General features: G+C 42.9%; 3 protein-coding genes across 3 annotated transcripts; all 3 read left to right on the top strand.

The window, feature by feature from the left end:
• Positions 1-14,030: 14,030 nt before the first annotated feature.
• SERTM2 (serine rich and transmembrane domain containing 2) lies at positions 14,031-14,309 on the top strand. The gene has a single exon (XM_075720806.1). The coding sequence runs from the start codon at positions 14,031-14,033 to the stop codon at positions 14,307-14,309; it is 279 nt and encodes a 92-aa protein (XP_075576921.1).
• Positions 14,310-34,531: 20,222 nt separating this feature from the next.
• Positions 34,532-37,349, top strand: LOC104024719 (ALG13 UDP-N-acetylglucosaminyltransferase subunit). The gene is made up of 4 exons (XM_075720601.1): positions 34,532-34,612; positions 35,009-35,171; positions 35,400-35,538; positions 37,238-37,349. The coding sequence occupies exons 1-4, from the start codon at positions 34,532-34,534 to the stop codon at positions 37,347-37,349; spliced, it is 495 nt and encodes a 164-aa protein (XP_075576716.1).
• A 1,866-nt stretch (positions 37,350-39,215) lies between these two features.
• On the top strand, positions 39,216-64,687 carry LOC142594820 (UDP-N-acetylglucosamine transferase subunit ALG13-like). The gene is made up of 22 exons (XM_075720600.1): positions 39,216-39,356; positions 39,747-39,830; positions 40,782-40,832; positions 41,570-41,616; positions 42,564-42,636; positions 44,503-44,584; positions 44,937-45,117; positions 46,026-46,101; positions 46,813-46,921; positions 48,126-48,190; positions 49,094-49,194; positions 49,960-50,087; positions 50,802-51,027; positions 51,525-51,699; positions 53,443-53,575; positions 54,042-54,077; positions 54,211-54,266; positions 55,339-55,510; positions 56,795-56,917; positions 62,186-62,226; positions 63,080-63,263; positions 64,422-64,687. Exons 1-22 carry the CDS (start codon positions 39,216-39,218, stop codon positions 64,685-64,687), a joined length of 2,550 nt encoding a protein of 849 aa, XP_075576715.1.
• Positions 64,688-71,071: the final 6,384 nt, after the last annotated feature.

Here is a 71,071-nt window from a genome sequence, read left to right as displayed (position 1 = left end):
CTACTCTTTTTCTTGATTATTTTGAGCCTGTCACTAGAAGTAGAGCTGAAGCAGGAAGAAATGCTGGTAATAAACTGTATGCAGAAGCAGATAATGTGCCTTCTCCTCCCTATTGCACAGGACTAAAATCCTAGGAAACAGAAACAGGGATTTTGTTGGCATTAGCGGGTAAGATAACAAATTACTATTTCTTCCAGAAGTGGAAATAGAGCATGTGAAAGCTTTACAGAGAGCAGCACTAGCACTGAACAGATACTGACACAGACTTAACATTACCTAAAGCCATTGCCAGGGAAGGATCAAATGCCTTTGCATCTCCAGTGGGAGTCATGTGTGTATGGAGAGTAGACCTGGCCCAGAATGTTTCAATGCCCTTTAACCTGGGTACATGGAACTGCTGTTTAAATAACAACAGGGACCTGCCAGAGAAAAGGCTAGTCTTCAGCAACAGTATGGCATCTCTAAGGTGTCTCTTTTCAGTGTCCTCCCCTGTAGCAATGCACATCTCGTCTGGCCACTGCTGCCCAGCAAGGAGACTTCCTACTGCTTCACAGGACAAGAAGCCTCTCTCTCTTCAAAAGAGCAGCACCTGATTTCAGTGCGAGATCTACGCAGTGAAATGGTCAGTGTTTGGATCTGATGCCTAGGCACTAGAGAAGTCTGGGGTTTAAGAAGCTGGGAGACGCTGGCAAAGTCGATCTGGGGCGTGGATAAAACCTCCTGCTATCAGTGAGAACTAAACGAGGTTGTGTAGAGCAAGGCAGAGTGTGGTGTGCATTTGAGGTCTGAGAAAAAAAGGACCAAGTGACCAAGCAATGGACTTCATGTGTGTCATGCAGGAGAACCATGTGGTAAATTTTTCTGGGTAGAGCTCTTTGTCCCTGTTGAAAACATGTCTTCATCTATGCAAAGTGAAGCAATAAAGCAACTTTTGTTGATAACATGCTAAAAATAAAAAGAGAGATCAGTCTTCTGATAAAAAGGAAGGAATGTTCAATAAGCTTTTTGTCTAGCCTCTTCACAGAACAGTGTCTTCCCAGAAAGTTGATCCTGGAGACAGAAGGGAAATGCATTTTGTCACACATAGGCTGGGAGGGGGACCAAAACTGGCTATTAATAATCAGGCACATTAGTTAAGCACAGTCACACAGTGACATTTATTGCTTCACCAAAAATGAACAATAATTAAGTGGAACTGGCCAGCTTGTTCTGTTACTGGCCCAGAGGCTGGGGAAGAGGGAACTTGTGACTGCTATTAGACAAAGGCATCAAATGGAAACACCCCTGGCTTTACCATAAATGTATAGCAACTGCTGTCATGACTCAGACTGAGAGTCTGTCTAGGACGACATCCTGTCTCCACTGTTGGTGGAAAGCAGTAGATGCTAAAGCTGTTGTATAAAAAAGCCTACAGTGAAACAGAGTGGGTACTCTAACACAGACACTATGCAGTTGTTCTGCATTTGTCTTCATACTGTCTGCTCTCCTCCTCTTCAGCACTCTAAAAGCACCAGTTGGGGATTAAAGTTTGGAACTAGGGCTGAAGAGCCATCTCTACTCGGAATTCACTGGTAAATATTGTACCTGAGATGAGTGACAATAGTGTAGCATCTTTTCATCCAATGAATCACAAAGGATTTCAAAATTGGTTTATGTGATGTAACTCTCTTCTCGCTCCCTCTCTGCAGTAGAATGAAGTGGGATACTATTGCACAGGGTCAGGGCAATGTGTGGGGTCTATGTCACAGCACAGAACTATGGGGCTCTTTGGCAGTAAATGGCAGGTGTTAAGGCACAAACGCCTTGGGGTAAAAGGAAGAGCAGTGCTTAGGGAGTCATGGCAAGAGAGGGATCCCGGCTATTGGGAAGGGTCACTCCTGGGAAGTGGATTAAAGGGAAATACCTGAATGGCTGTTTTATGAGGAGAAGAGGAGGCTGAGGGGAGACCTTACTGCTCTCTACAACTACCTGGAAGGAGGGTGTAGTGAGGTGGCTGTTGGTCTCTTCTCCCAAGTAGCTAGCAATAGGACAAGAGAAAATGGGCTCAAGCTGCGCCAGGGGAGGTTTAGATTGGATATTAGGAAAAATTTCTTCACAGAAAGGGGAGTCAAGCATTGGAACAGGCTGCCCAGAGAGGTGGTGGAGTCCCCATCCCTGGAAGTGTTCAAAAAATGGGTAGGCGTGGCGCTTTGGGACATGGTTTAGTGACATGGTGGTGTTGGGTTGATGATTGGAATGATCTTAGAGATCCTTTCCAATCTTAATGATTCCTAGTTTTTACTTTCATTATAAATGATCCAGCCACCAATCCAGGAAACACGAAATTGCTACTCTCCCCTTAACTGGTTTAGTGGCGGACTTGGTAGTGTTAGGTTAATGGTTGGACTGGATGATCTTAAAGGTCTTTTCCAACCTAAACGATTCTATGATGCACAGGAAGAAAGTGCAGCTATTTTTCCCACTCTGATGTCCCTGACTATTTCAGTGATAAGCACCAACAGGTTCTCATGCCCACCCACAGGTTAAATACAAATGAGGGCTTATTCCTAGATACATCTGCGATGTTGATATTTGTCCCAGGAGGCAAAATGTTCCTCTGCACTAGAATCCCCATGCAGACAGAGGCCATCAGGAACATCTTAGCTGTAAGATGAATTTTCCTATGTTTTACAGGTAACCACAGACAGCCACCCAAAGACAAGGGGGCTGAGCAGCACTGATTCAACACACTCTTTCAGACCGATGGTACATCAAGCACCTTGCATGAGCAAGGCCATGTTGAGGAAGGTGTCAGAAGCTCTGAAGCAGATGGATGCAGGATAATCCGAACCCTTGGAAGATTTAATCCAATGCCATGCTAGTCAGGTACAGCAGCATGGGCTTTTGTATCACTGGAAGAATTTTTTTAGCTTAAACTATGATAACTCTTTTAGTACAACTGGCAGCAGCTCAGGATGCCTGTGCTGGGCTCTCCTGTATAGAACAGATACATCCAAAGGGATGGATCCAAAGGATCCAAATTCTTCAAAATTGTAGTGAAAACTGGTGGCAGAGCAAAGATGGCAGTGTTTGCATCTGTGACTGTTTTTTACTCTCCTGCTGTAAAGATTTCAACAATGTTTCCTCCAAACAGGTTTTGAAAGAGTTCATCCTACCCTGGATGGAAATGCTGATATCTGAAATGTCGAAGTGTGTGGGTGGGCAGAGTTCTCTCAGCTGCATATTTTGTAAATGAGAACTGAGAAAAGGGATTTTCTTCTTTAAGACTGGAATTAAAACAAACAAACCAAAGCAATAACAAGTGATGTAATGGGGTCATCACAGAATTGTTTTCCTTTCAGTATAAACTGTCATAATTATTATTTAATGATAGCAATTGAAGAACTTGTCCCCCCTCAATATAGGCATGAGCCCATCTGTTAACTGTGAATCATGCAAATAATGTGACATTGGAGACTTCAGAGAAAGGTTTAACTGTTTTGCAGCTAGCATTCCCCATACTCTACCCATTGTGCATTCAGCTTTATGGTCTGGCTGGGAGGATTTGGTTAGAATTCAGGGAATATCTGTTCATATTTTAAAGATCTGGAAGTTATGCTTCATGGGTCCCTGGCAGTAGTGAGTTAGTGAATACCTGAGTCTATGAGCTCTGGGCTCAGACCAAAATACCATCCTGCATAACAGTGAACTCTAGCTTTAGGATGGTTCTGCTCAGGATTTGAACTCTGAAGAAAAAGCCATTTACTGATCAGCGTTGTAATCACAGTGCTGCCTGGCAAGTTCAGGTGGTACCTTTGTAACAGGAGGAGAGGCACATGTTTTAACATGTGTCATTGTATCTGAGACCTTCCCCGCATCATCTGTGCCGTGAAAAGCACCTTTCAGGTGAATCACATCTGAGCCCTAATCCTACAAGCTGTTTCTGCAGGCAGAAATCTGTGTGAAGCCCACGGGAGTCAAAGGGTTCTTTGCACACAGACAGGCCCAGCTCTGGGTGGGCTGAGAGGGGCTTTGTGGTGATGGTGTGTCCAGTGGCTCAAGAGTGACTCACCCACTTGCCCGTGGACCGATGTTAAGTAATACTGAAGACAAACTGTCCACAGCCAGAGCATGGAGCCAGGCAGCGGGGAAATGGGGTGGGAATAAAAAATGAACAAGTAGATTTTCAGGCTCCATCAAGAAAGTCCAGAGCTTCAGAAAAAAACAGATAGAGCACCAAAGCATAAAACATGCACATTTCACATGTATACACACTTCAGGTGTTGGTTTTGAGACTGAGGTCCATACCAAGTCTCCCCTGGGGCCATGCAGACAGGAAGAAGAAAATCCTGTGAGTGACCCAATTCCCAGCAAATGCTGCACTGTCTACATGGATTATTTTTCCATCATGCAGAGAAACATCCTAGTCTTCTGGAAGCCAGTCTGCTCTCTTGTTGCTAAAATAAGGCCCAGTTGTTAGTATTTATTGTGCATTGTCATCAGTTATGTTAAGATCATCTGCTAAGCAGTGCAGACGGGCTGTAAGACAAGCTTGATTGTGAGTGTTAAAAACAAGCACCCATTTTAAGTAACTAAACCAGAGTGGCTCACTGTCATGCAAGCACCTCTCAGGTTGTATCTAGCAACTGGCCAGCCAAAACCAGACAATCAGCACATCTGAAAGCTTCTCCAGATTTACCTGAAGCTCTTGGGTCTAGAAATTGTGCTGAACTCACTAAAAATAGGCAAGGCCACAAGAACCATCCTACTTCAGAGGAAATAATAATATTCCAGACCACGGGCTGGAGAACACAGGATCTGTTTTAAGTTCTATCCCTGACTCATTGTTCAACTAATTTTTGCCAACGCCCACAAGGACCTGTGTGGGACTTTGATGGAGGGAGGCTGACATGTACTTGCAGTTTGGATCCAGGTGGAACCTGCTTTTTAGATACCCCTTGCTCCAAGGGATGTCCATATGACCCAGCTCACTGCCAGCTGGCCCTACCTGAGCTAGCTCTCATCGACTTACCCAGACTGGAAGTCTCTTCTGTGAGTGGTGTTAACGCTATTTTGGGGACCTGCAATGCCTTCTTCACAAGCTCACTCATGAAAATGAAGCTTAGGACTGTTTCAGACGGAATTCTGTGCAGAACAATGTAGCCCTTCACTGACCAACAGTAAATCAGGTTGGAAATGTTCCTAAAAATTAGCAGTAACATCAGACTAGACTGAATTTCTTCAGTTATCTGTGGGAGAATGAGTTGCTATAAATAAATTGAAGCATTGCAATATTTTTGATGAAGGAAGTTCAAAACAAAGCCAAATTGTCAAAACAGCCCACAACCTTTCAAAGCAACAAAACTCTTTTAGTCCAAACACATGAGCATTTTCAGACACACTGTACTGGACAAAACAAGATTGTGTGGGAATGCACAAAGGGAAAGGCACTTGGCTCTGCTGGAGCAGTGGGCACATGACCACATGCACTTACTATTGACAGATTGCTTATGGGGGGCGAGGTACTAATAATTTTTCCCTTTTCATGAAAAAGAAATGAGACAGAGACAAGTCAGTACATTTTGGGGGGCCCTTAGTGGCCTAAGCAAGAAACAAGCTGCAGACAACTTTCTTTGCTTTCAAGGTTGCCATCCCATGGACTGTGGTATTTCTCCCTTAAAGCTGGCGGCAGCTAGACCTATTTCACACAAATCTGAATAAGCAATAAATATTTGAAAGTCCAAACATTCATTAGAGATTCCTGATTCAAAACTGACTGAAACATGATATTTTATGTGTTCCACAACCTTGTTTGTGGTATAGATCATCTGCCACTCAGTGCCTTGGCTATACAGACGAAACTTATTAAAACAAAAACATCTTTACAACAGATTCCACTCTGCTAAGACAAACAGTGCTAAGTGCTGTCACTTGCTTCAGCATCTCTCCCATAGTGACTTACCCTCTTGTCCACAGCACTTGTACAGTTCTGGGTGAAGACTAGGGACCATCCTGATCTTTGGAAAAACAGCTCCCCAAGCAACCACCTTAGGCAGTTCCAGTTATCTAACTCTCCTCATGGCAACAAGGGGCCTTCTAGTACCGTTGTGGATGGCCAGGGCAGGGGTGGGGAAGGCAGGAAAGGTAAAGGACAGGTTTTTTTCCATGTAACATGTCTAATATCAGCTGAACACCTCGGGAGTTGGACCTTGTGGTCTCTAAGGCTAGAGAGGAGCTGGGCACCTCTTCACGGAGGTGTCCATGGGTAGCTACCCTGAACAGCTACAAAGCCTGTAACAGCCACAAAAGCTGTTAAAAATCGGATGCTTGGCAGTCCTCTTCAGCGCTGTCTGACTGTACCTCACTGAGGGACTGTGTAACTGTGAAGTGTCTTGAAATACAGAAGTGCTAAGTATGATTATTATCAACATAAGTAATGAATACTACTAGAAGTTCACGGTACTGAGTTGATTTCTAAGCCATCTGGAGCCGGTTTCTAGCAGTGCTCTCAGGGGAGAAATGGGTGAACTCCCCCTAAGCCCTTTGAAAGCTAGTGAAACTCCAGGCAAGTGAAGCTGCCTCTGCTCAGCACAACAGCTCAGTCAGTGAACTCTCATCCAGGCAGGGATTAATCACGTAGGCGAAGGAGAGAAATTGTTTTAACAGCGGGAAAGGGAAGGACAGTAATAGAGAAATGGTGAGTTGGTATTAACTGTAACCTCTAAACAACAGGTGGAAAATATATCCGAACAGAATACACTTCCGACATGACAGCTCCGAGTTAGAAGTCTGCTCTAATTTAACACACTTTCTGCCCTTAATACTAAAAACTCAGCCACTGCTTCTGTTTTCTCTGTCATCTTTGACAAGCGTACAGGCAGCTACCAAGTTGTGGCTCTTTCCTGAGTTCAATATACAGCACCTACATTAGCAAAAGAGTCCTCTGCTTGGCCCTGGCCCTCCCACACACAAACAGCCCCAAATGATGGAAGGTCTTTACAGCTGAGGGCTTGAATAAACCATTCTGGGATGGGTCTGCTGTGAAAGGGACATGGGGGAGAGGAGTGCACAGCTCTTTCTCCATTCACTGCAGCTGCACTGAAAGCAATTTTTAAAGACCCAAAGTCTGCATTTACTGTGTTCATAGGATTCCTGAATTTGGGTAACAAAAGGATCCATATAGGAACATATAGATTACACTCACTAACAATCATTCAGAGATCTTATTTGCTCTTTGTCAAATCCAAATTTCACTCTAAGACTGGTGTGGGACCATTATAAGAAAGATGTGTACAGTGACCCGATACGAAGCTTGAGACACAGGGCAAATAATGCAAAGGAAAGAACCTAATAATCTCCCTGGTCTTTTGCCCCCAGATTCTTAATGGCTTCTTGAAAAATTACTTTCACTGGGTTCATATCTCTCTGTATTTCCAAGGGAGTTTGTACACCTTCATTTTATGTATCACAAATTTGTCATTGATTGGCCCAAAAATTTACATAGAGAGAAAGCCTTATATACTTCTCAACAATTGAGGAATTCAGCAATCATTCAGTCTAGCATTCATCAGTCTCAGCTGGTATAAATTGTGGCATTATCTAAAATTCATCTGTCTTTATTATACCCTGCTACAAAGGAAACAAGAAATCTAAGTGTACCCATCCAGCAAACAGCAGCTTGGACCTACAAAAGGGAGAGATAATTTACTGCAAAATCAACAAAGGGAAAAAAAGCTGAGCAGAGAAGCTGGATTGCATGGACAGGGAGAGAGAGCCTTTCATTTCAGCACTGCTCATTAGCATTATATAGAAAGCAGCGTCGCAGGATTTCAACACGTCTGTCTCTTCTGAGTCTCATAACTCAACCAGCAACATAATTCCTGGTTAAACAGAGCTCTCACTTGTTTCTTCTTAAATAAGAGGACATGTACCCAGGCTTTGAAGGTGCTGCCAGGTAGTTTGTTAGTAAAACAGTAATTGTACAGATTCCAGGGAAAAATACACATAGCCTTCCTTCTGGTTTATCATTGTACTGTCATTCCTATGTGCCTAGCAGGGAATCGTGGCATAGACTGCAATACTGGGCACTGCAGATGATATTACAACAAAGGAAATGTGAAATAAAATCAGCAATCAAAGCTGCCTTCTGAGTCTTGGTTTTCAGAGGGTTCATCCCACCACAGAAGCATGGAGGAGCTGTATTTTTTCCAGGAACTATGGTTTATTTATCTAAATAGTGCTGCATTGCAATAATACACTGTGCTTGTGAGCTCCAGAGATTGAAGCCCTTACAGAGATGGATTTATAATAAAGGCCTCCACCCCAGGAGGATGAAAGAGTTGTGCAGCTCTGGGTTTCATTACCCTTTGGCCCCTCAGGCTGTGGCCATGGGGGACCAGAGAGGGAGAGCTATTCTGAGGAGACAGTTTTGATATTAAACATCTCTATTTTGTCACACAGAAAGCTGCAGAGAGAGAATGAACTCGTCTTTCCCAAACCCCTGTGTGGGACCCACTTTCCAGAGGGGAACATTGCTCCCAGTGCCCCGAGCACCAGCCCCATGGCCCCAGGCCATGAAAGACAACCTGGAGGCACTGGGAACTACCAGAAGCCAAGTGGCCCATGTGGGCCAGTGGGTCAAGTTCACCCCGTGAGGTGCCTCCAGCCAACAAACCTGCTGCGGCACAAGGGACGTGGACACGTGAAATACAGCCACACGCAGCTATACACAGCTCAGCGCTTAGAGCTGCAAACTGCAGCTGTTCCGTCTATGTGCTGGTCACCTCCAGCTGTGCTCCACTGCTGGTGAAACCTTGGGGCTCACTGCAGTGCGTCCCAAACTGACATCTGTCCCCAACAGACGGAGCCTCCCTGTGTAAAGCAAAGGAAGTCTTGTTCCCCATCACCCTTCTGAAACACACACACAACTAAAATTAGAGTGATTCATTGATAAGGTTTACCCTAATTTGTGTCATAACTGGAACAGGATCACAAAGCATCCTGACTTTGTCATCTGGAGGGGGAGCTAAGAAATACAGGTCAAAAGGTGTGGTAATCAGAGGGATCAGGATGGTTTGGGTTCTCACCCCAACCTTGGCTCCTTCTGCCTAATTTCTGTGGCGCCTTGTAGGTAGATCTGTGCTTCACCCATTCATAAATGGTGAAAATCATTTTTGCCCACAACACTGCAAAGTTGGGGTTATGCTTACTCATGCAGAGTTTCAAACTACTCAGGGGCAAGAGCACCTGTAAACTAGGCCAGCCACACAGCCCTTCCCAAACCACCAAACAGTAAGCACAGGGACAAAAATACATCAAAAGATCCAATGCCAAAGAGCAATGTTTGGGGACTATCCTGAGGGTCTCAGCCAAAAAGTGACACCTGTCCATGGTTCCAGACAGAAACCCAGCTGGAAGCCCTCACCAGGTAATCCTTCCCAAGAGGCACAAAACAAAAACCTTTGCACCTTCCAGAAAATTAGAGAGAGAAACTGATAACCTGTCCTCCTGGCTCATGTCTTACTCCACAATTAGCAGGCAGCTCAGTCTTGTTTACCACTTGCAAGCACGAAAGGGTTAAGACAAACCTTGCACAAACTTTGCTGCGAGCTGAGCTCACAGCCTCCCTCCCTTCCCTCCTTGCCTGCTGCCGAGACTAGACACAGCAGCTCCGGAGCACTACTGATCCTCTCTGCTCTAACTGTTCCCTGCTGCTGCTGAGGGAGGGGACTGGCTGTTTCCATCCAAGCAGTGAAGCTCATGAAGAGAAGGCTCCTTGCCCCCTTCTCCTATTGCCTGCGAAGGAAGGGCATCAGCAGTGATGCTGTTCAGTTAGACTGTCACTTGGCGTCTCAAGACCAGGAGTAAGAGCCATCCCTGTCAGCGAACCATGTGAATTCAAGAGCAGAGGAGAAGAAAGTGCACTTGGCATGTCTGTTGCTCAAAGGACAATATCCTGACTCCAGCAATAAGACAGCAAATCTTTTCTGCACAAATCCCACTACCTGGGAGGAGATGCTCCTAGATAAATCACCAGCAAGCTCATGGTCTGAACCAGCTGCTCTAGTGCCCAGTCCCAACGCACCTGCCTGCTCTGGAAGGTAACTATGCTTTATTCTGTTCTCTTCCTATGCACTACCACAGCTGAGACACTGACATACTGTCTTGCACTTCAGCATGAGAACAAAAAATACCGTCCGCCACTGAAAGAAGAGACACCCCCCCACACTTTCCTCTCCCTCAGATTCTCCCTAGAGAAAATGCAAGCCATGGACGGAATTGATACTTTAATGCTTTGTCTGCATTTCTTCAATGCTGATTTTTTTCTCTAAAGGTCACCTAGACAGGACACAACTGGTACTGTCTGTGTTCAAAACCAAACCTTTCTGCGCTTGCCAGCCAGTGCAGTGCATTTTAAATTAACAGCCTTGGATAAGCTACACAAGTAATTGTTGTATTTTGTCCCACTTACCTCTTTGTAGTAGTTAGAGTATCGGGTGGAAAAGCAAAAGAGAACTCAGAAAGGTTGCTTGCACTTTCAGAGATACCTTGCTGGCAAGTGGCACTTAAACTGAATATGGGAGTAAAGGAAGCAAGTAGGCAAAACAAGACATTTACTACAGTTGGAAGATCAGTTTGTACTGTCTGTCTGCACTGTTTTGAGGAAAATCTTTCTTTCTCTCTGCTCCTCTGTGACCTACAAAGGTGCAGAGTAGGGCCATGCAGGCTTCATAAAAACTCCCCAAATCTGAAGCTCCCCAAACCCTGATAGCTGCAGTAGGAGGATGGTAATTTCAGCGCCCATGAAGTTTTGGCTCATGAATTTCCCATCTCGGTGACACACTCTGAGAAGAAATCTTTCTGTTGTTTTGTATAAGACTTCTATTTTCATTACTGATTTTTATTAGATGAAATATGTTGAGTTTGCGTTTTTGTAGTCCTTGCTTAAAAACAACCACAAATTGATAAAAAAGGAAGTGTCTGCTTGGAATCAATCTGTACCCACTGAGCATCAGTGAACGCTCATGGTGCTTGGCACCTCTCAGAAATGGGAGTATTGTCTAGCCAGAGAAGAATGACTAAGCCTTGATCAACAACTTAAGATCACAGGGAATGTGGGCTCTAGTTATGCAGCTCTGCTCTATACACAAACTTCCACTTACTATCTCTGTCCATGGACTTGAGGGCTTCTCAGGGTAACCAGTGAGGATTTACCTCCTGTAATCTGAGTCATACAAAGTTATAGTGCTGACCTGCTTTATACACAGTTTATTCAGAATCTTTGTGTACCACTTGTTTTCACATGACCTTGGTCTCTACAGCCTTCAAGCTTCTGTTTCTTAAAGGGGAATGTGCAAAGCTAAATCTACTAATGCCCAAAAAGATGTGCTCAGTAAGATAATTGGTAGATTGAAAAGCAAAAATCTTTGGGGTTGCCTGGAGCTACTGAATTATTTCTGGCTCATTTCTGGGAAAGAAGTAGTTAATTTCACAGCTTTCAATAGTCTGAATAGTTGATTGCTCCTGAAAATTCTATAGTTGAGACTAAAAAATAAAAACTGTGCCAACTCCCCATTGCTAATAGTTTTTATTATTAACCTGCTCCTTTTATCAATAAATGCCCAGCTGAGCTTTGTTAATTCAACGTCTTTGTTTGTAGTTAATTATTGAACTTCAGACTAATGTCTTTAGCATTCTGCCGTCTAATTTTATGAAGTATGTAAAGCCATTAGGCTCTCTGCTCCTTAAGGAGAGAAACTAGATCAGGGTTTTGCTCTCAGTAAGAGAGCAGATGAGATGGGCAAAGACATTGCTCTGTACTTCAACTCACACAAGTGTCAGGTTCCAGACTGATTACATTTCATTATGAACAGAGAAATCATATTGTAAGAACAGAGGTTTAATATGGCCAGTAACCTTCACACCCTCTATTTCCCACCTGCTGTGTAATTTAAGAATAGTCTTCATGGAGCAAGAATTTCCATTTATAGGTTTGAAGCGTGAAAATCACGGTTACTGCCCTATAATTGAGAGCAAAAGTGCCTGGCTGCAACACAACCTTTGCTTTCATGTCCCATGCTTCTGCATCAGCACCAAACCTGCTGCCAGAATAACTGGCTCCAAAGGGGTTAGGTCAGCCCCTGGAAGAATACTGAGCAGCCCTTTTCTACCATGCTTGCACACACCCTCCTACACAAAGCACAGCACAGAATCCACTACCCATGCAGGGAATGCAGAAGTCAAATCCCCACGTAATTTTTTCAATGATCAATTTGGCCCAGCTTAGCCAGCGCATTACTTAGCAGGATCTGGCCCAGTACTCCCTAAACTGGGTCGCTGTTGCCTCAAATGCTTTGATACTGAAGAAGGTATTGCAGGAGCTGGGAGGTAAAGTGTAGACAATCCCCAGCGTCCCTTCTCCAAAAACTCAGCACATCCGATGTTTCCTCATCACCTGAGCCAAAGTAGGTCTGTCTTGCTTGTAAGGAAAGTCTGAGTATCAGCTCCTTGATGACTCAAGGCCTCCAGATTTCAACCACCTCTCTGAAGAACAGCAAGGTGTTGTTCCCATTGGTGCATGGGGAGAATGTAACCAAACATTGTCATAAACCAGCTATATTTTACAAACTGAAGGCCCATGAAAGTCAAAATGTTTTGCAGCAATATGTCTTTTAGGTGAAATCTTTATCTAAAAGCATTAGAGCTTTTATCATTTTGACCTAATGTTTCATTTTAATCTGACTACCATGGTATATTACCATATTAATATTACTCTATTTGCATCTCATGTAGGTGTATATGTAGTGAACATTATAAATGACTCCATCACTTTGTTTCAGTGCTACCATTTTTGCTTCAGCTAAAACCAAAATTCTGGTCTTATCAAAGCAGAACATGATGCTTTTGGATGCACCATTTACAGTGAAATTTTGGCATTTATGTTTTCTGTTTCCAGCTGGAAGAATTGAAAATGCAAAAACATTAAGATTCCCCCCATTTCTAGTAAGTTCTGCTCCCAGGAGGTGAGTCAAGTGTCATACCCTGCGGCAGAGTTGCCGCAGTGGGACAGGTAGGGATCTGGACACCTGCCAGGTACATGCTGCCTCAGAAACAGTGGGTCCTGATAAATAATAAATGAGAGATACATGGTGGAAGACACTGGCTGGATTCATATCTTCCCTTCCTCTGTGACATCTAATTCCATAGACTTTGAGGCCTTCTCTTACCCATAAGTAAGTAGTGAGTGTTACCCGGGGAGACCTTAACAATTAGATTGGCATGGTCTTTCTCTAAAGTTAAATACTCTGCTTCTCCTGATCTCAAGGTGTCTCACAGGAGTATGACAAGGGTTTTCTTATCTATCTGTTCTAAAGATACCACATACAGGCTAGGCTATTTTGGTACCTGGTTTCATTTCTCTATTTTTTTCTCTCTCTCATTTCTTCCCTTTTTTAGAAACGTGACTTTTTGACTGTTCCTAAGGGGAAACTCAAAACTCCATACTCTTTAAGCAAGTATCAATAGCCCTGGATTAGGAGAGAAGAGATCCCCCAGCAGTCTGGCAAAGCAGAAAACTACCTTCCCCAGCTCATACAAGGATAAACCACCTGCTGCAGGAGAATCTGGCAGAAAGCTGGCGCAGTTTGTTTGGAAAACAACACTTGCAAAGACCAAAGCTGTGCAAACTTTTGCAGTTCAGTTTGAGAGAAGGACCAAAGCTTCTCACCTAACAAAGGAGGTGATCTACCAAAAGAAGGACCAAAGCATTTTCAGGACAAAATAAAAGCCAGATGGCAATGTAAAACACATGTCTAATGCTTGTTGGCATTGTAATAGCAGCTTGTAAAATGGTTTGCAAAGGCCTGTCTCATGCAGTCTGCTTAACTGTGTGAACCAGCAGCCTTGAGACCAAGAGGATGGAGCATTTCTTGCTGAAGCCATCGTGCCACCTGTCCTAAGTTTCCTCTCTTGACCTCCTTTGTGAGTCTCATGGGGGAAGACAGGAAATCTGAAGGTAAATAGGGAAAATGGACCAAAGCTGACAGAGAGCAATGACTGAGATTTATTTCAAATTCCGTGGAAACCTGACTGGCCGTGTCCACTTTCCAACTCTGGCTACAGAAGTAGACACAACAGCAGATAAATATTCCAGCCTCTATGTGTATGTGGGATTGTTCCTAACACTTCTGGCTATCCTTCTCATATTGCTTTTCTCCATGCTTTTGCGCCTGAAGCATGTTATTTCCCCAATCACCACGTCTCCAGAGAGCACTGAGAATGTCCAGCAGTTCACAGATGTGGAAATGCACAGCAGGATTCCTACCACTTAGAGACCCCAAAGCAAAGAGGGCTCTGTGCTTGTGAAACACATTTTGTTCAGCACAATGGTGGTGGAAAGAATCCCTGCCTGCTTATTGAGCCCTACAACTTACTGCACAACCATCAACAGCAGCACAGAGCATCTGGAGAGTATCACGCAACTCAGACTGACTGGCTGGGACCCATTGGCTGTTGACACGGCAGGCAACATGTGTGCAACACCCTCAACAAAATTTACATTACAGAAACCTACTGCTGCCAGGAAAGACTCATATCCATCTAAAAGCCCTTGCTTTTATGGTAACAGCCGCAATAATGACAGCCAAAAACCCGAAGAGACACATACCAGAATGTGTCCTGGAGCCTGTGTTTGCTGACCTATCTCTCTGCCCTTAAATTCCTTGCTTGTGAAAAGAGTTGAATCAACAAAGTTAAGTGGCATAAGTGGGAAGAGCCCACAGGGCACATACAGAAATTATCAGTGGTTTGGAAATTCTCAGGCATTTCTCCCATTCAAGAAGGAAAAGCTTAAACTGTTTGGGTTTTTTTTTCCACTTGAATGGCAGGTCTACATAATGGAGTTTCAGAAGTACACAAATGTTTCATCACCTGCTGGAACTATTGGTTTCTGACATTAAAAACCATACAGTGTATAGTTGCATTCCAGGTATCAGAAAGAGACAGAACTTTTAAAAGAGGAAAGAAAATAAAGATAAAATTTAACAGAGGTTTAAAATAAAAAGAAAGCATCAGCAGGAAATGAGCAGCAGGAGAGAAAAAATGTTAAAAGACACTCTACCTCTCCATTACATTAACTGAACTGAATACAAACATGTTCATGCCTTTCAGCCTTCCCAGGATCACTCAGTAATTAAAATGCAGTGTGAAGTTTGTGAGTCAAATGGACATCGTCCTCCTAACAGACTCAAATTCATAATAATATTTCCTCTCATATCCATGTTGGGTTTTCTTTCTTAGAAGACAGACCAGTTCTTCCAAAGCTTTTCATTTGTTTTACTCCAAAGAAAGCTGAAGAAATGCCAGGGCCTGGCACTGCAATAAGGAATAGTGTGAACAGCTTTGGACGTAGACTAGGGAACATGCAGATGGAAAGTAAACTCACTGAGCACTAAAAGATAGGACTGGATTCAAATATCCTGGTGGATAAAAAAATGTTTACTTAAATTTATGAAACAACAATCTGACCCAATCCTCTTACCTATAAAGGATGTGCAGAGGTAGACTGCTTCTGTGGATGGGAAAGATGGAATCAAATATGGCATATCACTTCTGGGAGAGCCACTGCCTCTTACAGAAAAACCCTGAGTGAGATTGTTTCAGCTACGTCTCTAAAGGGCACGAACTTTACCCAGCTTACCTTCTTTATTACAGTCTAATTCTAGCTTAGCGATAAAATCTGCTGGTGCTTTCCACATTTATATACACTTATTTGCCAATTCTCCTCTCTCCAAGGGCTTGGAAAGTGTAAACTCCCCATACAAAAACAGTGCTAAAGTTAGAGATGACACTGACTCCGTGGACTTGTGATAGTAACAAGGAACTGTTTCTCAAATGCTTTGTGTACAATAGGTTCTTTATTTACTGTTAAAGGCCTGCATATGGGTGAGCTGTTTGGACTAGGAATATGGCTTTTACAGAACGGCAAGTAACGTCCATACTGGATACAGCTGGTCCACAGGCAGGACTAATGTTTTTCTCACTGGTGTATTCAGTATGAAACTATTTAAAAATTGCTTCCTTATATCGAACAGCACCTTTTATACTCCATTAACCCCCACATAAGCAGGTTTAATCTGTGAAATAGCACAATGACTGTGTAAGGGAATACAGCAAACAATACACTCTCAGCAATATCTCCCCATGCCATGCTTAGCTATATTTACCTGGAAAAGAAGGCAGGAGGCAGGCTGCCCTCAAGCTTTCTGCCATGGGGACAACACACAGATATAGAATCATATCGCCAGGCAGGATGGTAGTTTTGCACCCCATCTAAAGATTGGCTCCTCAAGGAGTGTTACTCTCAGAACTGCACAAGAGCCCAAATTCTGTGCGATGATTTGGGTATTAATCCAACTAAGACAGATGGCTACTGACTTAGTCAATGACATTTAAATTTAACAAAAATCTATGCAGATCAAATTGGCTTGTCATTCATTCAGCCATCACGAGGCAGACTAGCCCAGGCTCAACATCTGGCTTGCCCTGTACGGCCTCTCAATTTTCTTCATGTGCCATTTGAAAGCTACAGCTTACTTAGACCATAAATGTTCTAACATACTAATCAGCAACTGAACCACATTAGCCTTCCAGCACAATTATCTGTGGAAAAGCCTTATTTCCAAGAAGCTGCAGGACAGATTCAAATATTGACATAAAATCTCAGACCTACTAATGGAAAAAGACAGTATCAGAATCTGAGTTGGGACCCAAATTCTGATTCCTCTGATCTCGGCTGAAAAGCCCCCCCAGAGGTAGGAGTCAAGGCTGTGTTTCTTTCCTTCATACTAAAGAATGTTAATTCAGAAGAGTCTCACAACCCTTTATTCAGTAAATATACTGTAAATAAAAGAGCAATCACTTTATGTATCATTACATTATATTACATTATATCTTTGGGCAGACTGTATTTCTATATAATACTGCTAAGGAAGGCAGCCCTATCTTCTAACACAAAAATGACAATTTTTCCTTTCTAAAGCTTCATTTCACACAAAGTATCTGTCCCACTTGATGCATCTACAGTCCCAGAGGCACTTAGAGTGCCTCATTTGCCTGTGCAATGCCAGCAAATTTTAAAGCCTTCCTCATTGAGAAATAGAAAAATTACTTTTCCCCCTTTTCATTCTCATTTGTAATGTCCAAGACCCGATGTCTCTGAGAAAAGAGACTGTTGGGATGCGTTGACCTGTGTTTGCTGAGCGGCCTTTAGTGGACTTTGGCATTCTTTGGCTATAAGGAATGGTTATTGGAACTTTTGCATGGATTTGCTGGATCTTGGAGAACTGTGGGTCTCACATCCATACCTTCCCCTCCAGCAGTCTGTTTCCTTCCCACTTATCCATCTGCTACAGAAAATTGGGGGTTTTTTACAAAAATAAAGAGACATACTGCTATCAATGGTGAGTCATTGACTGCTCTGTACTATTCCCACGTATGGATCTGAGAGACCAGCTCATACACAGAAATAGGCTCGAGCGGTGCCAGTCATTTCAAATTAATTGTTGGCCTCGGGGGGCATCTGTGTAAGAAGACCTCTTACCAGTCTGTGCTGGTATTATTTGAACCAGGACAGTTTGCTCCCATCTTTACTCCCATCTTAGACATTGGAAACAAATATGACTAGTAAATTCATCACGTCCTTCATTCCCTACCTGCGGGGGAAGACAGCAGCAAAATGACTACGCATTGCCGTTCTTTGTGGGTGGGACCGTGAGGTCAGAGTAAGCCTACAGTCATCAGAAAACCCCCATCGCTCCCAAATCTCCCAGGGTATTTAGTCTAGGAGGTGTCAGGGCCTGAGTATGGTGTAACTCCCCAAACCATATGTATTCTACAGGATTTACGTTTGCATAATCTCATCTACATGATTTCCATCCATGTCCATAAATTTTCTGCGTTAACCAACCCTTAAGTATTAAGCAGAAAGGGTTGATATGTAGAATATGTTCATTCTCTGTGTCAGAATATATAAACATAAATGTATGTTTTCTTATCCTCACAGGGCCGCAGAGAAGAACATAATTTTGCAAAGAGCTTAACTCAGCAGAGGATCAACCTTGAGCTCCCTGAAGGACCTTTTTTGATTTTACTTGAAAAAGAAATTAAAAAATGTTTGAAACCCAAATATTATGTGAGGTGACACATCTATTTAAGTGTTAGCATTAATGAAAACTTACGTGTATGCCTTGTCTTCACTAGGAAAAGAAATATGTCCTTACCCTGCGGTCACTAATGTGGTAACTACTTATGAGGTAACATCTTAGTGCAGATACACAGCTATAGCTTTAAAGCAGCTTAGCAGACCAGGAAAGATGCAGACAGCTGCTCCTGCTACTTACCCTCTGCTGACAGTAAATGCTACAAGTCACCTTATTTGCTACAGATTAGGTAGCAAGTTAGGTGAGATGATTGTGGAATGATTGTATTTTTTTTTCTGAAGAAGATGTATCTTTGTGGTGTATCTATACTTCAGCTTAATTCTGGTACGGACAGAAAGTTTGTTCACAGTCCTATTTATTCCTGTGCCCTGCAAAAAATGTGCAGTCTTAAAATGACATGCATGACTAAAAATTCAGATGCAGATATATCTGAAAAGGGGAAAAATCCCAAATGGTATTTTCTTGGTACATGAGCTGTCAACTTAGTTGTTGCCATTTTGATAGAAAAATAAACCTAGAAGTCTGCTTGATAGATGCAGTGGGCTTAAAAAAGACTACACGGAATGCTAAGTAAAAAGCATCCAAATACATAATTCTATAAAGAAATGCTAAAGCTACAAGAGAAGATTTAAAACTACGTCCTTGTGGATGGGGGAAGATAATATTTTCCGTTACTGTTCCTGACACAGATTTCACATTTGTTCACAAAAAGGAACTGCATGTTATATATTCCATCTACCAAAAGCCTAACCCCATAAAGCCCTCTGAGATCTTCACCATCCTCGGGCTTTTACAGAAGGTTGTGAAGTTCCAGCATGAATAAGAGCGGTTTCAATTCCTGATATTCATTCTGTGGGCACAGATATCAGAAGAAAGCCTGAAAAATTACAATGCTAAGTTGGTTCTTTGTGCATTTGCTCTCTAGAATGCAGTATATGAAAGTTTCCCCCTCAGTCCTTTCATAAGAGAGAACAGTTAAAGTATTGTCTAGGACAGCTGATGTTATGTGTGAAAAATAACCCTAAACTGAATTTGAATTTTGATGGATTGGATTTTTCAGAGGTACTTTAGGATTTCTTCAGCTGAAGGCAAAAAGAAGTTGTCCAGCTGTAAGCAATGCTAAGTTGTGAAAGCAGATCTGGATACAAGAGAGAAAGGTCTGTCCAATTCATATGTAATTAATAAATAACCCACTCCCTATACTCCCATGTCTATGTAAACTTGTCAACTGGGAAACAAATGATGAATAATTCAGAAGACCTTCCCCTCCCTTCCTTCTTCTCTAGATTTATGAACCCATTTTCAAAGTATAATTTGATCAAGCTAATAGCCACAGACTTCCTAAACTGACTCCCTCTGCATTAATTCTGTCTTCATGGTCATAGTCCTACTCTTGCAGTCCCATTTAATAGCAATCGATTAAGATACAACAACAGGCACCTGCAAGTCAAATGAGAGCTCAGCAACATTCTTTGATACTTGAAATCTGTTCTGCTCTGCAAGCAAGAAATTTATCTTATTTAATCTGGGCTGTTGTCCTGAAACTAGTTCCTCTTCAAGTCCTGAAATACTTGCACCACAATAGCTACTGGCTGATGTTTATTCATGTAGTTTTATGAAAAAACAACATACCTACCAGCAACATTGAAGGATCAAGTAGCACCAGTCTGGGATAATTCTATGTACCCCACACATGTGAGCAAACATTAGGCAGACAAGCTCTTCCTTAAAATGCAGGGGAAATTCAGAAGCAAACTGGGCTTGGGCTACCCGTTGAACTGTGTGGGCAAGCAGGTGCTGAATTGGGGCACTCTTTACAGGACAACGCAAACACATGAGCAGGATTTGAGCGTATCACAGGCTGTGGCATCCTCCAGCACCTTCCCACTATTCTTCCCATGTCCCTTAAATATCTTCCCATATCAGAATCCTGTCTTTGGCCCAGAACTCAGAAGTGGGTGTTTCCAGTGCTGTGGTGCACAGAGTGGCTGAGGGTGGGTTTTTTAAGGCTACGTAAGCCTGTATTATTAGCTTGAAAGACACAAACCTGGATGCCACCTTTTGCTGAAGCAAAATTTGCAAGAAAGATCTCCTCTTTACTCCTTATGCCTTAGCAATCCTAATTCAAACTAATTCATATTCATAGCAGCTAACGTGCAGCACTTTTCATAATGTTACTCCATAATCTTTAGGTTACTAGGAACCTGTCCAAATAGCTGTGGCATGACTAGCACATAATGCCCCAGGAAGCTCACATCTGGGCCAGTGTGAGGTTACTGCAATACACTCACTGGCAAATCTTACAGCTTGTCACAACAGAATCAAACTGATGTGGGTTTGCTGTTGTTCACAAATTTTCCATGCTTCCACAGCTCAGAAAATCTCTGAACAGCCCTTTTGGCAATGACTCTGTCAGCATGTGGAGTCCAGGTGATAACACCACACTGGTTTGCATTTACTTCATGTTGGCACGTAGCAGGGAAGAAATGTGACTTGCTGTTGTTGAATGCATCCAACAAAACAGAGAGAGGAAAGAGAGGAACATTCTGAATGCACTTGGTTTTGGCTAATGTTGTGCTATGTTACACCCTGAATTTCAAAGCTGTTTATTGTTATAGAACATAACCAACACTGGAAGGGACAGCTGACAGATAACTATGGCATGGCAACATTCTCTATATGCACATCTGCAAGCTACTCGGGAAGAAACCACTGGGATCAGAATACTGAGGCTGCTTTTCCTTTGACTTTTGCTTGTAACTATCCATTAATTCACTACCAGACACACCACTGCCCCACTGTCCTGCTTACCTCCACACTCAGACTGCTCAGCACCAGCTTAGCTGGCATGAGGCTGAATAAAAATTTGCTGCAAAGCAATTTGGGAAAGATATGCTGACAGACTGAGTATATACTTAGCCTGGGTGAGATTCTGTTCTTTTTCTACTTTTCCAATGAATTTTGCCTAGCTTAGAATTCTTAAAACATCTCCAAATGGATACTACTTTAGTGGAAGTTCAGTGTCTTCAGTGCCCATGCTGGATGACAGCAATAACAAAGAGATTAGTAAGCTTACCATGCTTTGAGGTAGTGGGATGGGCCAGATGCCTCTTGAAGGCCTTTCTCTGAAAAGTTACCTTACATATCCATGAGCAAGTCACAGTTCAGACATAACGCTTGTCAACAACACCTTTAAATTTGGTATCACGCCAGCCACTTAAAGGCTTGAATAAGCCTTTACATTTTATGAATACTGATTAGTATATCATTGCCTCTTTTTTTCTCCTGCTGAGGAAACTTGAGATCACAGGAATTACTCACACCTCAAGAGCAGGGAACAGAGTAAGATACTTACAATTAAAACTTTAGGTCAGAGTGTCCAGTTCTCTTTGAATGTAATTTAAAGGTAAAATGAGAAGCCAACCAGCTTTCCCTGGACTGTTACCACATGGTTTGACATCAGCATTATTGAGGCAGTGAGTTGCTAGGTTTTGTCTGTTTTCTGGAGATTTTCTCTTTGTGGGTGTATAAATTCTCTCATATGTTTCCTTCAAGGAAAGACAAACACAGCAAACAAACGTCTCCAGGGCCAGGAAGCAGTGAGAGCTGTTGTCTGTCTCTCAGGTGATTAGATCAAGCTATACCAGATTTTCACTTCCCAAGGTATCGTCTTTCAGCAGTAATCATAATTTGGTTTTGTTTTTTTTTAGTACACCAATCTGTAAATAAATGCAACATGCAGTCCTCCTCTTGGGAAGGCTGTTTATTCTTTCTTGTAAGTGAGTCTCAAAGATCTTTCATTCAGTATTATAAAGTATGTGAGACCATTCCATTGAATGAAAATAAGAGTTTGGACTCAATTTCACCAGACAGCTGGGGAAGTGTGTTTCAGGCAATTTCAGTGTTAAACACCGCCTCTTTATTTAATACTGCAGGTTTAAAACTCATAATAGAACATCAGGCAAAATAAACTAATGCCTAGTGATATATGTATGTGTGGTTTTCTCATCCCCAAGTGCCATAGCCTATTCTTTGTCATTCTCATCTACAAGCATCCTCTGTTGTGCTGAAGAAGCCTTGCAGCTCTTCTCTGGTGACTATTTTGCCATTCAGCAGTCTTTTGAACAACCCTCAGCAGAGCTTTGCAGCTTAATGAACTATCTCAGGTTTGCAGAAATCCAATCAAATCACTGTTGGAACTTGGTCTGAAGATTAGGACTGGGAGTGAGGAAATCAGAGTTTTTCCCCTTTTTGATCACAGGCAACCCATTTCATGATATAACATGCCCGGTGACAGAAACTACAATACACAAAGCTAACTGCATGCCTGAATAGTCTGGGTACCCACGCTAGTTTGGAGTGTCTCAGAACTTCTTAGGAGTATAGTAGAACTTGTTTTCAGCCATTCTCTTCCCAAGTCTCTCTAGTCCAACATTATTCCTTGAGTATATGTCAATAAATCTATCAACTCTCTATTGACAGTAATGCTTTTAGGCATAGATCAGTCATTATATTTAGTAAGAGCCTAGATAAAGGATGAGAGGAGTTTACACAAACTACTCCACATTCCCTCTTTGTCTCCCAGGGTAGTCCTTCATCTTTTTATGTTTTTTTTTCTGTGGTAAGTGGCTGGCACAGGCTCTCTCTGGCTCTTTTTATCTATTGAGAAATGTATTATAATTAGCATTCTTTAAGATTTTTAGCATTTCTAGAGGGAATTAGTTCTTTACAGAAGACGGGTTTTCTCCATTGTGGGATTCATACCATAATTAGACAAAATGATGGGCTAAGTCCCAGTGGAAAAAATGCACTGTAATTGGTGTTCATTTTTGTTACATAAACCCATGGAGATCATGCTGATTCCTCCTATTGCAGCCACTTCTGAAGCACAGTGTTCAATTTAAAACTGATCTATCATTATTATTTAGTACCCACAAGTATCCTCAAGACTTTTTTCCATCTAAGTCATCTGACGTGAACCTTCTTCCTCTGAGAAGAATAAAATGTCCCAAAGAAAATTTAAGATCAGTGGCATTTGCATTGCCTAGTCTCAGAAGCAACAGATTACAGCCAGCCATGTTTGCCCCGTGTCCCCTGTTCAGGCATCCTTGAACTCAAGTTAGAAAAGAAACACTTGGCATGGCACAAATCATATCTGTATGTCCAAGTAAGATGCACAAAAGAATTTCTTCCAGCCTACACAGTACACAGGCCAAGAAAATAGCTGATTATAATCATAGAACAGAGGTACCAGCTACCAAAGACAGATCTTATTGAGTACAAGCAATGTATAGCCGGACTTTGTGGAAAATAAATAAAAATATTTAAATGGGTTTATTGCATCTAACAAATCATTAATGAGGATGGGTGTTATTGAGAATTAACCAAATATTTGTAATTAGTTTTTAGATGAGACATACCAGTCTCACAATTTTTTTGCTATTACCTTGCTGATTTCAGAAATCCAGGATGCTCACAATTAAGCCAAGCAGTTAAATTCATCTCAACCACAAATCTATTTTTATGGAGGAACAAAACAGTACTCTGTGTATATACAATTCTTCTAGCTAATTAGCACCTTGGGGTAGGCTGTTCATAAACAGAAAACAGTAAGGGACCTGCAATATATCCCAGCAGTACCTTGTGTAATACCAGTCTCAGAATCAACAAAGATTTCACTTGAATCCTCACCAAGTCACTGCCTCACAAAATAAAAAATAACATTCCAGGTTCAGAGAAACCAAAGGGAATGATTTTGCCTATCATGACAGAAATCTAAGGCCCTGGAGGGAAATGGGACACTGTCTGCTTCAGAAGACATTTTTTTGATCTTAGACATGAATCATTTCTTCAGAATTAAAGCTCATTACATTCAGAAAAATTAACTTATTTTACTAGTTATGCCAGAAGTGTCATTGTATCAACTGTGGGTGCTGCCAGGCAATTATATCCCTTTGATAAGGGACAGAAGAGGAAAATTATTTGCTTCGTGGCAAAGGCATTGGGTCAAGTTCAAGACTGTCTGATAGCAACCTGATGCTGTTCTATACAACGGTTGCCCAGCAGCCTGCAAGTGTCCTCAGTCCAATTTCTGATGGCCAGCTGCCTGTAACTCCACTGAAAGCTCAGAGCCATTACCAAAAGGATTAGAAATGGACAATGCTGTGAAGCATGAAGAATTTTCTCAGCCTTCGTAGTTCTAACTCCCGAGGCAGGCAAAGGAAAGCTGACCTATCTGTATGTCTGCAAGTATGTTTTACCTCACTTTTGGATGGATTAAAGACCTCAGTCTACCCTCAGCTGTCAGCCCAATCTGTGATATGCTTAAAAATCAGACAAACCAAAACCAAAGCCCTTCATTTGAACTGACTTCTTTAACCATGAATCACCATTTTAATATGGCACAGTAACAAGAACAGTGCTTTGTAGTGTGCCGCTAACAGGAAACATCAGTACGCAAAGCCTTATGTAAATAATCAGTCACATTTCGTATCTGAACATCTCAGTTTCATCAGGGAAAGGGAAAGGCAGTGTTACTGTAGATGGAAGTACAGGTGGCCATGCATAAGTATGCTACAGGGTGAAGCAAACAGGACTATCATGAGTTCAACAAAGTTTTCTCTAAGGACAAGATAATGTAAAACAGTCTTGTTTTGACATTAGTGCAAGCAGCAGTAATGACTCTCCCAAATGTAACACTGAGCTCTGTTTTAGATCTAAGTCAGTTAAATTACACCTGGGATGAATCTGGTCTAACATTTCTGAGCTAGTTCTAGCAAGATTAGTTATTTTAAACAGATGAATGTTATCCTGGAATTATGATGCAAGAAATCCTGAGAGAAGATTCACCATTATATATTGACACCTAAATAAGAGTATATATTTGTAAAGAGCACAGGCACACACACTCAAAACCATTTTCCAGTTGTAAACACGACTATATATCTCTCATGCATCTCTCTACATACATCTTTAGGACATTAAAAAATAGAAGCCACAATGTTTTATCTTCACATCTTTGTGAAATTCACCACATAATATTAACCTTCTGGTTTGCCTCTGCATAAAATATTTCTAGCATTTATGGTGGTAAAAAGAAGGCCATAAACAGGAAATGCATGCAAACAAGGATGTTTCTGGTATTGATTCTTCTCATATGATTCACTGCTACATAAACATGCAAACAAAAAAAAATTGTGGCCCAGACAGAGATGTTAAAGAATCTCCAAGTTGAGCTCGCTGGTTTTGGCAAGTATTTACTGGCTACTTTGATCCCTAATGTCTAATGGAAACTAGACTGCCTGTAAATAATAAGCTGACTATCATCTTATTAGTACACAAAAAGGAGAGATAAATGAATCACAACCCTGTCACTGCTGTTAGCACTGCTGCTGCTGTTGCAAAGGCTTGGGAATGATGCAGACAGTACAATTCCTCTAAACAAGACTTGCTGGAAACAGGCTTGGTGCATGAAACATCATTCGATCTTTCAGGCCTTGTGCAGATCTGTATTGGCTATCTCTGTTGATCGGCTAGGAAGTGAATCTCATACGCTTTCACTATTTCACTTCGGTTTTGAGAGCCAGCTTGAGAAGAAAAAACAGGCATTGTAAATGTAAAGATGCTAACACTACGCTAAAAAGACCGAGCAAAAAGGAGCCTGCACGCTTGATGCCTTTTGATCCCTTCGATGCAGCGTATGCGGGCAGCCCTCTACTGGTACGAAGGCCAATGATCATGTTTGCCCAACACCCGTGCTCTTCTGTTTTCTTTCCAGGAAGAATTACAGCAGCTTTTCATTAACTGCAGGGTATATTCAGCTAGTCTACATACTTCCAAAATCCATTTACTTAATCAGTGGACTGACTTGGGTCCCTGAAGACTTCCAAAGAGCAATTCAAAATGCCTACATAAACTACTGCTTCTGAGAGACAGCTATTGGAAAACAATAGGCAAATGGATAGAGGTGAAATTTACACTGGGTTCATAGATCACCTCCTTACCTATTTTTATGTTGCATGGCGAAGAGAGGTACTTGTATGTACTTGTATAGTTGGGACTGGCTGGGAAAAGGGAGGAACTGCTCACTTGGAGCTCCTTCCTAAAGATCTAAAACTTTTGGTTTACTTGAGCATAATATTCTAATTTCCTTCAAAAATGCACATCAAAAAGAATAATTGAAACATGAAGTCTATCTCAGGTCTTGTAAAAATGCATGCAAGGCCACTTCAGGATTTGATTACATGTGCACCAGCACAAGCTGCCTTCAGAGAACAAAGCTCAATTGATTTCAGGGAGTCTGATTTGCCTGGATGAAAATGAATTTTTAATAGATTTGGTTGTCAGAGGGATTACACAGGAATATGAAATGGCAGGGCATTCACACAGCGGATTGCTGTGGAGGTGTTTGCTGGTGGCTAGGAGGCAGGAATAGCGGTGTGTGTTTTCCACAGACAGCAAGGAGTAGTGCCAGGCTGTCACAGGCGGAGGTTCCCTGGGGAGCTGAAGGGACCAGTTGCCAGGAGACATCACCATTTCGAGCCTTCACAGCCAGGATAATGTTCCTTGCGACAAACCTCAGACTCCCTCCTATGACTGCATACTGGCCTGTTTTGCAACCATTCTTCAAATTATTTCCTTTACAATCTCCCAAATATCCCCAACACTTACTGAAAATTACCAGCTTTGAGAAATTTTATTTGATATGAAGCCCATTTTCTGGTTCTTTAATGGATGCATTTTACCCTTGACAGAAATCTAGCAGAGGCATCAAGCATGAGTAAAGAACCAGTTCAACAGCTGGTACAAGTGAGTTGAGCCACACTCCTTGTAACAAGGATTGAAACACAGTACGTGCTATATCCCAGTGTAGAGGTGACCTCCTGCTAGGGCAAATACCAGCAGCACTTTACTTTCATAAATTAGTAAGCTCTGAGCTTCCAGAAGTCAGGTCTCAAAGAATCATGACATTGTTTAAATACAAAGCAAAACAGGAGTAGTAAAAAGATACATAGTCATATAATAAATATTATTTATGTGTTAGTCTTCAGGGCCTTAAGATTCAGCGAGTCTTTTTCTCAGTCTCCTCTTCAGAAGCATAAGGCCTTAAAAATCATGATTACATAATTCCAGAACCTGGGGCTTCAAGGCACGCCATCAAATATTGCAAAATTCAGAAAAATCCATGAGAGTTGTCAGATCATGGACTGATACAACACTCTTTCTAGCTAAGCCACAGCCTCCCCTTCCACTTCAAATGTGAAATGTTTAGTCAGTGGACACAGTTCCTCCACGCTGCTTCAGTGCCTGTCTTCTGCTAGTCAGCCCTGAGGAAGAGGTGATCTGACATGCCCGTCGCTGTCTCCAGTCAGTCTGGGCCTTTGTGTATGTGTAGGCTACCTGACAACTGCCACTGCCAAATAACAAGCCCACAAAGAGACAATTCAAAGGATGTAGAAATGTCGTGATGAAATATTTCAAAGTATACTATTTAAATTTGCCTGACAAATGTTCCTCCGTTATTTTCCCAGACCAAGCATCTCTGAATCACGGTAATATGAAGGAATCATTCCCAAAAATATTCTCCATCTAATTTTCACAGTTCCCTACAGTAACAGAAATATCATCCCTCACAGGTACAGCGCTACATCTAAATGAGAGAGGAAAACGAAGTGAACATTTTTTCAGTTCAAATTTATATAAAGCCAACTAGAAACAGAAGAAAGACTCTCTTTACTCATTTTGCACATTCATAAACATACAAAAAGTACTGAAACATAATGTAAATTTAGTGTGGAGAAGTCTAATTGCTCTCTTGTGCCCCATGTCATCCACTGCACCATTATATCACAAGCCAAATGGAAAACCAATCTGCACACAAAATACAAGGTAAAGGAAAGACAGGGTTGCATTTTTAACTAGCTAGTCATAGGCTTTTTTTTTTCCTTCAAAGAAAATCAGACTTTGTAGGCTTACAGGTTTACCTGCCTTTTTGTTGGTGTATATTTTTAAATGATTGCTTCATTATTTGATACATTGTCTGCAGCCCATGCATTTTGGGGGTCATCAGAGTTTTATTGTGACAGTTGTGAGTTAGTCTTTAGACTTAAAGAGCAAACTGAGGGCAGTATGTATTTTTCAGAAACCAAGACATAAACCGACTAGTTTATTTTCATGCATTTTCTTACTCCTGAATAATATAATTATGGAGCTTTCAGGGCAAACTGCGGCAAGCTGAGCTGAATACAAAGCGACAGCGCTCAAGACTGAGCCATCCAGAAACATTTCAAATAAAGGCTAAGGAGAAGGGAGGAGGCATACATTGTTTCTCACTTAACAAAAACCAACTTGCACTCATGCCATCTTCAGTTTCTTGCCCAGATGTTGTCACAGGAAGAAAATATCAGAACATAAATTATGCCATATAAAGCACAGATGGGAGCAAGCTCTCACAAGAACATATCTTCCATTTTAGCCCTTTCCTAGCCTCCCTCTGGGGTCTTGGACTACATTATGTCAGACTGAGCCCCTATTTCTTGAATGTCACTGATAATATCCCGTATCTTGGAGAGAAACAACTGGCACTGCAAAGAGAGACTCTCCAGCCCAAGCAGGGACAGGTTCACACAAGGTTTGCCCCAAAGGCAATGGCACTCAACTGCCTGAGCCACATGGCTTGGAGAATGCGATCGCAGCTACAAATCACAATGAAAAGGCAGACGTAGGTGCAATCCCCCAGCATTTAAGCCAATCTAAATCCAAGGTGCCAGCCACAATTCTGCCTCCTTCCTTGTGCTAGTACTGGTGCTTGTGCAACTCAGGGAACTGATCTAACTGCAAACAAATCACTTTCCTGTCAGATCAGTTCTCTGAATTGGATCACTATGTGGTTGTAGGAATATCTGTAGAAACGCAGGGCAGGGGTAGCAATAAATGGCCAGAAACAAAGCATAGCAACAAGTCTGGATTACCTGATCTTTAATTGCCTTAAAACTGCAGGGGATCAGCTCCAAGTAGCTCATTCTGCAAATGATCTGTAATTCTCATGGACCAGAGCATAAGTGCTCATGGACAAAATTCTACTTACGCCCTACACAACTTCTAGTTAAAATAGCAGGTACAAATTAGCATGAGATTAGGTCCTGTAATGGATGACTTTCCCTTTTCTCTTTATTTTAAAATCACCAAGCCTAATTCAATATGCAAGTGGAATGTATCCTCCAGTGAAAACTCCAATGCGAATTTAAGTCACTGCAATGTTACTTTTCTCTTCTAGTTCCTATACAGCATGATGCTGGGAGTACAAGCTGCAGGGGACACTGACACATGGAAAATACCAAGCTGGAATGACACAGACCTGCTCCATACCACAGAAATCATTCCACTGATTTCTGAATTCTCTTCATTCTAGAAGGCAAATGAGCAAAACAGGGTCCTGTAAAGTGAAATTCACTCACACAATAAAAAGCAAAAGGATCAAATGCAAAACCTGATGTGCCATGATCCTGAACATACTGTATTTTAATAGCTGGTTTAACCCTTATTTCAAACAAAACTGTATATAACATCTTCCACAAGGATTATTAAAAAAGATTCAGTGTAAGAAGGACTCCCTGTTGACAGGTGCTCACTTGCTCCTGGATGGTTTTGATTAAGAAAACTGAAAGACAGATTCCATTTCACACACTAGTAACATTAGGTCTGTTTTTGCAAACTGCTGAGTATGGTCAGCTGTCCTTGAAACTTGAAGTACAGTGCTCTTCTGCAATCAGGCCTTCTACACTTTGGAAGAGCAGTATGCTTTTTTCCCTTTGAGCAGTCCTTTGATCACACAGAAATTAGTCCAACCATCTTCTGAAGAGTAAGAAAAAGTCAGTGAATTTGGCTTTTTTTCTTGAGGTGTGTGGGTTTATTGTTACCTAACATGTCATTCTCCTAAAATGCCCAATGTTTACTTTAACTTGTGAATACCCTAAAGCACTGACAAGAGTAACTGAGCAGAGTTTAGAAAATACCACCAAATAGGCACCCATTGACTGGAAGAATAAGAAGTTTTTCCATATGCAAACATTAACAGTCAGAGCAAACCTAGATATAGGAATTTAACTCACAGTACTACATAGACTGTACTCCAGTTTCTCTCTCACTTGAGGATTGGGAAGATTAGTATTATTCAAAGTATCTTCATTTTTCTAAATTCACATTTTACTCTGCTGAAATTTGAGGGAGCAAACAGTGAGAATATGAACAAGTTGCTGCTCATGCATGGAATAGTTTCTTGAGAGTGCCTTACTTTATAGGAACTTTAAGTTATGAGTGGATGGCTGAATGCAAGGTCACAACTGAGGTACAACAGCAACCACCATAAACCTGTTCTAACTGCAGAATGAGTGTGTGGACTTATGATGGTGAGTTTATTTTTCAGTTTTGGCAGAGTAAGAGCATGCATGTGGTGAGTTATAGTGCTTTAGTTACAAATGAGCAGTAATTTCCTAAACTACTGTAATTAACCTAATATAAAATAATGATATAAACAGGAAAACACTCCAATATATTTAAATTATATTCTCCTCATTAAAAAAAAAAATTACAATCATTTAATTATCCTGTCCTTACCTTTTCTCACAAAGATTTACACACATGCTGACCCTCATCTCTGACACACCTGAAAAATTTAGTATCCTTCCTTTCATCCCAAAGACTGACTTCCTATCCATCCATTGTCAGGGCCTTGACTGCACTAATAGGTCTTAAATGCCTTGACCAGCCTCAGCTGGGGCATCCACCCACACCCTCTGACCGTGACTTCATTTAAGCTCAGGCTTGAAATAGAATCATAGAATGGTTTGGGTTGGAAGGGACCTTAAAGATCATCTAGTTTCAGCCCCACCCCCTGCCATGGGCAGGGATATCTTTCCCTAGATCAGATTGCTCAAAGCCCCATCCAGCCTGGCCTTGGACACTTCCAGGGAGGGGGCATCCCCAACTTCTCTGGGCAACCTCTTCCAGTACCTTACAACCCTCACAGTAAAGAATTTCTTCCTCATATCTAATCTAAATCTACCCTCTCAGTTTAAAACCATTACCCCTTGTCCTATCACTATACTCCCTGATGAAGAGTTCCTCCCCATCTCTCCTGTAGGCCCCCTTTAAGTACTGGAAGGCTGCTATGAGGTCTCCCTGGAGCCTTCTCTTCTTTAGGCTAAACAACCCCAACTCTCTCAGCCTGTCCTCATAGAGGAGGTGCTCCAGCCCCCCGATCATAATCATGGCCTTCCTCTGGACCTACTCCAACAGCTCCATGTCTGTCTTATGCTGGGAGGACAGAGACAGAGGTGAGTTGTATGTGGTGTTGCTGCTAGTTCTGCTTCTGAATTGCTGTTTGGGTTTCCTGGATTGACCTTGGAAATGGCTTGTTACCTTGCCTTTGCCTGATGGTCACTGGACCTGTTGCTGCCACTGCTCTGCTCGCTTTTCTCTGGTGTGGTCAGTCTTGTTGGTGAGGTCTTTGCCTGGCTTATGTTGTGGTCACCCTCAGCTCCTGGCTTCCTTGTCCTGAGGGAGAGCAGTAAGAGTTGGGTGAGGCTGGTCAGGGCCACTAAGGCCCTGTGCACTCAGGACTCTGATACTGTTTTGCTCTACAGCATGTTTCCCAAGATAAAATGCCTCCCTCCCCCTGGCCATGTCTGCTGTCAGCACCATTTGCTTTAATCAAAAAATAAATACATTTCAGTGTGGCTCATTATGCTAAATGAAAGCAACAGGGGGCTAATGAGCATTGTGAATGAGCCATTAACATGGCAATCAGAGGTATCCTCAAGATAGCTACATCTTCTGCATTTTTCTTGGAACACTCAGTAGCATATACAGATGTGACCTCATCTATTACTTTAATTCAGGAAATAAATAGATTTAGATGTCTAACTTGAGTAGTTTCTTTCTATGGAAATATACATTGTGTTACACTTGCAATTAAGAAAGAAAACTGCTAGTTCAGTTTGTGCAACTGCTAAGGGGTTATTCTTAGCTTTCAGTGGACAAGACTGTGTTAACAGTTTGGATTTTTTTTTTTGAAACTAAAATGTTATCCCTTTCCCTTATGCCCCCCCAAGTTTTCATCACAAAGGGAAAATGTACCTGAAATAATAAATGTACTGGTGACTTCATCTTTGCAATTGATTTAATGTGGTTTAGCACTGAATAGCATTTTTATTTTTCAGAAAGGGCCTTCATCTCCAGCCTCAGGTCCTGCCTGATTTCCTGTGCCTTGGCTCTTAGGATCACATTCCACAGGGAGCTGATATGCCTTTGCTCAAAGGAGTACTTTTCCTCAGTCCTTGTAAGAAGGTAGTAAGACCAGCCTGAAACAGCATCAGAAAGATGTGTCCTTAGAGAAAGGGCAATAGGGAGGAGGGGAAACCTACCTGCATTCAACAATACTGACAATCTATCCTTCAAAAGGACAAGGGAAGGAGGGTAGGCAAAAAAACTATTCAATGTCTTTAAAAATTTGCTACAGTGAAGATTTTTAAAAGGCTCAGTTCTCTGCGCATTAATATAATCACCTCCACAGAAAGCTTGAGAGGAGATAAATTGCTAAATGCTGCCTTGCAGGTGGAGAAACAGAAAAGATGAGCACCTCCCCAAGGTGCTAACACTGGTCAGTGGCAAAGTGAGGAAAAGAAACCAGGAGGATACAGCTCCTAGCTTTGATTTCAGTCTCACTTTCAGGGTTTTCCCTGAGTTGCAAACTCAGCTCCTGTGACAGGTTCATCTATTTAGACCAAATAATTTTTATGTCTGACTTTCTGGACTCAACTAAGAGCTAGCAGACAGCAGTTTCTATTGGAGTTTGCAGCATTTCTGGAATTTTGGGGGAAGTGGACACAGTGCACATGCATAGCCAGAGTTATTGAAGTTCTCTAAACAAAAACAGAATGCAGAGTTCGAACTATATTTGTCTCTTTTCCTTCCGTCTCCCATTTCACTAATCCCTGTGGTATCACTGGAAGGATGGCAAAACCACCCAAGCTCACCCACTGATAGAAACATATGCAATCTCCTCCTGCCTTCAGTCTTTTGAAGGGAGGCTTGTATCCCATGCGTTTGCTCTGCAATGTGTCCCCAGGTGATGCTCTGACCAGAAGCGAAGTGTGTCCCCCAGTGAGGCCCAGTGCTCAAGGGGATGTGTCAGCCATTACAGGACCCGCTGCAGCACTGCTTCAGGCAACAGCTGTCTGAAACATCAGTCTGTGCTCCAAAGCATGGCTGACTGCTCCTTTGCTCCTATCCTTTTACGATGTTACTCCCACAGTTAAGTGCTGTGGGTGGCTTGGCCCAGACGGGGTAATCCCATGCCTAGCCCAGGTCAGTTAGTCTATAAAGAAGAGGTAGCTGTGGCCATGCTACGGAATGGCAGGCTGTGAACACAAAATCATAGGATTGTTTAGGTTGGAAAAGACCTCTAAGATCATTGAGTCCAACCGTTAACCTAGCACTGCCAAGTCTGCCCCTAAACCCTGTCCCTAAGCACCGCATCTACACGTCTTTTAAATACCTCCAGGGATGGGGACTCAAAACACTCCCCTGCTCTACAAGTTTATAGAGCTAAAGCACCCCATAGCCCGTAGCCGACATCTTCTTTCTTCTCTTGGTGGAGCTTAGAGCAGCTGCTGTAATTCTGGAAGATGTAGTGATTGACTCCTGTTGATGCACTGTGTTAATGCAGTTTATTCTCTAAAGCTGGATATAAGGAGGATGGGCAATCCAACCACATTCCCAGATTTGGGATTACAGAAGAAAGAGGTTGAATGGTATTCTGAGACCTGCACCTGGCCCCAGTCAGGCTGTAAAGTTACAGTGATCTGTGCCCCAAGTGCTAAAATAACACGCGGAGGGCACTTTCCGAATTCCTCTCCCAAATTTGGGTTACTTCCCCCCCCCCTCCCCCCCCGCGAAAGTCTGAAAAAATTGAGACGCTCATTGCTACCACGCTGAGGTCGCTGAACGCTGCGGGCAGGTGGGCTCGTCCCTGACGGGCCGGCACCGCGGAGGGAGTCCCGCACCCCTGCGGCCGGCCCGGCTGCCCCGTGGCACCGGGAACGCCGCTGCCGGTGCCGGGTACCGCACCAGCGCCGTCCCCTCGCCGGCCTGGGCGGAGGCAGCGGGCCTGAGCCAGCCCCCGGGGCCGTGCGAGGAAGGGGGCGGGTTGGGACCGCCCTCTGGGGCCGGCAGCCATTTTGGGGCGGCTGCGGCGAGCGGGCGGTGCGCGGCGCCCCCTGGCGGCTGCCGGCCCGCAGATCAGCTACGAGCTGGCGGCCGGCCGCCCGCCCGCCATGAAGTCGGTTTTTGTCACCGTGGGCACCACCAGCTTCGACGACCTCATCGCGACCGTCTGCTCCCCGGCGGCCCTGCAGGTGAGGCGGCGGAGAGCCCGGCTCCGCGGGCCAGCCGTCCCGGGCTTCCCCGTCGCTGCCTGCCCGCAGCGCCTCAACCGGGCGCCTGCGCGCTGTCCCGCCCTCCCCGTCCCGCCGGGGAGGTGATTGCCGGGGGTGTCTGAGGGGACGGGGCGGGGGGAACCGGGGGCGGTTCTGGTGGGGCTCGCTGTGGCGGGGGGCGTGTGGCGGGGCCGCGGTGAGTGGCGTGGAGTGGCGGAGGAGGGCGGGGAGGGGCGGTCTGTGGCGCGAAGCGAGGGGGGGGGGGGTGTTGGCGGCAGCGGCCGCCGGGAGCGGAGCCGGGGTCCCGGTGTCCGACGTGGGTACCCGCACCCATCCCACCCACCCACCCACCCACCCTCCCTCCTCCCGCCGCAGGTGCTGCGGAGCCGCGGCTACGAGAAGCTGGTGCTGCAGGTCGGGCGGGGCGCGCTGAAGCCGGCGCAGCCGAGCAGCCCGGCCTTGGCGGTGGAAGCCTTCCGCTTCAAGGACTCGCTGGCCGAGGACCTGCGGAGGGCGGACCTGGTCATCAGCCACGCAGGTAGAGCCCCGGTTGTTTGCCCAGCCTGTTCTGCGGGCCGGAGTGGAGGTCGGTGGGGTGAAGTCTCTCTACGGCTCGGCGCTGGGCTGGCATGGAATGTTCAGGTGCACAGCTAGAGCTGCATGGGTAAATGTTCACCTTCAGGAGTCGCCCGTGTTTCAGGAGGAAGCAGGATGATATTTCATCTGTCAGGGCAAAAACTCATTGTGTTTTCTCTTTCTCCTGTAGGTGCAGGTAGCTGTCTGGAGACTCTAGAAAAAGGAAAACCACTAATAGTAGTAATAAATGAAAAGCTGATGAACAACCATCAGCTTGAACTGGCAAAACAGCTCCACAAAGATGGGCACGTCCTCCGCTGTAATTGCAGGTATGGAGCTGCTGTGGCTGTCCTGACTGAACAAGCAGCGCTGAGCATCATCGCTCTGTCATACTACAGTATTGAGAATGTAACAAGGAAATTTATATCATTCTCTGTAACAACCATTTGTTTGCAAGGTAGATTTTCAATAGTGGATAGATTAACATTAGGTGCTAATTTACCAAACTTACCAAGCCTTTTCACCATGACTCCTTTTAAATTTTGTTTTTGAGGGCTCATGTATTCAGACTGAAAGAAGAGCAATTTAAACCAAATAACCAAATTTAAACCAAATAACCAAATAACAAGTGGTTGAATTTGGAACAGTCGGGTAGCATCCTAGAGGCACCTCACGGCTTCTCTCTTTCTCTGCTTTTTCTCACTAGTTGTTTGATTCTTTTTCAAAGTCTAGAAATAATACAACCCAGGCCTTCAGTTTGTAACCATGAGCTATAAGGAATAAATTGCTCCCTGCAGACTTAGGACTCCATTTCATCATTTTTCTGTGTGGATTTTCCTTGTAAAGGGAACTAAAGTTGACTGTATGGATGTACTGATATAATAAAATTGAAAGTACCTGGAGTATTTAGAACAAAACATAAGAATGGCCTTACTGATACGGATCAGGAGTCCACGTAGCTCCGTATCCTGTTTGCGGTGGCCATATGCAGATGCCCAGCCAAAAGTAGAAACGGGGCAAGAATGTGTGGTACCTTCCTTGTATTACTTCCCCTCTAGTGCTCTTAAGTACTTTGATTAAGGAGGATTCCTAAACCAGATGCTGTCTGGTGGTAACTTTCAATACCTGTCTTCGAAGTGCTTATTCAGCTTGCCCTTTTAACCAAACTTCCTGAATCCACCACATCCTCTGACAAGGAGTGTCACCCCTGTCACTTCAGGGGAAAACCAAACCCAAACAAACTACCAAACACCCCCAACAACAACAACAAAACCAGCTGCTTGCTTTTGTTTTCATCCTGGCTCCCGTTAGTTTCATTTGCTCTCGTTTTGACTCTTACTGTTTTTATTTATGATTGATTGCACTCTGTAAATAACAGACGACCTCTAAATTGAAGGCAGAGGAAATGCAACTTCCATTATTTAGTCTGCATCTTGTTCCTTTGCCCTGCAAATAGGATTTTGTATTTTCAGAAGAGCCTTCTGAAAAGACTAGGCCTGTCATTCATTTATATTGGGCAAGTTTCTTAAACTTACTATCTCAGTGCTTCTGACAGCTTCAGAGACAGGAAGGAGGTGGTTTGTTTTTGTTGTTGAACAGTGCCTAGCATTTGAGCCTTATTTGCAGTCTGATAATAGCAAGCTAACATTGATTTAGCTGTTATTTCTGGCTACATGTGGAGAACTATGCCGTGTGTTCAAATAGGATGAATTTCCTGGTACGGTTTATTGTGAAGATCCTCAGATCTTGTTCAGTCTCCCAACATTGCAACCACAGAACATTAAAAAGTTAAGAGCTGAGGTTGTCTGTATAAAGTGTGTTCTCAGCAGTGCTGCCTATGAGCCAGCGATGGTTGGGGCCCGCTGGTTTGTGGGGTCTCTTCCTTTCAGCACATGTCCTTATTTTTGTTTCTGTGCTAAAGGATTATGTATGTATGAATAGAAAGAAAATTGTGTGAAGAAAAAAATTCCCTTTGGGATCGATTTTTTTTTTTTTTTTTTAATTTTTGGTTTTGGTCTGTTTTTACAGCACTCTTGTGGAGACACTGCGGTCGATGGACTTGTCAACTTTGAAACCTTTTCCTCCTGGACAGCCAGAAAAGTTTGCTTTGTTCTTGGATAAAGTTTTTGGGTTTCAATAAAAATACAGATGAATAAAAATGTCAGAATAAAACCTTTCTCCTCTCCTAGTGAGGCCTTCCATACTAAAAAGTTCACCAACTGGGACAAACCCTCAAAGAAAATGTCTGTTAATATTAACTGGCATTAAATGGTTTCCTATTTAGTGCCAGTTTAGAGTCATCTAGCTTCATGCTTAAAAGAGCACAGTGCCAACAAGGGGGCAGGGGGAGTATGAACTGTCTAGTTTCTTGGACAGACAGAGATTTACATCACAAAATCTGCACTGAGTTGGTAATTCCAGTGAGGAGGACGAGCTAAATTACTTCTTAGCAGGCATGGCCTATGCGTAGTGGTCTCCTGACCGTATTTGCCTAGTACTAGTGGAAATAAATTGTCCTTGTTGATGTTCCTGTGATGTTCTGCAAATAAGCAGGTGCCTCCAGCTCTCATTTCACGTGTTTACAGAAGCACTGAAAAGAGAATTGAAAACGTGAGAGATTTAAGCCTCTCTAAAGGGAAAGGGGTGCGTGGTGAATCTGGGCAGGAAAAGTCAAGAGCTGCAAACCTGCTGCCAAACTGCCCACGACCCTGCCTGGTTTTGGGTGATTTACTCCCAGACTAAAACACGGCCTGTAGGAGAGGAATGGGACTGATAGTACTATCGATCCATTCACACCCTGTTATCCCATCATTACTTCCTTGGGACTTGGGTAAAGTGCGATGTTTCCTATTTGGTGCTGACTGGAGCTCCCCATTTAAAGTATTGAAATTGTCAACTGTGTTGATGCTACCATCAATTTGTTTTAAGTAAATATTTTGAAAACAAAAGGGGGTTTAAACTTCAAAATGTTCAGGCTATTTGGTCTGTGATACTCTCGAGTTGTGTAAATGCATAGTTGGTGCTAATTGCCCTTCCTGCAAGTCCATCATTTGTTTGGGTGGGGGATCGTTGCTGTTGCTTAAAAGAAGAAAAAGAAACTCCTGAGTCGGTGCATCTGATGCTGGAGTGCAATTTTTACTAGCAAATGTGCGTAGAGGCGTTCTCCTAATCAAACACAAGGGCCATGTATGGAACAAATGCTGCGCAGTTGTGCAAGAGTGATTTTTGCCGATCGTGCCGCACAGTTGTGCAAGAGCCATTTCTGCCAATCCCCAAAGTTTTCCCCAAATACTTTATTAGGAGCAACTAAGATTTTTCACTTCCGTAACGAATTTTGTAGGGCTGTTGTTATTTCAAGTTCACCACCACAGCTCACCTCCAGTCCGAGGGCATGCAGGAGTGTCACAGCAAATTCTGAATAACCATTTGGCTGATTTTTTTCCACTAGTTCTTTGCAGTCGCAGGCACGCCAAGCAATGAACTTGGAGTCAGCTTAGCAAGGGTTCCCTTCTCTTCCCGAGGCAGGTCCGGGGGGAGACGACGTCTGCTGGGGCTTACCGCGGCTTGGCGTCCGCACCCCACGCGGGGAGCTAGCGGGAGCTGGAGGAAAAAAGACCCCACGGCGCTCGGGCAGCCCCTGCGGGTCGTTAAGCGGGAGAGCGGGACAGGTATGTGGGGGCTCTTCGCCGGGCATCCTAAAATGGCTGCCGCAGGAGGCACCTCCTGGGGGTGGTCGGCGGGCTCAGCGGGAGGGGGCAGCTCGCAGGCGAAGGGGAGCGGGCCGCGGGCGAGCGGGGGCCGAAGGGCGAGCGGGGGCCGAAGGGCGAGCGGGGGCCGCGCTCCGCGAGCGGCGGGGGCCGGGCCGGGCGGCGCGAGGCGCAGGTGGGCGCCTTTGGGCGCGGCGCCTCATTAGCGGCAGCCGCGCGCGCCCCGCCGCCACGCGCCGCGCAGCGCCCCGCGCGGAGCGCCCGTCTCCCGCCGCCTCAGCCGCTGCCGCCCGGCGAGGATGCAGAAGGGCTGGAAGAAGTACTTCGGGCAGAAGTCCTTCAGCGAGGTGGCCATGGACGAGTACCTGGGCAGCCTGGGGCTGTACCGCAAGATGACGGCCAAGGACGCCTCCTGCCTCTTCCGAGCCGTCTCGGAGCAGGTGGGCGGCGGGGCGGCACTGGCGACGGTCTCGGGGGACGCCGGGATGCCTCAGGGCCTCCTGGCATGGCGGGCGGCGTCCGCTCCCGGCCCGCGGCTGGGGGTGCTCCTGGGGACCCCTCCTGGGTGCCCACAGCGAGGTGTGGCGGGCGGGGATGCGTGTGGGGAGGGAGCGATCGGCCCCGGGCTCTCGGGGGGGCGGCGGCTCCTGGGGCGCCTGGGTTTCCTCAGCTTCTTCCCTCAGGTGCCTGTGGCACTCCGCAGTGCCTCCTCTCCCTCTTCTGTGGTGCTGTTAGTCCTCCTAAACTGTGAGTAAAACAAGCCTAACGCGAAGCATAAATTAAACTCTGCAGTTTACTCCTTCATTCTTTCATGGCCTTTATTTTTTCAGCTGTTTTCATCTCAAATTCATCACATGGACGTTAGGAAAGCTTGTGTCTTGTTTATGAGGCAACACCAGCATAAGTTTGAATCTGTAAGTAACGTGTGTGTTAGGCAGTTTTGCACGCGTAGTTAGGAAGTAGCGTGGGAGGGGGTGAATGGATTAGCTGTAAACATACCCACGAACACACGTGCACTGAAAATACGGCATGCTTTGCCAGGCTTGATACATGGAAGAGAGGAGAAATGGCAGGGTGATTGCTTGCTCACCTTACTTGAGTTGCAAACGCACAAGTTTTATTTGACTTTGATTTGGAATTTCTGAAGTTCCTGAAATCAAACAAGTTGCTAATACCCCAGTAATCAGTAGGGTGATGGTTATTTGTGTAGTATATTCTCTGTGGAGCAGCCATTGCAGAACTTAGTAGGTAGGAAATATGTAGGATTTTGGAGTAAAAAACACCAAAAGATGGTGGAAAACTCCAGAGTGTGTTTAATCATGGCATAAAGTCATGGGTTTGGGGTTTTTTGTTTTGGTGGGGTGGGGTTTTTTTTGGGTTGGTTGGTTTTGTGTGCGGGTGTGTGCGCAGCATGGTTTTGCATGGCATTGGGATGTTTGGGGGTTTTTTTTGTTTGGTTTTGTGTGTGTGTTTTGTTTTTTTCCCCCTGTAATTGCACTTAGTAATCACAGTTATGTGCTTTAATCTAATCTAGGAGGGAGGTGAGTCGCTGAGTGCTTCTCAAGACTCATGCTCTGAATGTTTTTAGGATCTCTTGGTATTTCCACAATGGTACCCCAAGTCATTCCCATGCTTTAAGGCAGGGAACATCTGAAGTCATACCCCGAATCAGACCACAGCCCTTCAGAACCCAAAAATGATAGGAACTGGCAGAGTAGTCCCAAGTTTAGTGTCTGTGCCCCCTGCCCTGCCCCTTCCTGTTCAACAGCTAGTAATGTGTGGTGTAGTGTTTTAAGTTTGCTTTCCAACTGGCTATGTTTTTATATTTGTTTTCTTCTTTGTTTTCTTCTTTGTTTTGTTGAAAGTATGTGGAAGGATCCTTTGAGAAGTACCTTGAACGACTAGGAGATCCAAAGGTAAGACTGATCTAATACTTATCAAGAGGTTAAAATTTACAGAGACTAGAACAGGAAAGTAATTGGGTGATAGTTTAAAATGTGGTGGCTTGGGGTTGTTTGTGGTTGGTTTTTTTTTCCTGGGGGTCTCATTTGTGTAGGTAATACTATGGGTTTGTACTGAATATTCACATGTATAAACAGTATCAGTTTTAGTGGGGAGTTTGTGTTGATGCAAAGGAGCAATCTGTGCAGACTGGACAGTAAAGCTGAGGCCTCTCGTGGGCCTTATTCACAATTGCAGTTCTTCTCTAAGAAGGAAAAAGCAAAACGTGGAGTGTGCTTCGTATCAAATGTTTATTAGGCTTTGCAATCCCTTGCTTCTTCCTTTACCCCCAGGTTCGAATACTAGAGTTCAAAATTTTATTTCTTGAGACTTTAACCAATAAGTATGGTGAATAGAGCAGTCTCTGAAACAAATGTGGTGTTTTTAATTAAAAAGATGTGCCTTGACTGATGTGTTTGAGTTGCTGCCAGAACTAGCTCCATCTTACTCAGCTTGGTAATCATGGCCATCCCATGTTGCAGACTTTTTTTTTTTCCCCTCTGGAAAGCCTAATATCTTAACTCTCAATGCATTGATTGTTTTAATGAACTGATGAGTTTGGTTAGGTATTTTAATGCTACAGGGAGCTAAATAGAGTTCTCAGTGTTGAAGATGGCTCTGCTGTTTCATGTAATCTCACAATCTTGCATAGGAAAGTGCTGGCCAGCTGGAAATGAGTGCTTTATCAGTGATGTACAAGTAAGTGTCTCTTCCTTAAATTTCGCTTTGTTTTGGCCTTGATGGTGTTTGGGTTCTGGCCCCAGAACCTTTTGTTTGTTTGTTGCTGAGATAGTAATGTGTGAAACATGGTGAGAAACGCTACCCTAGTGAAGTTAATTAAACTGACATGTGAATGGGTGCCATCATAGCCCCTGTTCTCATAGTGTGAGTTAAGGGGAGGGTCAGTTTCCAGAGATGTTTATTTGTTATCTTTTTGCTAATGTTGAACTTCAAAGTCAAGTGTTTCCTTCTAGTGGTTGAAGGATGAATTATGGGGAAAAAACAAGGAGCTGTGTGTAGTGGGAACACTGTGTGGTAGTTCTAAGCATGACTAAAACTCATGCAGGTGTTCTTGAAAGCTTTGGTAGTGAGGAGTACGTGCCCTACTTGGTGTGTAAACCCTGGTGTTTATTTCAAAGGTAACATAAGGCTGCCCAGGTGCTGCTGTCGTGCTAAAAATGCTGCTATCCTGTAACAAGCAGTCTGGCTTTCCAGTGGTAGAAGGAAGAACCCTCCCTTTGCAGGCTCATTCTGTTCCAGTACTGAAGGAGCAAACTGAAGTTTTGCACGAGTTACTAGTTCCCTGTACTGAGGCTCTAGTCCTTTTGCAGGGTGACTAAATCACTTAGACTTAATTGTCTTGGTGTTTGAGCACCCTGCCATAAACGTAAGCACTTGACCTAATCTGTGACTAAATATAATGGTCTTTCCCAGATAATTTTTTTTTCCCCTAAGATGGGTGGTGTTTGCTCATCTAGCTATTGCTGTATGGTAGCATTCATTTATCAGGAAAAGTATTCTACTTGATTTTTCTATAGACCAACAGCGGATTCTCTGAACAGCTCCCTGCAAACTTCTTCATAACATGGTTCTACTAAAAGTGTGCTCTTTCAAGTCTTTTTCTTCCCCCCCCTCCGCTTACCTAGGCGAGACTTTATTCTGTACCGGTACCCTGGAAAGCCACCCACTTATGCTACAGACAACGCCTTTGGAGGCAAGGTGAGAAGTGAGGCAATTTCCTACCCTTACTCCTGAATCCTAGTTACTTGCAGTCCTGCTTAGTTGTAAAAACTTGCTGCTGGAATTGAGTTCCAGTGCTCTTGCATACCTGGACAGAACCCCAAAGCTGACTTCAGCTCGTGGAAAAAGCACAGTATTTGCACAACAGTTAATTCAATTAGAGTAGTTTTGCTTCCCATCTGAGGGATGGATTGTGTGCTGTTCCCCTGCCAATCTTTTTTGTTACTCCAGCTCATTATTGGAAAGAAGTTTAATTTTGGCAGGAAGAGGTAACAGCACAATTCCAGAATATTCTTTCATGTTTCCAAAATCTCTTTGGTGTAAAAATGCTTCTCAGTGGGAATTTGACTGATCTGACAGGGTAGAATGAAATATCTGGGTTGAGCTGAAGAGCAGAACAAGATATATTTATCATATTGGTGAAGAGAAGGTGTTCTCCCTCACCCCCAGGGCCTCTTCCTGAAGTTGGATGAGATATGCAGTTTTTCTTCCTGAAAAGGGGAAGTTAATGGGAATGGATTAATCTAACAAACTGATTCATTTCTGTGCCGTACAAATTGAGTCCGGTTAAGAATGGGAGCTAATGGAACAGCTTATCTACACAAGAATGACTGCTGGGGGCAAAAAGAAGGAACATAAAGGAGAAATACTCTGTATTATCTCCCATGTGACCCTTCTTAGTTTTTCTGCAGTCATGTAGATGTGCCTACACAATTACGTGGCTAGCTCAGGCATGGTGCCAGCGAAGTTGCTGCGGTATGGTTTTCAGTATGGGCTATTTTATTTGCCAAAGTGGCTAGTGTGCTCTGAAATCTGTGCTGCTGCAGCTGTTCTTCTTTGTTGGTTAGTATTACTGTCTTTGTTTACATGCGCTTCTTTCTTGTTCTGTGTAGTTTCCTGTGTAGCTTAATCTATTTCCAGAATGAGCTAACTTTTAAAAATCAAGCAGTATGGTCTAAATGTGTGTTTGTCCTCGAAGGCTTTACCACCAGAGCTCTCATTAAGTGTTGGCAGCTGTCTGTCATTAGGCTGCATGTACAGGCAGCGGCTCTTTCTGGTGTTGCTCATTCTCACCATGAGATGAGAGCTTGTGTTGGCAGAAGACATAGTGCATGCTGAATTAAGAGCCCTGGCATCCCAGCTCCTGCTGGTTCACTGGGAAGCATCCTTGCTGGCGGTGTGCTGACAGCTGCCTGAGGGCTTCTGCCAGTTGCAGTTGGCTGTGGTCATGTGCCAAGATAGGGTTTGATGGTAAACGTTTACTTGGTGTATCAGTGCATCTGTTGCAGAAAGCATGCATTTTTTCAAAAGGCAGCATAATATTGCTTATTTAAGAGGAAGGCTTTCTTGAGGGCTAGAGGAGCAGATGCTCTTCTGGTCCCTCAGGTAGGGAAGGCCAAAATGTGCCTTTGATCCTTGGACAGCGTATCTTGGGGGTTACCGCGTTTAATGGCTTGTACTTATTTTACCTCTTGAGCAGTTGGTGGTTTCAGAGGTAAGCTGGAAATAAACTCTTTATTTCATGTTTAATACAGCATGATGTACAAATAGATAGTTTGTTCTTGCTATAACAGACAAGCTTATTTAGAGACTTTACATAGGATTCAGTTTTTTATATGTACTATAAATATATATTTTATATATATGTATATATAATCGGTATGATCAGTTTTAAGCCGATTCTACAGCATTTTCATATTTATATTGAGAATATTTATTGTTTTCTTGGTGAGTTGGTGTCGACTAATGTAGTCATGAGTTACGATATCAAATAGAAGGAGTTAGGTTTTATATCATTCCAGCCTTAAGGGGTTTTTTTTTATTATTTTATTTTTATTTTCCTAGATTTTACTGTGTTGTTCCAGCAATGGCCATTATGACTCTGTGTATACAAAACAATTCCAGGAAAATGCTGCTATTTGCCAGGGTAAACTTGAAATAATTTTTTCTGTGAAAGAGAACTATGTGTTTTCATATGTTTACAGGCAGTGTTTTGGTCTTCAGGGGTGGGGAGGAGAGAGATGGAAGCTCATCTGTTGTGTAGTAATATATACATACACTCATTCTATCTGTTAAATGGGGTATTGGACCAAATTACTTCCAGAGGTCCCTTCTACCCACCTGAATTATTTTATGATCCTCTCCTTAATTGAATTTAATATAACTAGTGCCTTGTAACAGTAGATAACACTGAAGATATACTTACTTGAAAAACGCAGTGGTTCTTATGGATCTGGTATTATCTTAATTTGTTTTGAGCTTTGTGTTGATTTGTTCAGCTGTATTATATGAGATCCTGTACAAAGATGTGTTTGGCATGGATGAGGAAGAATTAAGGTCTGCAGTTGAGGTGTTTCGAAGTGGATCCAAGAAGAACAGAAACAGTGGCTCTGTAGGAAGTGAGGATGCAAACTTTGATTGTCTTCATGAAAAAGTATCCAGACATCCATCAGAAAAGAGGTAGTATTTTGGGAAGGGGATGGGGTAAAAGGGCAGCAAAAAAATTTAAAAACCTTGCAAAGGGCAACTTTTCCAAGTTTCTTTGAATGTTCATGGGGTATTAACTGTTTTTCCAATCTCATGACACAAACACAAAGCTGAAGTGTATTGTGGAAGAGAGTGTGCTTTCCTTGGAGCTGGGAAGTGTCGCGTAATTGAACATCCTCTGCTGCTGGTGATGTTATAGTTGTGTGTTACTCTGTAAAATGACAGCTTATTTGTAAATAAAATTGTTCCTTAAGTCATCAGAATTTTTTTTTTTAGTGAGAAACTATTACTACTCTTCTAAGTCTCCATAGCTCTGCAGAGGCAATAGTGTATTTAGAGAAAATGAGCTCTGCTTTATTTTCTTGTTTGTCCTCTTTTTAATGGAATCATACCCCAAATAGACAATTAAATGGTGGCGTTATTGAAGTCTGTTGGATCACTGGGGATGAGGGGAACAGACAGAATGTACCTGCAGAAACCCTCATATCCCGTGTTGTTCGAGTCCCTAGAAAGGCTTTGGGGATGCCTCTGACCATTACTGAATGCTTGCAGGTGACATTGGTTTGATAGGACTTGGAACGGGGTGTCGTCTTGTACTTGACAGTGCAAGAGTTTAATCAGTCAGTGGGATCGTCTTCATCCTTCCCTAATGCAAGCAGTAGCCCTTAGGGGTGGGTGTTGGAACAAGTAAAGGTCGTGTTCTTGAAGCTGGGAAAAGGGTTGTCCTGTACTGCATTACAGCCATGGCTAGTGTTTAAGGCAAAATCTACCACTTGATGGCACCATGGTGCTTTTTCAGATTGTATGAACAGTTGGTTGATTTTAATCCTGGCTAGAAACTATGCATCGTATCTTTTGTAATCTTATTTTCAATTACTTAGAGTGGACAACTGGGAAGGCAATGATACTGACAATCCACAGGAAGATAAGTTCAAACAAGGCATTGAAGAAGAAAAGGTTTGTCGGTTAGGGAAGAATTCCTTATGGTGGGGTTTGTTGTTGTATGATGCTACCCCTGCTAAGGGCTAAACCCTCTTTTCCACTTTTCTAAAATGATTGTTTGGGAAGTGGGTGGCTTATTTCTTCTATCTGCTTGTCTTTTGGTTTTGCCCTTGAGTTTCTGTTAAATTGGATAAGCCTTTTTGCTTTCTGAGATTCTCTTGTTCTTCTCCAGCTAATATTTTTTCTTTTCCCCCAAAGATGGAGCAAGGAGCAGATGTTTCCTGGTCTGCTCTTTGTTTTTCCCAGAAATGGTTTAAATCAGTTCACTTTTGAACACAGTATAAATCACTTTGGAACAGTTTTAGAAACTATAGGAACCTGTTTTCAGATATAATAACTAAAATTCCCACCAACTTCTGAAGCGATGGCTTCATTGGTCTGGTCAGCTTCCTTTGGGGGCGGGGGGGGTGTTTGAGTAAAGAACATGCCAAATGTTACTCTTGAGCCTGTTTCTAACCTTTCCAAAGTTTGTTTGCTCAACTTCTGAATGCGTAAATGTGTTTCCGTATTCTTGAGCTTTAGTTTTTAGGCAAATGTAGTGGAAGTGAAGATTTTGGAGAATAGTCTGTGTACATCTTAAAATGGTCCACAGATGCTGATAGGATAGAGACGATGCTGAACATGTTAAATGCACTTGTTAATGCTCCATTTCAACTCTGCTTTTAGCCTCCAGAAAATCCATCAAAGATGCCTGTTCCTTATAAAGTGCTAAAGGCACTGGACCCTGAGATCTATCGAAATGTGGAGTTTGATGTTTGGCTGGACAGCAGAAAAGGTATCTTTAAAAAGGGAAAAACAAGCAACTCTTTCTGTGCTAGGCTCAGTGTTAAATTTATTAATCTGAGGCCTATGTCACCTGTTTCTTCACAGCTGAAATGTGAAGGATACTGGTTAACCCAGCAGATACTTGTAGGTAGTACATCCTCTTGCTAATAACTGGTTTCTTGGTTTCATTTCAAAGTATGAAATACGCTGCTTCTGACACTGTGTAACGGTGATAAGGTTGCTAAAAATCTGACCTCTGCTACTTACTGACTATAGTACAGGAGGACTCGAAGCAGAGTACAGAACTCTTACCATTCTGTTGTATTGGAAGTCACTCAAATTTGAGAGTTTTTTGTTGCAGCATGTGTGCAAGGACTTCTGCTGTTTAAAGCACAATTTTGGCTTCAGAGTTGTATAATAATAAAGATCTCAAATTTAGCATTGAGATCTGTCAAATGAGATGAGTCTTCTCTTGCTTCCCAGCTCTCCTGGGCTTGAAGATTCTGGAGAGATTTCATGGTCTTCGTGGCTTGGGATAGGTTGCTGCTTTTTGGCATACACTATGGCTGATCTGTAAAGCAAGAAGTTACCAAGAAAGATAAGTTTTGAAGTGGTGTTTGATGTCTGACCCAAAGTGCTTTTCATACTGAGAACTCCAGTATTTTACAACTGCATAAGCAGTAATGAGGGTCATTACAATTCTTGGAACAGAGTATAGTAACTCATTATCTATGTAGAGGACTGACGTGCAGAAAATCCAGGCAAGGAATGGAGAAAAACCTACTGAAATCTAGCAGCAAGGAGACTTTAAGCAATGTTAGTTTAGTCTGGATGACATCTCATTTTTGCCAAGTGCCACCAGTACTCTGGCAAGACAAGGCATGTCTAACATTCTTAATACCAGGATTGGTATTAAATGCAGGATTAACTCGGTACCATCACAAAAGATGTTGTAGTATTGTAGTAGTAGTGCTACTTAGTGTATTATCTAGATATGGTTGATCCCCTGTGACTTAGCCTGGTTATGGTCCGTTATAAGAACATCTGCAGTTACTTCACCATTGCTATGGGGAATGTTCAGCTATGCATAGGAAATATTTAACTCAGTTGGCCTGTAATTTGTAGTTGGATGCTGTCATGAAGTACTTGTAGGATACGTGAAGAAAGAACATAAAGGCTTTTTCCTTTTTATTTATTTATTCATTTATTTTTAGAGCTTCAAAAAACTGACTACATGGTGTTTGCTGGGAGACAGTACTATTTAGGAGACAAGTGTCAGGTTAGTACTCAAAGGAGACTCAGTTATGATAAACTATTAAAACTGCTTTAAATGGACTGTGGTAAGCCATAAAATCATTTGACTTCATAGAATTTTCCAAGGCTTTTCTCATACTCTTCCTTGTAGCTATTAATCTGACTTTCTTTTTAATTTTACTTCTTTCTAAAATCTACCTTTAAACATTGGGTAGCATGAAGGAAAAGTGCTTGGAAATTCACTGCACACTAATGATATACATTCTGTGAGTGTGGAAGTTCTAGACCTAGAGCTCAAAATGCATAGGGTGTGCATTTGAGGTACCTGTCTGCTAGATTTTCACTGGGGGTCACCAACAAGTCTGGACAGTCTTCCGCTTCTCAACAGTAATGTAGCAAATATCTTTATAAAATAGAAAGGGAAGAGCTAAAAACGGAGGAGTAGCATGATCGGGCTAGGAGATGTTGAAAGGAAGGTCAGCTTTCTTTGTATTACAATGTCATATGTAGCGAGGGCTTATTTTTTTATCACTGAGGTAGTGCTGATGATTCACTCAGTTACTTGTTTCTAGTGGAGCAGAGTTTTCCTTTTCAATTTCCTGTTTTATATTCTATTCTCCTCAAGTTCTTAAATAGCAGTCTTCCTTGGTACTTATGTGCTTGACACAGTGTATAAAAATAAGTTAGAAAGCAGGTACATTTTTACCTCTCAGTCACTCACAAGACCGATTCTCCCCTGTCCCCTGCGAGTTAGTACAGTGCTCTTTATTTTGCCTGCTATTTTGAAGAAGCATTTGAGACTCCTGGGCTAACTCAGTAACGTATGATCAGCTCGGAGCAGCCTTTGCTATTTAGTGGTTTGTAGACTGTATTCTGAATCCCCTGATACTGTTTGGCTTTTTTAGAGCTTCCCGTGTTCTCTCTCCAGGTACGTCTGGAGCCTGGAGGTAAGTATTACAATGCTCATATCCAGGAAGTCGGACAGGATGGCAACACGTTGACGGTATTCGTTGAGGAGCTGGCAGAAAAGTAAGCAGTCTGGCAATGACTTTGTGTTTGAACTGTTTCTGGTTGAGTTTGTGTATTCATAGATGCTTAAAATAAGATTGTTAAGATACTTTGAAAAGAGAACCTAGGCTTTTAATTACAAAGTGAGGGTTTGCTTCCTTTGTTGGCTATCACTCTTCAAATAGAATATTGCAGGAAATTTTTTCTCTTGGATTTCTAATGACAAAAATCATTATTGTAATGCTTTCTGTGAAATCTTGCTGCTCGCTCTTCTCTGGAATGTGAAAGTGATCTTTGTGGTTTGGGCTTAATTCACGGGTAGCAAATTGCCCTCTGCTGTTGGTTTCTCTGGAGTTTTTATGTTGTATCCAAACAACTAAATAATTGGTACTTCTGGTGAGTCTAATTACTTTCTCCACCTTGCTGTTCAAAGTAATCACCCTTCTCCAAACCTAGAATTCAGCTTGATGACATACTGCAAAAATTCTGTGTTGTCAAATGCTTCCCCGTAGACCTCTGAAGGCATATAAATGCAGGGAGGAAAGACTTGACCCAGGAAATCAATAGTGTTGAGACTAAATCCTAGCTTGCCTTTTTTAATAAACAAGTAACAGTCGTGTGCTTGGTGTCAGAGAAACTTTTTTTTATTTCCACAACCTCCCTACACACTTAAGTTTGTGGGTTTTTCTATTTTCTTCTGTCGTAATGTTGCTTTGGCTTATGTTGTTGTGTGGCTACGCACAGCGTATCCTTGTGGCACTGCTAACATCAGTGTTATTCATGTAGGCATATAGTTCCTTTGGCAAACTTAAAACCAGTGACACAAGTGGCACCTGTCCTTGCTTGGAATATGGTTCCCAGCCGAAAAGGAGGAACCTATCAGAAAATAACAGGTGGATACTTCTCGGGAATAGGTTTGTACAAGGTTTCCATAAGTATTCCTTCCCTTGAGGCCAGGGGTGGGGGAGTAGGGGAGACGCCCATGACAGTTAACAGTAGCAGTCTTTGGATATTGGAAGTGATTTAATTCAGCCTGTGATCTAAAACGTGGTCGCTGCAGGGGTTTGATGTAAAGTGATCCTTCAGACAGAGGAATGAATTTGCCTTTGCAAAAGAGCACGTCCCTTGAAAATACATAGCAAAGTTGGTATTGCCCAAAATTACCAAGAAGAAATTTGGCACTTGAGAACCATGTATAAAGACTGGGTCTGGGATCCAAAAAGCTTGTCTTATTTGGCCTTAGCAGAGATACATGGACAGGCTAGGGCTTCCCCAGCCAGTTGAATATGGATTGTATTTCTTTAATTTGGATAATTTTTTTTTAAATAAATAAATGTAGCCTTAGTAAAGAGATTTTTAACACAGAGTACTGGTTTGATCAGCTGAAGTTGGAAAGGTATTGACATGTGAGATGCTTGTGCGCATAATTTAGAATGCCCGCTTGAGCCTTCAAAATAAGGGTATGAAGTCTGCATACTTGAAACACGCTTTTTCTGGGATGGGCCATTGGCTCTTTCTTTTCCGTATGTCCAAATACGGACTCTTCTCAAATGATACAGACAACGTAGCTCTGGAGTCAGCTATTTAAGGTGTAAATCTATCTTTTCTGTCCTTAACTGAAACTGCAGAAATGGATATGAAAACACGGAAGAGAATGCTTAAGAAAGTTCGTGGAAAGGAAGTCTTTATGACTGTGGCTTATAGCAGGGGTCAGCCAGTTCTTCCACCCCGGCTACAGCACAGTGTTCCTTCGGGGCGCTCTCCTCCAGTTCACTGCTCACAGGGTGGTGGAAACGTGGCACCTTACGAACCCTACCATCCTCAGAGGCGTAACCGTGGATTTGGGATGCCAAGGTATGAAGCCTTGAGAACCTGTCCGAGAACACCTCTCGTTTTCTCTTTGTTCTTGCTGCAGACCAGTTAGGAGAGAGTTTGTGCTGTTTAATAGGTAAAACTACAAATGAGTTCCATCTGAGAGGCACTTCCTGGTAATTGCACCTTTTACCCTTTAAACTTAGGGGATCTGCCCGATTTATAAACAGGCACAACATGGTTGGCCCTCAAATAGCATTCTACCCCAGTCCAGGAAAGAGATGCTATCAGAGCTATGACAATTTCTCCTGCAGGTCCTGGTAAGTGCATGTAAACCTCTTTACAAAACTTTGCTCTAAAAGAGCTGGGGAGGGTGGTGGGAGAGGTCTGTGGAGGGCTGAGTTGGCTGTTAGCAGCACAGGAACGAAACAAGGGGTTTATTGTGCGTCTCCAAAAAGAACAGAGTTAAAATGGAGCACCGAATCCAAGGTGAACCCGCAGATAACGGTGATTCTTGACCTCCTTTCTTGTTTTTAAAGCTCGTACAGCCGTAGCCGCCGTCAGATGCAGTGTGTGAATAAGGAATGTCAGTATGGGTTTGTACCAGAGAATGGAGAGGAGCCTCAAGGACCAGAAGAAACTATAACTTTCTATGAAATTGAAGGAGAGGATGACAGTGCTTTTCCTGCTTTGCCAGTAAGTTATGAACAAGGGGTATGTTAAAACCTCTCAAGGTGGGGGTGGGGGACGCTGTACAAATGCACTGTACAAATGTGCTGTGGATGTCTGTCTAGCTCTAAATATTGTGGGAGAAAGCTTTTCACTTGTTTGCCACACTGTAAGTTATCGTTTGTGTAACTAGATTCAGAAGCTGTATAGTGACAGCCTGGCTTGTTCCTATGAATTTATAGTTGTGATGTCTGGGGCTAGCACGTTGTTCCCAAAACAGTTTCTTCTGCTACAGACATGGGAGAAAATTCCAAATGTAGCCTTCTCTTAGAAGAGTCTTTCTGTCGGCTTGTAGGTGAAGTGGCACAGCGTATTGTTAAGCTTTAAAATGAATCTTTTTCCTGTGTTTGTAGTCTAAGCCTAGTACAAAGCTGGATATGCTATGAAATTGGTGTTTAGGTGTTTGAATAGGAAAGCAGATCTTTTTTTTAAAAAAAACGTGGTAGGCTTGAAATTTTTTTGTTTTTTCCTGTGTTGAAGCAGTGAAGTTAACAACTGTTGGAGGTGTATTTAAATGAGAGAGAGAGGGGATCTGCTCAGGGCTGTTTGAGCAGCAGCCATTTTTTAATTTGTTCTCACTGTAGTCTTGGCTCTGATTTTCCTCCAAGAGTGTCAAGGAACAGGGACAGATTGTCCTGCAACTTCTTTTCTTTTTCCGACATGAAATCAATACAGCTTTCTAGCTTTTCCTCCCCATTGCTAGACTATATACCTGCAGCTCCTGCCGAATAGTTTTTCATGTTCATTCAGTGACTTTGTTATTGTCAATGCCAAAGCCTTTTCTCTGTCTCTTCCTTGTCTTGTTTAGTAAAGGAATATTACATTTCCTGGGGAAAGATGCATCTCGCAGAAAACTCTGCCATCCTACTAGAGGCCTGGTGGGAGAAACTTCTGACTTACCACCTCTGCTTCAACCTTGGAAATCTTACAAGCCTCTCTGAACACTTTATCGATCTCATAGTCACCATGTCTTCTGAGGAGAATTTTGAGTTGCACCTTAGCCATCACAAAAGAGTGAATAAACTTCTTTTACTCGAGCATCTCCATCCTATATTCCTGCTTCAGAGAACTCTATTAAATTGTGGTGCAGCTAAGGACTGACTTCAACATAAAGACAAGGGGCATGTGAAGTGTTAAAGGAGTCCTGTGGGGAAACCTTGATGGGTGCTGCTCTCTGAAAGAGTCAATCTTGCATGTGTGGGTCAAGTTAGTGCAGGCAGTGGCGTCTATGCCAGCAGTCACCCATGGGTTTCACTAATTGTGACTGAAGATAACCTGTTTTCCGTTATAACTGAGTATTTGGATGAACTGATCTGCTGTTAGTGTGGTGGGAATGCTTCAGGGTGAGGAACGCAGGAGTATACGTTGGGGGTAGCAGTCTCGGCTGTTGTCTGGGGTCTGCTCCCTCCTTTTCAGCTTTGTTTGAGCTTGAGATAAAGCTGGCTAAGTTCTGGGAGGGAGCAACATGAGTGGATTGCATAGGACAGTGGTAGGTCTTCAGAAATAAATTACCTTAAGTATGCTAGGCAGAACAAAAAGTAAAGGAAAGAAATGTGTCTGCAGCTGTTTTACTGCAATCAAAGTGCATAGGAATGGACAGACAAATGGTAATTCTAGTAAGTTTTGGTTGCAGCAAGCTTGGTCTGCCAGCCTGTGTCTGCTGTGTGTGTAGAGCACAGAAGGGCTTTAAACTATTTCTAAATGCACACTTCTGACTTTGCTTTTTAGAGCCAGGGTAGCCCTGCTCCCATTGTCCATGGTCCAGCAGGATTTTGGGTAGCAAGGAGAGGCCCAAACTCTGTTCCACCTAACAAGCAGACCCTGAATTCCTCAGAGGAGGAAGAAGAAACAAGTGAAAGTGGTGAGTTCTTAAAGGATTAGTGGGCAAAGAGAAAAGACGGATTTAGAAGATCTTCAGTGTGCTGTTGATTGTCAAAGTAGGTTCCTTACATCTTCTAAATATGTTTATTGTGAGCTTTGAACATGCGTGTGAACACATTATTTTCCTTCATTGTCCGATAGAAATGTGTCACTTCTGTTTAAGCTTGCTATGCCATCACCCTTGTAGACTGCATAGGTCTGTAGCAAGCAAAGTTGCCACTTAAAAATGTGTGGTGTAAATTTGGTAATGGTAACCTTGATACTTGGTGGAATAACAAAACAAGCATATCTTGAGTGTTTCTCTACCTTTCCTGCACAAAACAAGGTGATAATGAAAGCAGCTCATTAGTGGATGTACTGAAATGTAATTGTGGTAAATTCATCTTTAAGCTTTTCTCTTTTTTCTTCCCCCCCTGAATCAAAGCTTCCTGTTCTCTCCCTTGTAGGGAAATTTCATGAAGAATATATCTATGCATCTCCAGGTAAGTAAAACTTTAGTCTTTACCAGTTAGAACACTCAGTGAAGGTAATGCACTCATTATGACCTTTTTATAAGTTTCTGAAGTATTAGATTTAATGCTGCTACTTTCAGTTATTTTTGCCTATGCTCTCCAGATCCCGACTGTGAAACTCCAACAGTATTTAGTTCAGCAGAACCTTCAGCAAACTTGGTAAGCTTTAGTCACTGTCTGTTCAGGTTAGGAATCCTTGAAGTGTGTGACGTTCTTCATAGAAACTGTCCTTGGATGTAGGCTTAACATAGCAGGTCAGAGACTTCTTTTGGAAGAAAGGCATGATGGTTTCATTTATATATTTACTCCCCTTTTCCTCCCTAAATGGTGAGGTTTTTGTCTGAGTCTGCAAGTACAGTCTGAATTGTACTAGATACGTTAATGATTTTCCACCTTCCCCTCTGCAAAGAGAAAGTGTGTATTTGAGTTCTGTTTACTTTTCTTCTGTTCCAGACAGCACTTGCTTTTATCATGTTACCCTTCGAGACCTATTCCAGTTAGTCTTATTCCTCCACTGTGGGACTGGAGAGATCTCACCTCTGATAGAACTGACTTTGGAATATATAAATCTTTTTTTTTTTTTTTTTTTTTAAATCTGAAACTAAATCTTTAGTCACCTACTGGTCTACAGTGGGTGTGAAAGCCAGTCCTGTGCATGTTGGAATAAAACTGCTTTTGCTCGAGTTCAAAAGATCCTCTCTGTGTGTGTGTATAGTCCATAAATAAACAAAAAAATTTAGGGGTGTGATGTGTGTGCGTTGTGACTTCTTTGCCTCTTAAGTGGACCGTGCTTTGCTTTGGATTCCTTTCAGGAAGAAGGGCCAGTCTCTGTGTCGCCTCAAGATGGAGTTGCTTCCTACAGCTATCCCCAGAAGGTAGTATCTAAACTTTATTGTGGTAGCCCTGTGGAGAGGTGATGTTCCACTTGGTTGGTGTCAGAGTGTGGGGTCCCTCTGCCTGCCTGTTACAGCATCTTGTAGCAAAGAATACAATTCCCTATAAATATAAGCAAAACAGAAGGGTGAGAAGATGCCTTGCAGGTGTCTGCAACTCTCAACCGGTATTTTCAAGCCAATTTTGAGAGAACTGGGATAGTTAGCTGCCTTTTACAGCTAGGACTTCCAAAATGCATTTATGTGAAATGAGAATTTTTGAACTGTGTGATATTTCAATAGCCTTTGTCAAAGCCAGTTGTAGAGGCAGTCTGCTGAATACTCTGACTCTTTTCCAGGTGTTGGTGAACTCTGCAGCAATCTCAACCTCAACAGGTGTTTATGCTGCTCCAGCTACAGGCTTCTCCTCAAATTCTGCTGCCTCCACTCCAGCCAGTGTCACAACAGCAGTTCCCCCACAAACAGCAGTTCAGCCAGTCGTAGTATCTCCCCTTTCTATAGGGAGGCCAGGTAGAGTGTGCATACTGTGGCTAATGGACTTGGATATGTCTTAAGGGTTTGGTTACATCTTCCCCTCCCACTTTATTTTTTCCTACCTATGCAAGACAAATGTTAAAAGGCTTTAAAACAAAACAAAAAAGGATCACTTGCTTTGCCTTAAAGTGACTTAGTAGTTGTAACTTCACTGCTGACTTCTTGCTTTCATGTTTTGAAGGGGACAGTTGCCCCTGAATTTGCATGGGAACTGGAGGTGTCTGCTTTGGGTTCCCCCCTCACCACCTTTAGTCATCAATGCCAAGAGTTTCACTTGAAAGTTCTTTTCAGAAGGCAGAATTTCATGGCAGCTCCCTTCTCCCCCTGTTTCCTACAGTTAATTTTCCTTGAGTTGAGATACTGGTCCTGAGGCTTTACTGTCCCTTCCAAAAGCGTCACTGGCTATGATGGTTCAGGATCCACACAAATGTCTGATTCATTTTTGTGGCCTTTAGTGAACTTCTGTGCTTAGTTATGTCTATGCAAGGAGATCAAATTTGTGATTTGTCACATGGTGCACTTAGCACATGAAATGCTGTATCTACTTTGTTCTTGTGAAATGTCTGTTAAGAAAAAATTATTTTTCCCTTTTTACAGAAGACATGAAAAGTCCTCTTTATAACTCTTTATTTAGCATGCAAAAAACCCTCCACCTTCAATTCTGCTCAACTTTGTCTCCCTTCTCTTCTCCATTTTTCTCCTTAGTTTGGTTTTTTCCACTCTGCATGAGAGTTTAGTCAGCACAGTTCTCTGAGCTGTCTACTTGCTGATGCCATTACAAATAACCTGCTGGTGTGTTAGAGGTGTGGGCCATCTAATGAATGTTTAATAGTAGTCTGTCCAAAATATTTTTGGCCTGAAACGTCTTGAACCTTCCCCTATTTTTGTGGGCTTGTCACACTTCGGATGACTTAAAGTGATTAGTCTGTTCCCTGTTGTTGTAGGACAGACAGTTATGTAAGGAAAGTCTGGCCTGCCTTCTAGTATGGAGAAATGATTGAAAAGAACATTTATTCTTAGCTGGAATATGAAGCTTGCAGATAGATACAAGGTTAAGGCTTGTGAGACTGGAACGTTCCCATCTGGTTTTAAAATTCTGGACTTCTTTTAAAGTGATTACTAAAGAAAACTTTGTTAAAGCTTGCTTTTAGGGGCACTGAGATGACAAAGAAGTGCATGCTTAATTGTGTAACTTAGCATCTTGTTTATTTGACATGCCCTTGCAAATTTGACTTGACTTGTGTTTCTTTCTAATTGTAGCAGTTTCTTCAGTGCCATTCCCAATTTATTCAGCTCCTCTTCCTCCAGTCAGTGAGGCGGGTGAAGGTGGTGCTGTTCTTCCACCTTACTCTTGTGATCCCAGTGGCAGTGATCTGCCTCGAGGTAATGACAGTATTTTGTGCTTTCACAATTGCTACTTTTTGGCACACTTCTGACTTGTGTTCTCCATGGAAACTTAACAGAATACCTACAGTGAGAAGAAATGGCTCTTTGCAGCTCACGGGGAGTGAGAAATAATATTACGAATGCTTATGCTGAAAATGTTTTAATGCCCAGTTCTGAATAGCAAGTTCATATCTGACTCGTATGTGATTACTGTGGCTTTAGATGGCATCCTAAAAAAATGAATACGAAGGGAGAGGGTGCTTGGCCTATATCATACTGGTTCTTGGTGGAGTAATTGTTTTTCTGATATACCGATTTAAAAAAAAAACCCAAAACTGTGTACTTACAAAGTTGTGCTCTTGCACAGTTCAGTGGGGTGTTGTGTTTTTTTCCTGTATGGCTCCAAGATGTCATTCTGTGGTATCATAAACTGGGGATAAAGTGTAGGGTCGTCTTATTCCTTGGGTGGATAGCCTTTTTGTATACAGTCATCAGTTATGACAGTGTTTAAGGTACACTTTGGCTATTAAGCAGCGAGCATGCAAACAGCAACATAGTACCTACCAGCAGAGCAGCTCAGAAGCAGCTTTCAGCTTTATCAGCTGAACATGGACTTCATTTCAAAAGTGGTAATCTTTACTCAACTTGTTCTTGCGATTTAAGAATATCAGCATACAATGCAAGGTTGCATCAGACTGCCAAGCTTGGTAAGCAGTGCAACAGTCTTATGCATATTTGGTATTTTTTTTCCTGTTACTAATTTATCCCCTCATTCTGTCATGTTTATGGCTCACAAGGCATAAATAGAGCCTGTAATTGAGAGCTTTGTTTAAGTCAAAGATCAAGCTGTCTGCTGTCCTTATCGCAAGCTAAGTGCCTCTCAGCTAGAGGAATAACAGTACTGCTTGCTGTTATGCTATGTAACTTGTTTTTCTCTAGGTGGGGAATGCTTTGAGGCCCAAGCATGCCACCGTTGCGTCACTACACACATCTCAAGAGGCCCAAATTAGTTTAAAAACTGTTCTGTGATGCAGTGTCTTGTCTTAGCTGATAAGGGTTGTTGGTTGTGTGTAGTTTTGGACAACTGTAGAAAATGCTTTGCCCTGTGTGTGTCCCCTTGCTCAGTCTTTTGACAGTGCATTGGCTCAAACTGCCATAAGGGTTAAAAACTTAGAAGAGCTGTAAAAGAAAACTTGGCTATTCAGCCTGCTTGTCCTCTTGACAGCAAGATTCAGCTTGTCCTAATGTGTAGTGCTCAGACTGGAGCAGAAATGTTCTGGATGTGAGTTGGAGTTCATTTATGGTTACCTGCGTTGCTACTGCATCGTGTACAACAGCTTCAGTTCTTTCTGCCTGCTCCGGCAGGGAGCATGGGGGGAGGCTAGTTTTGGCAGTAGTGGGGCCAAGCTACAGGTGAGTTGTAGTCTGCTTTGAAGAGCAGCAGTACAAAACTGGCTGGCTGTTTATGACTTCTGTTGTTCAAGCAGTGGGTATATCTCTGCACACCGGTTGAAGTACATGGGCTTTTTAAATATGCCCCCATACTCTGGATATGTTGAAAGTGTGTGCATCATAGCTGGCTTATGCTAGTAGCCATGTATAGATACAGCAGATGACATGATTTTATCAGACTTGCTACCTTGAATTCAAGTTCCTGAATCTTCTATGTTCTCTATTGGTATAGAGAGTAGCTTTTTATTCAGGGGTGTGAGTGAGGGAAAGAACTGGCTGCATATATGCAGGGTCTGCAAAATCTCAAGTGTTTCTTTTCACACTGTTTTGAAAAGTGTAGTTTCACTATAATTGTCTGGCTTGATTTCCTTCCCACCTCCCCCCCTAAAAAAGACCCATCCTTTTAAGTGACTGTGTTTCAGATATATGGCAGTTGCAGCTTTTATTGCATGAGCTTTCATTCCAAAATCTGTTACTTGAAGATGGAGCATAAAATATTTTGGTAATGCCCATTGTTTTCATGCTTGACTCAACATACTGCCATCTAAAGTAGCTCTGTTGTCCCTGTGTGGGACTTTCCTCAGTGTCCTAATCCTAGAGGGCTAACTTCAGATAAGATAAAGAGCTACTGTTGATATCTACAGTTCAGGTAGCTACATCTGGTAGGTTGCAGAACAACTTCGGGCTGAAATGCTATGGAGTCTTTCAGTTACATTTACCGTGTAACATGCTTGTCTTGTCAGAAGTTGATCTGGAAAAAGGCAGGTTCTGAAACACTCTGGCATGGCTGCTGAAAGGCCTGCTGCTTTCACAGGTACTGCTAATGTGCTCTGCAGTAACGTTGCTCTCTTGCAGGTGCTCTCAATTCCTGGTTTTGTTAATCTTGAATATTCTGTTTTCTACTTCCCTGCTACAGTAGTATCACTCTAGATGATACTAAGCACACATCAGAGTTAATGGTTTTCAGCTTTAGTTGAATGCCTTTAACTGAAGCTTTCAGCACTTGGGAGAATTGGGTGTTAAGTGTACTGACAAGAATCTGGAGTGGATGTGGATTAATAACCTCTTCAGACCCTGCCTGTTGCTCTTCAGCTGAGTCACTCCACATAATATTGGCAATGTCCTTCTTGGCACAGACCCTAGAAATTTTTTTTAATGATTTTTAAGGTTGGTAGTTAATTGTGTGTAGCATTTATGTTGTCACTCTGCTGTAGTGTAATCTATATGGCCTTTAAGTTAAGAAATCCAGAAGCTTTGGAGTATTGCAGGTTAAAGTACGTGAGTATACTTGACCTAGAGTTCTGTGCACTTTGCTAAAGATACTTGCAGGGCTGGTATAGATTGGGAGTGTGACTTGTTGACAGACTGAAGTCCTGGACTTAGGAGGAAAACCTGCTATGTGCCTTAGTATTACTTGGTACATCTGCATTTGTTCCAGTTTTCAGAGTCTCTTGGATCTTTTTTTTAATGGAGCTTAGGGCTTGTGAAACATGTTTGTTAACAGGGTGACCTTAGGTGTCCTACCCTTGCCTGCTCCCTTGTATTTGAAGGAGCTGTTGGTAAAAGACTGCTTGGTATTACTGTGTTCCAGAGACTGCAGTAGTGCTCAGGATTGACCAGAGCTTCCAATCAGCACAGTAAAAACTTTATCATGATTTTTGTCCTGATGCATTGTAAGATGAGGTTTTTATCAGTAGTCAACATGGTCTTTTCATGTCAGGGTGGTTAACTTTTTTTGGCTTAGCTATTGCTTCATGAGGTAGTCGTGTTTTACTGAAGATTGACTTGATTTCTAGACATCTAAAGAGGAATATAAACAAAAACTGGTCTCCTACTGTACTGGCTTCTGTTCCAGCATTCCGCAGACGTCAGTATTTCCAGTATCGGTTTGTTACTTCAGTCTCCCAGCTCTTCCTTTGTACTGTTATCACTGCTATGAAGCAGCTGTTTCATTCAGCTCTTATGCTTGTTTTGCATAGATTTGCATAAACAATTGAAGAACAAAATCAGATTTTAAAAAAAACCCAACTTGTTCCAAATGTAGATGCAGTTTCAGCTAGATACTAAAAAGTTGGCATTTATGTGAGCCTTTGGGTTATTTTTAATATTTTACTGGCTGTGGTCAATGTCACAGCCAAATCACCAGCACTTTCAGGAGTGGGCTTACAGCTGTTAGATGTAAGGAATGATCTGTGTGCACTTCCTAAAATAGCCGTGTGGATTGTTGCCCTGATCAAATATGCTGAACAGTAAAAGAGTTGAGAATTGGCAACAGCAAGAGAGGATTTCAAGACTGGGGTTTGCATTTCTGATGCTGTGCCTGTCTGCAGCAAAATATGACGCACAGTGCTGTAGAAGAGCAGGGCTGGGAAAGCGTACGTGTGTGGTAATGGGTGGACAGGGAAGCAATGAGGAGCCAAGGCCCTGCTGTAGGGGTAAGTGGTAAGAAGATGGTACATATGGTAACTCTGGAGATGTTGCTAAGTTGAAGCCCTTAGTGGCTCGCTCCTTTTGATTTGTCTCCCTGCTTTCCCTTTTAGCTCCCAGCAGCACTAAAGCAAAGTCTGTGTGTGTGAACGCACATGCAAACCTACTGCTGTGCAATAGCTGAGCCTTTAAAACAAACTTGTATTTGAATCTGAGAAATCAACAATTTTTCTCATGCATAGTTCCAGAACTGCATCATAGAATTAAAATGTGCTCTCTTTTTTTTTTCCTTTCAATGGTCAACTTTAAAGGTTTAAAACTGCTTCACTGTTTTTGGACAGTTGGAAATGCATTTCCAAGTTCAGAACCCTGTTGGAGAGTGGTTTCAAAGTTCCTCCACGCATCTGGGGTTGCTTCTCAGCATATCGTTTATTTGCCTGGGGGCAAAGTATTCAGTACGTGGAAGACAGAAGTAAAAGACTACTTGCAAGAAAGCAGGGAACTGGGTATCCTTGTGAGGAAGGGGAAGGAAGGAACATGTTCCTTATTCCTCCCCCCTTCCATTTTCTGACTTGATATAACAATTGGGGGGACCCCCAAAACTAGGTCAGAACGTCTTAGGATTGCTGCATGTGTTGTCCCCATTGACACGTTGTTGTGGTCATTGCTCACAAAGCTCTGAAGATGGAGATAGTGGCAGAGCCAGACTTCACGCTGGGCAGAAGCAGCGTGAAGCTGGAGTCTCTGTGGAGTTGGCCCGTAGTCTCATGTGCCAGCCCAGTACGGGTATTTGCAATGTGTACGCAGAGTGTGTCGCGTGTGTACTCTGGGGGTTGATTGCCACTGGTGTATGAGAAGGCTGTTCCTGCCTGTCTGCATGCTTCCAAACCCTTTCTCATTTCTGTATGTGAGGAAGGGAGGGAGTGCTTTTAGTGGTCAACTTAATTTAGGGGCTCATAATCAAATTCTTATTTGACAATATTTTTTTCCTCTAAAAACCCAGCCTTAACAGGAAGCCAGAATTGCTGAAGTCCTAGTTGCTTAGACAGTGGAGACTTGTAACAATGCTGACAATTATTGCTTGAGTAATCAAGATGAATAAACTAACATTAAAGCTAATGTAGTTGTTGAAGTTTGATAATAAGTTGGTCAGACACATGCTCTACTATTGCACAAATATCTAACTGGTTTAACATAAAAAGATAAACTAGTTTTAACAACTGTTTATATTCAAGATACATTCTTTACCCTCAAAAAAGTAGTGCTAAAATACTCTTATTCATTAAGTAAGAGTAATTTAAAATAAAATGCTCTTACATGTGTAAATTCCTCTTGCTTCTCGGTTTATACTCTTCTGCTCTTTAATGTCATATCCTTTAATTACAGATACAAAGGTCCTGCGGTATTACTTTAATCTGGGATTGCAAGTAAGTGCTTTTAAAATGAGTATAGTAAATTGCCTGTAAAAACTGCTGTTTTTCTTGACAAATGTACGGATGTATTTAAGACATCCAAGTGTGCTGAATGTGCATCCTGTGCCCTTGGCTATTAATATGTATAGGCTTACTTGCTGGAGATTAAAGTATAGTTCAGGAAGTGAAGTTCTAACTCAAAATGTGAAGCATGCTAGTATGTACGTTTTGTTGTTTTACTTTGGGTTGTGGTGGTGGTTTTTTTGTTTTTGTTTTTGCAGAAGATGGTGGATAAATATTATTCTTTCCGTGAAGATAAGGGGAGGAACCTGAGCCATTCTTAAGAAAATTTGTGTACTTAGACAAGACATCAAAGACCATTTAGAGATGTGTGGTTTGAGTCTTCTAGGACTTGTACAGCTGTGTTCAGACTGGTTAGCACCATTTCTCTGTGTTCTGGGAACTCTTGCTCTGTGGAAGAGTTGTCTCTGCACCAGCAGTCATATGCAGTGTTAGTGCTGCTGCTCAGGGAATTAAAAGAAGTAATGTCAGCTGCTTTGACTGAAGAAATAGGAAAAATCTCTTTGAATATGACAAAGTCGATAGGTGGAAATCTTCTTTCTCTGTAAAGATTTCTGACACAACAGCATTGTGGAACCGAGGTGGCTATTGCTGCAGGTATTGCAATACCTTTTCTGGTAGGCTGTATTGGGGTTTTTTTGGTGTGTGTGTAGTATGTTAAGGGGATAGGAAGGCAAAAATGCACTTCTTCCTAACTTTAGTTCTGAAACTAGTAGTGATTTGGAGGAGGGATGGAAAGTATGTGGTTGTATGCATGACCTTGTATTTTTTTTTCCTTTTCTCAAAGTATTGCCATCAGAGCTATTGGCCTTCCATGGTATATGTACAGCCAGTGCTGCCACCATCACCTGTGGAAGTTTATCCAGCATATGCTGAGCCAGCTCCTGTCCTAGATCAGTCAGTACCTCAGCTCTACACTGATGCTGGGCGAACTGAAGTCCACCAGGTTCCCTTGGAAGCACCTGCAAATGGTTAGTATTTGAGTATAAGACCACATAGACAACTAATGAGAAGTGAAGGGAATAGGTTTTCAGAGCATGACTGCTCCATGGGAGCTGCTTGCCTGCAGCTTTGCTATCCTGTAAGAAGTGTGAGGTTGGGAGGACATAGAATAAACCTTGTAAGGGATTATCACAAGTTCCTCTGCCATCTGTGGTACTACTTAAAGTATGTCAGAGTCACTGGTGTAGCCACCAATGTGTCAAGGGCTTTCTAAAGCCATGAAAAGGAAGAAGTAACCCTTTCTAGGTCTGTACTAGGTATGCTAACTTGGGAGAACTTTTTCTAAAACTGCGAAGGAATCTCTTTGCTTACTGATAAGCAAACAGTTGTGGAATCAAACCAGAATGCCTGTATTTAAAGTGAAGGAGATTGTTGAGTTTTGGCAAGCACTGAGCAGTGCTACTTCCATGGGAATTTTTAAAAGGAAGATGTTGCAAACCTTGGTTTTAGGCTCAACATGCTGAGCTGTTAGCAATAGGGCTACTCAAGAGATAACTGTATCCCTTGCTGTGCGTAAAATTTACAGCAAAACTTAGTTTCACCTAGCAGCTTTGTAACAAGCTTGTAGATACACTTGGCAGTAAATAGGAGGATTGTATTAAATGAGGAAGAACATGTCAAAAAGGTTAGGTGCCTAGCTCATTAAAATCTATGGAACATAGCAAACAGTCAGTGTTGGAAAGCAGCGCATCATAACAAAACTGTTGCTCAGAGGCATACAGGCTTATTGTTCTGATAATGCTTCAGCCTGTTCAGATAGGGTGGTTCTTTTGCATAGATTAGTGTCATATGGTCAGAGATCGAATAGGGGAAGAATATATTAGCTCTCTACCAGAGTCCCTCTTGAAAAAGCTGCTACTCCAATGCAGAATGCTGCTAAGCAATTCTTGAATAGGGTTTAACATGAGCAAGTTGTCCTCTAGTCTAACTGAGGACCCAAAATGATTTTGACCCCTCCATTAGGAGGGATGTATATGGGCATAAAATTGTCATCTAAATGGATTTTCCCTTTTGGCCATCAAAATAATGCTGTGTCTATGGTCATGAAAGTCTGCATAAAAAGGCCATTGATATGGTAAAGTATGGTAAGTGTGTGTATTGTTGTGGTTTTGTTTGTTTTTTTTAAGGTAACTTTCAAAATGCAGAGCCTCCACCCCTGTCCTATGGGCCGGTATATTATCCAGTCGTTTCAGACCCCTTCAGCCAGCAATCTCTTCCTGGGTTTGATTCTTTAGTACCTGCCTATCGGTACATTAGTGCCTGGCATCCAGTAAATCCACCGTATGGAAATTCTCCACAGATTACTAATGCTGTAAGTTCTGGACCACTGCACCAAGTCAGCTATATTGCCTCACCTAACCCTGCACCTCATGATGTGCCTCAAGGAATGTAAATCTGGGAGCTATAAGCTCATTTCTTGCCTTTGGTTTCTCTTGTTTCTTGTTTGTCAAATGTGTATGTTAATACTGTTTTGTAAATGTCCTGTCTTAGTGTGCTGAGTCAGTTGATTAAACTGCATTCAAATTTCATGTTTCTCTTTAGGTTTATGCTAGTGGTAGTTGGCTTGACAAGACATTGGTTTAGTTGATTACGTAGGAGAGCACAGGAAAAGAGTATACACAAACTGTAGTGCAGGGAACACAAAGCTTGAATTTAACTACATAAAGTATATGTAAAAACATGCTATCACTAAAGGAATGTTACATCATGTACCTCTGTGAGGGTTTACACTGGAACACTTAGACACCTGGTTCTTGTTTAAGCACTGAAATAGGCTGCCATTACAACTGCAGATAAAAATTGGGCACAGGGTCATTAGAGGATGAAAATGTTTGAAATAGGTTGGCTTTCTCAGATTTCGCAAAACAAAACTTCTTGGCCACTAGTGGTCACATATTTGTAATAGCTGTATTTCTGCTGTCTAATTTCATTCTCATATGTTTCATGACTCTTGAAAGTGTAAGAATACTGTTTTTGATCTGTTGTATATTGCTGTATGTTTGTAAGATTTGTTTTGTGAAAGCTGTTGCACAAATGGTGGTAGTCTTGGTGTTTAATTTGCACTGACAGCACAAAATAAAAGCATTGAACACATGAAAATGAGTGGTCATTTATCAATGGCAGGTTATGTTCCTAACAATTAGTCATCCAACAGCCTGGACTGAAGAAATGTAGCTGTCTTGGGTGGGATAAGGCTGCTCCAGCCTTCAATGACAAAGTAGCAAAAGCTTTCAGCATGAGAAAGAAGCTCAGTGGAAAGCTCTAGCTGTGCTTTTGTTGATAAGTTTAGGAAGAAAACATTGAATAGTCTGTGCATGTGAACTGCAATTCTTAGAAACGACTGTCTGCACAGGCTCTGTCCTTGATAGAGGACACTGTACATGCAAAATCAACAAGAAGTGGGTGTGAGCTGTGCCCTGCCTGCAGCCCTGGGGGCATCATGGTGGCATAGCCCTGTCCTGGGGTAACAAACAAGGGTGGGTTATGCCAGCTGAGTGCCAGAAGCCCTTAAAACCAGCAATGACACTGATTTTAACAAATCTTTTACTTCTTTGTAGAGGCAGTCTACTGAATACTCTGACTCTTTTCCAGGTGTTGGTGAACTCTGCAGCAATCTCAACCTCACAGGTGTTTATGCTGCTCCAGCTACAGGCTTCTCCTCAAATTCTGCTGCCTCCACTCCAGCCAGTGTCACAACAGCAGTTCCCCCACAAACAGCAGTTCAGCCAGTCGTAGTATCTCCCCTTTCTATAGGGAGGCCAGGTAGAGTGTGCATACTGTGGCTAATGGACTTGGATATGTCTTAAGGGTTTGGTTACATCTTCCCCTCCCACTTTATTTTTTCCTACCTATTCAAGACAAATGTTAAAAGGCTTTAAAACAAAACAAAAAAGGATCACTTGCTTTGGCTTAAAGTGACTTTTATAGTCCAGGAGGAAGCAGTTAATGACCTGCTATGCCACCTGGATGTTCACAAGTCTATGGGGCCAGATGGGATCCACCTGAGAGTACTGAGGGAGCTGGCAGAGGAGCTTGCCAAGCCACTTTCCATCATCTATCAGCAGTCCTGGTTAACAGGGGAGATCCCTGATGACTGGAGGCTTGCCAACGTGATGCCCATCTACAAGAAGGGCCGGAAGGAGGACCCGGGGAACTACAGGCCTGTCAGCCTGACCTCGGTGCCGGGGAAGATTATGGAGAGGTTCATATTGAGTGAACTCAACAGGCAAGTGCAGGTCAACCAGGGAATCAGGCCCAGCCAGCATGGGTTCACGAAAGGCAGGTCCTGCTTGACCAACCTGATCTCCTTTTATGACCTGGTGACCCGCCTGGTAGATGATGGAAAGGCTGTGGATGTCATTTACCTGGACTTTAGCAAAGCTTTTGACACCGTCTCCCACGATATTCTCCTTGGGAAGCTGGCAGCTCAAGGCTTGGACGGGAGTAGTCTTTGCTGAGTAAAAAAATGGTTGGGTGGCTGAGCCCAGAGAGTAGTGGTGAGTGGAGTTAAGTCCAGTTGGCAGCCAGTCACGAGCGGTGTTCCCCAGGGCTCTGTTTTGGGGCCAGCCTTGCTTAATATCTTTATTGATGATCTGGATGAGGGGATTGAGTGCACCCTCAGTAAGTTTGCAGATGACACCAAACTGGGTGGGAGTGTCGATCTGCTGGAGGGTAGGATGGCCCTGCAGAGGGACCTGGACAGGCTGGACCGATGGGCCGAGGCCAACTGTATGAGGTTTAACAAGGCCAAGTGTCGGGTCCTGCACTTCGGTCACAACAACCCCATGCAACGCTACAGGCCTGGGGAAGAGTGGCTGGAAAGTTGCCTGGTGGAAAAGGACCTGGGGGCGTTGGTAGACAGCCGGCTGAACATGAGCCAGCAGTGTGCCCAGGTGGCCAAGAAGGCCAACAGCATCCTGGCCTGTATCAGGAATGGTGTGGCCAGCAGGAGCAGGGAGGTGATTGTGCCCCTGTACTTGGCGCTGGTGAGGCCGCACCTGGAATACTGTGTCCAGTTTTGGGCCCCTCACTACAAGAAAGACACTGAGGTGCTGGAGCGTGTTCAGAGAAGGGCAACAAGGCTGGTGAAGGGTCTGGAGCACAGGCCTTATGAGGAGTGGCTGAGGGAACTGGGATTGTTTAGCCTGGAGAAGAGGAGGCTGAGGGGAGACCTTATTGCTCTCTACAACTACCTGAAAGGAGGTTGTAGTGAGGTGGGTGTTGGTCTCTTCTCCCATGTAGTTAGCGATAGGACGAGAGGAAATGGGCTTAAGCTGCGCCAGGGGAGGTTTAGGTTGGATATTAGGAAAAATTTCTTCACGGAAAGGGTGGTCAAGAATTGGAACAGGCTGCCCAGAGAGGTGGTGGAGTCCCCATCCCTGGAAGTGTTCAAAAAACGGGCAGATGTGGCACTTTGGGACATGGTTTAGTCTAGTCTACCCTTGATTGGCTTAGAGTAGACTTGGTAGTGTAGGTTAATGGCTGGACTGGATGATCTTAAAGGTCTTTTCCAACCTAAACGATTCTGTGATTCTATGACTTAGTAGTTGTAACTTCACTGCTGACTTCTTGCTTTCATGTTTTGAAGGGGACAGTTGCCCCTGAATTTGCATGGGAACTGGAGGTGTCTGCTTTGGGTTCCCCCCTCACCACCTTTAGTCATCAATGCCAAGAGTTTCACTTGAAAGTTCTTTTCAGAAGGCAGAATTTCATGGCAGCTCCCTTCTCCCCCTGTTTCCTACAGTTAATTTTCCTTTTGAGATACTGTTTAGGGCTGTAAAAGAAAACTTGGCTATTCAGCCTGCTTGTCCTTTTGACAGCAAGATTCAGCTTGTCCTAATGTGTAGTGCTCAGACTGGCACAGAAATACTCAGGATATGAGTTGGAGTTTAGTTATGGCTACCCGTGTTGTACACGATGCAGTGCCAACAGCTTCAACTATTTCTGTCTGCTGTGGCAGAGAGCATGGGGGGGAGCTAGTTTGGCAGTAGTGAGGGATGCTCTCCTCCAGTTCACTGCTCACAGGGTGGTGGAAACGTGGCACCTTACGAACCCTACCATCCTCAGAGGCGTAACCGTGGATTTGGGATGCCAAGGTATGAAGCCTTGAGAACCTGTCCGAGAACACCTCTCGTTTTCTCTTTGTTCTTGCTGCAGACCAGTTAGGAGAGAGTTTGTGCTGTTTAATAGGTAAAACTACAAATGAGTTCCATCTGAGAGGCACTTCCTGGTAATTGCACCTTTTACCCTTTAAACTTAGGGGATCTGCCCGATTTATAAACAGGCACAACATGGTTGGCCCTCAAATAGCATTCTACCCCAGTCCAGGAAAGAGATGCTATCAGAGCTATGACAATTTCTCCTGCAGGTCCTGGTAAGTGCATGTAAACCTCTTTACAAAACTTTGCTCTAAAAGAGCTGGGGAGGGTGGTGGGAGAGGTCTGTGGAGGGCTGAGTTGGCTGTTAGCAGCACAGGAACGAAACAAGGGGTTTATTGTGCGTCTCCAAAAAGAACAGAGTTAAAATGGAGCACCGAATCCAAGGTGAACCCGCAGATAACGGTGATTCTTGACCTCCTTTCTTGTTTTTAAAGCTCGTACAGCCGTAGCCGCCGTCAGATGCAGTGTGTGAATAAGGAATGTCAGTATGGGTTTGTACCAGAGAATGGAGAGGAGCCTCAAGGACCAGAAGAAACTATAACTTTCTATGAAATTGAAGGAGAGGATGACAGTGCTTTTCCTGCTTTGCCAGTAAGTTATGAACAAGGGGTATGTTAAAACCTCTCAAGGTGGGGGTGGGGGACGCTGTACAAATGCACTGTACAAATGTGCTGTGGATGTCTGTCTAGCTCTAAATATTGTGGGAGAAAGCTTTTCACTTGTTTGCCACACTGTAAGTTATCGTTTGTGTAACTAGATTCAGAAGCTGTATAGTGACAGCCTGGCTTGTTCCTATGAATTTATAGTTGTGATGTCTGGGGCTAGCACGTTGTTCCCAAAACAGTTTCTTCTGCTACAGACATGGGAGAAAATTCCAAATGTAGCCTTCTCTTAGAAGAGTCTTTCTGTCGGCTTGTAGGTGAAGTGGCACAGTGTATTGTTAAGCTTTAAAATGAATCTTTTTCCTGTGTTTGTAGTCTAAGCCTAGTACAAAGCTGGATATGCTATGAAATTGGTGTTTAGGTGTTTGAATAGGAAAGCAGATCTTTTTTTTTAAAAAAAACGTGGTAGGCTTGAAATTTTTTTGTTTTTTCCTGTGTTGAAGCAGTGAAGTTAACAACTGTTGGAGGTGTATTTAAATGAGAGAGAGAGGGGATCTGCTCAGGGCTGTTTGAGCAGCAGCCATTTTTTAATTTGTTCTCACTGTAGTCTTGGCTCTGATTTTCCTCCAAGAGTGTCAAGGAACAGGGACAGATTGTCCTGCAACTTTTTTTCTTTTTCCGACATGAAATCAATACAGCTTTCTAGCTTTTCCTCCCCATTGCTAGACTATATACCTGCAGCTCCTGCCGAATAGTTTTTCATGTTCATTCAGTGACTTTGTTATTGTCAATGCCAAAGCCTTTTCTCTGTCTCTTCCTTGTCTTGTTTAGTAAAGGAATATTACATTTCCTGGGGAAAGATGCATCTCGCAGGAAACTCTGCCATCCTACTAGAGGCCTGGTGGGAGAAACTTCTGACTTACCACCTCTGCTTCAACCTTGGAAATCTTGTTGCCAGAGGGCAAAAGTAACTCCAGAAATGAGCACCGGAGGCCTTGAAAACCAGCAAAGACACGTATTTAACAAATCTTCTTGACTTTCACATGACTTCAGTATTTGGGTCTCTGAGCTAGATTCTGAAAGTCATGGCTGCCAGTTCTTGTAGGGAACTTGAGTCCTCCAAATTAAAACGCAGCCTGTTTCAGATAAGGAGATGACGTCAGTAGCTTCAGACTGTGGCACAATTGCTATTTGCCAAAGTTGAAATGAACTCTGTCGCCCCATGCTGTTAGTGATTCCCCCCCCCACCCCTTTTCCTTTGCACATAGCTAAGTGTTGGTGAAAAGCAGATTCACTGCAGAATTGGGAGGGGGGAAAAGTGTATTTCCTTCGGTATCCCTTTTAAGTAACCATGGAAGCAAAAACATAGTAGGAAAAAGTGACTCCCTACAGTTCTATCTTAAATTCATGCAGCACTTTTGGTGTTGATCCTGTTTCCTTAAACTCTTAAACTTTTTTTTTTTTCTCCTTAAGGGAAGATGCTAATATAATTCTCTGTCCAGAGGGTTGCAAGCTTGGCTTCTGGTTTGTCTCCTCAAATCTCCAATTGCTGTGCTTAACAATTTAGTAATGGCTTTTCAAGATGGAGGAGACAGGTAAACAGTCAAAGCATGATGAAAATGACCTCTGAATAGCTGATTTGATGATGAGGTGCTGTGCTGGTTTAAAAAAAAAAAAAGACAAATATGCACACAGAATGATATTACAAAGTGTAATTGGTGGCAGTTAGGACCTTGGCCTTTGTATTTCTGCCTCTGGAGGAGCACTCAACTTGCACAGACATTTCTTGGAAAAGGCAGAAGATACCACAGGATTTTTTTTTCCTCCTTTCTCTGAAAAAGCATTTACTAGACTAACCTCTTAAAGGAACCAGTAAAGCATGTGACTTATTTTATGAACTTTAAAATGGAACAGACTTAAGAAGTACAGTCTCCATGATGGAGTCATCAAGTGTGTTTCCACCTCAGTCACGAGTGCCATCTGTCATATCCTAAACAGTTGCTGTCAAGCACCAAA

This window comes from Pelecanus crispus, chromosome 13, assembly GCF_030463565.1.
Source record: "Pelecanus crispus isolate bPelCri1 chromosome 13, bPelCri1.pri, whole genome shotgun sequence".
Lineage (NCBI taxonomy): Eukaryota > Metazoa > Chordata > Aves > Pelecaniformes > Pelecanidae > Pelecanus > Pelecanus crispus.
Note: the sequence above shows the minus strand (reverse complement) of the source record. Positions and strands in the feature narration are given on the sequence as shown.

Coding starts and splice junctions, on each gene's coding strand:
- SERTM2 (XM_075720806.1), top strand. CDS start 14,031: ATGACTGAGATTTATTTCAAATTCCGTGGAAACCTGACTGGCCGTGTC.
- LOC104024719 (XM_075720601.1), top strand. CDS start 34,532: ATGAAGTCGGTTTTTGTCACCGTGGGCACCACCAGCTTCGACGACCTC. Junction 34,613..35,008: donor GCTCCCCGGCGGCCCTGCAG/GTGAGGCGGCGG, acceptor CTCCCGCCGCAG/GTGCTGCGGAGCCGCGGCTA. Junction 35,172..35,399: donor CCTGGTCATCAGCCACGCAG/GTAGAGCCCCGG, acceptor TTTCTCCTGTAG/GTGCAGGTAGCTGTCTGGAG.
- LOC142594820 (XM_075720600.1), top strand. CDS start 39,216: ATGCAGAAGGGCTGGAAGAAGTACTTCGGGCAGAAGTCCTTCAGCGAG. Junction 49,195..49,959: donor GTTGAGGAGCTGGCAGAAAA/GTAAGCAGTCTG, acceptor TTATTCATGTAG/GCATATAGTTCCTTTGGCAA. Junction 54,078..54,210: donor ATATATCTATGCATCTCCAG/GTAAGTAAAACT, acceptor TATGCTCTCCAG/ATCCCGACTGTGAAACTCCA.